Source organism: Papio anubis, chromosome 1 (genome assembly GCF_008728515.1).
Source record: "Papio anubis isolate 15944 chromosome 1, Panubis1.0, whole genome shotgun sequence".
NCBI classification, from domain to species: domain Eukaryota; kingdom Metazoa; phylum Chordata; class Mammalia; order Primates; family Cercopithecidae; genus Papio; species Papio anubis.
Window position 1 is genome coordinate 201,812,843 of NC_044976.1, and position 72,089 is coordinate 201,884,931.

At 44.3% G+C, this 72,089-nt stretch overlaps 2 long non-coding RNA genes across 2 annotated transcripts; both read right to left on the reverse strand.

Annotated features, from left to right (window-relative positions):
• Positions 1-8,437: 8,437 nt before the first annotated feature.
• On the reverse strand, positions 8,438-29,223 carry LOC103880738. The gene is made up of 3 exons (XR_641928.4): positions 28,978-29,223; positions 18,794-19,058; positions 8,438-9,151 (listed from the first exon to the last, which is right to left on the reverse strand). It is a non-coding gene; the product is annotated as an uncharacterized LOC103880738 (long non-coding RNA).
• Positions 29,224-46,876: 17,653 nt separating this feature from the next.
• LOC103880737 lies at positions 46,877-50,489 on the reverse strand. Its single transcript, XR_641927.3, has 2 exons — positions 47,963-50,489; positions 46,877-47,236 (listed from the first exon to the last, which is right to left on the reverse strand). It is a non-coding gene; the product is annotated as an uncharacterized LOC103880737 (long non-coding RNA).
• Positions 50,490-72,089: the final 21,600 nt, after the last annotated feature.

Consider the following 72,089-nt stretch of genomic DNA (forward strand, 5'->3'; position numbering starts at 1 on the left):
AGTTTCATCACCATCCTCATAATCATGCCTCTTATAAGAGCTTATAAGATGTTTTCACATATATGACATCACCTGATCTTTATAATAATCTCTGACTTATCTCCTAGGAAGAGGAAAGCAGTGGGCATTTCTACCAAGATAGAAATTATTACTATTAGGCAATAATATGACACATTTAATAGCATGATGTAATGTTACTACTTTAGTCTTATCCAAGAAGAAACCAGTGTTTGGCAAAGTGATACAATTTAACTGTGTTCACACGGTTAGTCAGTGTCAAAGCCGGGACTCCCGTCAGATCTGTTCCCTGGTCTGGCACATTTTTGCTGTAGTCTATCATGACAAGGTAAAATGACAAGCTTCCTAGGTTCACTACAAGACTTGTATTTTATCATTCAGGGAGTATCAGAGGTTGAGAAATATGGTGACTCATGATCCTTTTATTTGTAGCTAGTGCTGTCTGTTCATGCTAATTTTTCTCTTTGTACATGTGGCATTAAAGGCTAATGCATGATGAGCAAATCTTTACAGACTAGGTATGTGTCATTTGGACTATGATGATAAAATGTGACTCAAGTGATATATTTCCATCCGAAATGACCTTTCATGCATTAAGAGTAGTGACTGAGAGTTTTGGAGGCAGACCCTCCAGAGTAGGAATGGAAACCCTTGAACTTGGCAAGTTACTTAACTACTGGAAGCCTTGATTTCTTAATCTTTAAAATGGGGATAGCAATGTCTACCTTGTAGGGACATCATGAGTATTTAATGAGATAATACAGATAAAGTTGTTGATCCCAGCAAGATCCTCCATGAATGGCATCTATTATCCTTATTCCGAAGTTCTTTCCCTCTATATTTAAGCTTCTAGAATTGACATCTTCTTCCTTATCAAAAGTTGCTCCACATGCAGAACCTAGAAGAAAAAGACTCTTTCCAAATAGCAAATGGCCAACCATTGTTTTAAATTGTTCAGTTGTGGAACTGACTTTAGAATCAGATGTGAGTTCAAATTTCAGCTGTACCGGGTGCCCTGGGAAAGTCATCTTCCCTATCCCAACTTCAGTTCCCTCATCTGCAAAATGGGAATCACGGTGTCTATTGCACAGTGCTGTTGTAAGAATGACTTGAAAGTGCCTGACCCAGAGGCAAAGCTGGACAAATGCTACTGCTGTTCTGGATGTTGCTGGTTTCAGAGGCCGAGCCTCTGTGAGGAGATGGCCCAGTGTGGGGCTGCGAAGCCTGGGGCTGCTGGCATTTTGGTGGGGGTTTCCTCGTTTGCTGCCATTTCTGATCGCTGCAGGGGCCTCTTCCTGCTGTTCCTTTCTGCTTGGCTGTGCTGCTCCTTAGAGTCCCCTGAGGGAAGACAAAGGTGAATAGAGTTGTTTAGTTTGGAAAAAAAGCATCTCAGGGGCAACCTAGTCATGGATTCTACCAAGGACTCTTAGGAAGAGGAGCTGTCCATTTGCTCTCTATCTCCAGGGAGGACCAGAAATGGGGATGAGGAAATGAGTTGCAGAGAAAGGGGGCTCCAATGGAGGGAAGAGCATCTTGCCTAGATGGTGAATTGGTCCTAGGAGGGCAGCAACCAAGAGAGCTGGGGACGCCATCTCTGGAAATCCTTAAATGCAGGCATGACCAACACGCAGTCTGGATCTCTTAGGTGGTAATCTGCTGCAAAAAAGGAGCTGAGACCAAAGTAAATAATTCCACAGGTTTTTATAGGAGAGAATCCCAAAGATATTCTACACATTGGTATATGCAAGTGACATAAATTAAACCTGGAATACACAGAGAAGTATGTGTGATGAGGTACGTGTGCACAACACCTTTCTCTTTATGCTTTGGGTTCAAGGGAGCTCAAGAGAACAATATCAGGTACAGAAGCTATTGGCAGGCACATGTGTGGTCTCCTAAGACAATAAGGTGGGAAAAACAGAGAACTGGAAGACTTGGCTAGGAGCGGCTCAAAGAGGGAATTGGACCATTGTGTGAGTTCTTGTGGAAATCAAGGGCCATCAGAATTTAGCCCTGGAATGGGAGCTGTGCCATTGACCAAGTTCTTAGACACTGGCAAGGCAGCACACAGTATACGTTCACTCTTTATTAGAGCCTCAGTGATATCCTGTACAGGTGAGGAGATGGTGTCTTCATCTATTGAGCCCTTGGTTTTCCACTCAAGTGTTTGAATGTGTCATTCCTTTGTCCTGTGGCTGACTTCCTCTTAATGCCCAGGTATATGCTTCAAGTTTCCTTGCTCAGATTGGCTCCCTGCCATGGGGCCTACTCTCTTTAAGCTCTCCATGAGACTCATTGCTCTCCAAAGTGTCTCATTTGTTTACCTATTTATCTTCTACCCCCTAGGATGTGAGCCACATGGGGCAGGGATCCTATTATCTTTATTTTTATATTCCTTCTTTATGATAGCATACAGAAGTGCTCAATACATGCTTGTTGAACAAAAGATTAAACTGACTTTCCCAATAAATTGTTCTACTAAAAAGACACACGCATCCATATGTTAATTGCAGCACTATTCACAATAGCAAAGACAAATAGCAAGTGCCCATCAGTGTTGGATTGCATAAAGAAATTGTGCAATAGTACACAGCCATAAATAGAATAAAATCATGTCCTTTGCAGTAACATGGATACAGCTGGAGGCCATTAACCTAAGCGAATTAATGCAGACATAAAAAACCAAATACCACATGTTTTCACTTATAAGTGGGAGCTAAACATTGGGTACACGTGCATATAAAGATGGCAACAATAGACACTGGGGACTCCTAGAGGGAAGAGAGGGAGGGTGTCAAGGGTGGAAAAACTACCTATCTGCTATTATGCTCACTGCCTGGGTGAGGGATTCAATTGTACTTCACATCTCAGCATCAAGCAATATACTTTTGTAACAACCTGTACATGTACCCCCTGAATCTAAAATAAAAGTTGAAAAAAATAAAATAAACTGACTTTCCCACAATCCACCTTTGACTCCCAAGCCCAGCACCCTTCCAGCTTGCTTCCTGCTTCCAGAAGACCTCAAACCGGGCAGCACAAATCCGAGATGCACAGAGTCAAGCCTGCAGCCAGGTCTAGAGCTGCCTGATTCTCCCCTCTGCTCCGTTCCTTTAGAAGCTCCTTTTCCAACATTTGCCTTGAAAAGTCATTCCCAGAGGATTTTTATTTTTAATGGAGCAGGCTGCCAATAGAACTTTATTTATGGATTTGTATTTTAAGATTGTTGGGGATTTGCTCGCCGTGCGGTACTTGGGTGGATCTGGCCCGAGGCAAGCTGAGCCTCAGCACTTCCCTGTGGACTAACCGAGCACTTTCCTGAGGTTTGGCAAATGCCCTAGGGCTGCTTTCTCTCCTTTAGAGGACTGGGTAGGAGCCCAGGGCCTCAGACCAATCCATTCACTGCCACTAGGAAAACAGTACTCCCACTGGGGACAGCACTGGATGCCAGAAAGGAGGCCCTTCCTCTCCCTTCCCACACTCCTGGCTGTGTTGTGTGAACCTGGTCTTCTAAGAACAGAAATAACATCCTGTGCTTGCTCCCACTTGGCAGCCAGGCGGGTCCAGCGGGCCACTTGGCGGTCAGCCTGAGGAAGGAAGTCTCCAGGTATTGGTGAGAAAGTTGGAGGCAGGTTGCTGCCTAGAGAAAGTGCCTTTGGCATTTGTCAGGGTCACAGGGCAGAGGCAGCTCCAGGAGGGATCTCTGACCCTTCCCAAGCAGTGAAAGTTGGGAAGTGTCTCCCCCGCAGCTGTGGCTTCCAGCAGAGACCGGAGACTAGAACCAGCAGCACTTACAGAGATTTATAGCCCATGGAAAAGAGCTTCTCAGCTCACATGTTTACTTCGGAGAACTCTGTGGAGGCATCAAGGGCCAGGGTCAACATACACCACTGCAGCTTTGTCTTTCAAGCGTTTCGGGCCGCGTTATGTGTTTGGAAGACAGCAATGGGATGAGTGGGGAGTGGGGAGGGCAACAGACATTACTGAAAATTCACAAACATACATGGTTTGGGCATGTCTAGGTAGTGTATAGTTAATGATGATGTTCCCCTTTGTTCCTTACCACTTGGAGGAAAAAAGAAACATTTCCAGTTCTCCTATGTCAAAGGAAGGCCTGTTGCCAGGCCCTTCTTCTGCTAAAAAAACAAAACAAAACAAAACAAAAAAAAACAAATCCTTACAAATTGAGAGTTCCCAGGAGATTGGAGTTAATCCCCTGCAGCTAACCAAGGGATAGTTGTCACCTTGAACATTGCACCACTGTCAGGGTTTTTGGGGTGCTCTGCTTGAATGACTAAAGGAGACCCCCCTCTCCCACCCAATCCCCTTCCATGCCCAGGCTTGGCTGGCAGCTTTTCCCTCGCCTGTGTCACCTCCTTCTGTTCCTCTGATTCCTCCCCCTCACACTACTCCTGGCTCCCTCTTGGACCAAGTCCCAAAGGACATGGGGGATGCATAACCGGCCGGGAAGTGAGTGGCCACTGGTTTAATGGCAACCGGCACCCTCCCCTCTTCCAGGAGGAAAGGCTGTTTATGTGGTTTTGTAAAATATGCAGAAGCTATGAAAATAAGCGCTCTATCAATAATAAATGGAATGGAAAATAGAAGCAAACAAGTCAAAGAAAGATGCGGTGGAAGGTAAGTCAGTCAATTTTCTTTTAATTGCTCTGACGTCCGTAAAAGCCAAAGGAAGAGCAACCCTAAAAGTGTCTTAATCAAATAGAACACCAGGAAGGCTGCAGCAGGGACATCTCTTTGGGAGAAAACACGGCGCAATCTGAGTTTAAGGAAGCCAAAGCATACTTAGGCTGGCTAAAGGAAATCCAGTTGAAATTACATTATAAAAACAGAAGCCAACTATTGTAACTTTTTCAATTACCGCAATTTTTGGCACAGGATTGTAGTTTTTAGAACTTTATCCGTATACAAAAATTGAAAAGTAAGTATTTTAATTCGCTTATGTTCAGCTAGAGTGGCTTCTTTGCAAACTAAAGGTTAAATTTTGCCAAAGTTATAAGGAGCCAATTGTATAAAGTAAACTATTGTCACGAATGCTGCCTTTCCCCCAACAAAACTCACCCATGTGGTCATAGCTCATTACTCTACAAGGAAATGTACCACTAAGAAAGAGGGACATCTGCTTGGCTGCAGGTAACCTGTACAGGACTCCATCCAAAGGGCTTACTGAAAAGAACAGAGTACCAAGGGGTGTCATTATCAGTGGTCTCACCCCTAAGGCAGATCTGGGCCCCGGAAATAGTTAAACGTATACCATGTTGAAATGATGGCAGACAGATTCTAGGGTGGTTCTCAGGCTTTCCACACCCTGCTGTTCACCCTCTGTGGACTCCCCTCCCCTTGGGCTAGACCTAGAAAAATACATCACCTTCTCTAAGATTCTTTCCTAGCAGAGTAAAGGAAGATTCTCCAGCTAACTTTGAAAAAGTCAGCTGTCATGTTTTGAGAGGGCTATGTGGCTGGGAGCTGAGGGTGGCCTCTAGGAGCTGAGAGCACATCCTGGCCAACAGTCAGCAAGAAAGCAGGGACCTCAGTCCTACAACTACAAGGAACTGAACTCTCCCAACAACCTGAATAAGCTTAGAAGATGACCCGAGCTCCAGATGAGAATACAGCTTGGCCAACACGTTGACTTCAGCCTGGAGAGACCCAAGTAGAGAACCCAGCTATGCTGTGCTCAGACTTCTATGGAAACTGTGAGAGAGTAGTGAGTTTTATTGTATGGTAATGTGTCATGCAGCAGTAGGTAAGGAAGGCAAGATGCATCCCATTGCATAGGCTGCTCAATCAGCTGGCTCAACGAACCCTGCATCAGACCACTTTTCCAAGCTGCAGCCAGGAGATCCTTTCAAAACAGGAACCCCCTCTACTGCCATCCGCAGCTGCTTAAACTTCTTGGTGGCTTTCCTTGGCACCTAGGATAAAGATTAGGAAACTCCGGTTGGCCTACACAGCCTCATATCTCAGCTTCCCTCTCCTCTCCTGCCACACTGGTCTCCTCTTAGCGTGTGGCGTCCTCTGGGGCTGTTTCCCCTTCTCCTCCTCCTCACCTGCAATTCCTCCTTTCAAAGATGACATCCCCTCCAGCTTTTGACTGCTTTTGTTTGCTCTCTAATGCCTTCCAATAACTATTTTAAAAGGTTTTTCCAACACTTATCATTGTTGTCTACAAGAAAGGTAGTTTAATATAAGATCCTCCCTCTTCATCTGAATTCATCATAGGGTTTTAAAACACTTACATTTAGCTATTCTCATTTAGTCCTCATAAAACATTACTAAGATCACCAAAATGAGTTAATTCTCTCAACAGATGATTTACTTTCTCCCTTTCTATATTCCAGCTGTTATGCTAGGCAGTGATAGGCAGGGAACAAATCAGCGGGAAACAAATCAGGTCCAGTCTCTAGCTTCACAGAGTTTATGATCTAACACAAGAGTCATTCGCTAAATGAATATAGTGAATTTTAGAGAGACCAAGGGCCTCATGCCAGGGCCCATAGTGGAGTAAGTAGCAGAAGTGAGATTTAACGCCAGAGCTCTGACTTCTGCATTGGTGCACACAACACAGAGTATTTTTCATGAGGCTACCCCATAAAAGCTATATCATTCATTCATTCATTTAAAAAATATTCATTTGAATACTTTTAATCTACCAAGAACTGTTCTAAACACAGAAGATACAAAAAGGGCAAAAATAGAAATTCCTGCTCTCATTCTGCCCACATTCTAAAGAGTTATTACTTTCTTAAGTCATATGTAAATAACACCCTTAGTGTAATCAGATATTCTTCAAAGACTGAATTTTATGGAGCATGTGTTTTTCATTCACTAGGGAGGCACATAACACTATGAGCTTTGCTAAAATTGGTTGATACAAGGAATACAATTATGATAAAATGTTCTTTATGATAAAACCACTTCACTATTTGGGGAATGGGCCACAGTAACAAGCCTTTGTCAATTTTTTAACGTCTATATTAACAAAACAAATGCAAAAAATAAGACCTAGATGAATATATTTTTGTGAGTCCTTATTTATACAATAGCCAGTCTCTAATAATGATAACTGTGGCCGGGCATGGTGGCTCACGCCTGTAATCCCAGCACTTTGGGAGGCCGAGATGAGTGGATCACGAGGTCAGGAGATGGAAACCATGCTGGCCAACATGGTGAAACTCTGTCTCTACTAAAAATACAAAAATTAGCTGAGTGTGGTGGTGTGCACCTGTAATCCCAGCTACTTGGGAGACTGAGGCAGGAGAATCACTTGAACCTGGAAATCGGAGGTTGCAGTGAGCCGAGATCACATCACTCCTCTCCAGCCTGGTGACAGAGTGAGACTCTGTCTCAAAAAAATAAAAATAAAAATAAAAATGACAACTACAAGGCCTGATTATATATTATTTTCATAAGAAAGATCCGGGGAAAGGAAGAATGAGAGATGGGCATAGAAAAACAAGAAGAAATAGGAGAGTTGAGTGACAATTTTTGCAATTTCTTTTTCTTTTATCAAGACATTTCATCTTCTATCACCCATCTCTCCTCCAAGCATCTCAGCCACCTACAAAAAGACTCACTTCAACTCCCAGAGACTGCGTGCTGAATTTCATGATGAACTCAAATGCTTTCTCCCCAGCCTTTCCCTTCATTCTCACAGTGTGGCCCCGCCTGCGCATATTGTCATTTAGCACGGATCAAAGCCTTACACTGAGAGGATGGAGTCTTTGGAGACAGTGAAATCTCAAACATCTGCCAGTGGGTAGATAAGGAGGCGGGGGCATCAGGGTGCACCCCTCAAATCACATCACATGTAACTATTGGGGTCAGGAAAGTTAAACCTCTCACTACAACAAATCACTACCATAAAATATCAATGAACTTTCACAAGGAAAATCAGGGCAAGGTGATCTATGTCAGCTATGCCTGTCTGTTTCCTCTAATGAAATTTTGACTGGTTCTTTTCACTTGCTAATGAACTTCAGAGACTCTCCATTCTACTTTATCTCTAGGTCTTAACATTGAAAATAGCATAATCATTTTAATAAAATGTTATCATTGCAGATCTATTTTAATATTTTATAGCATGATTCATTAATTCATCAAATATTTATTGTAGATTTACTGCGTGCTCTGAGAAATACAAAGATGAACTTAAGATCTAGTGTACTGGGAATGTTTGCCAAACTTGTAATTCTGATCTACTATCATTGGCTGTAGAGCTGGATATCACACAGGACTGAGTTTCATAATACGGGGTTATAAGTGATACTTACGGAGAGAGATGGAGGGGTCGTTGGGAGAGCTCAGTTTACCACAGCAGCCCTAGAACTGACATATAGTGATCACGCAATCAACGTTCGTCATGTAAATAAGCAGCCAGAAGAGAGACACATGAGAAAGATCTTGGAAGTATGGTTTTAATAAATAGATCAGGAAGCTGCGTAGAAGAAATGGTGTATACAGAGATGCAGAAGGAAAAAGCTGAGCAGTGCGCTTGAGCTACTAGCTGCCACGCAAGCACAGAAGGGCTGACTCCAAACCACCTTTCCAGCATCATGTCCCCTAGTTGTCTTGTGACCATTTCTTTGCTCCATAAACTTCCTTCTCCTCCATACTTTATTATTCAAACAGTGCTTTCACTCATATCTGTGAGCCAAGCTTGAGATCACGGGCAGTTTTTACTTTTCCCTTTCCCTCCCTTGACATCTAGTCAGAACAAAGCCTGAATAATATACTCCTGAAGTTCTTCTTGGTATCCATCTCATCCTCCTAAAACTTTCCTTCAAAAAACACTGAAAGTTCCCATTACCACCAGTCTTGTTTGAGATCCATCTTTTCTCATTGGATGTATGAAAGGCCTTCTTAATTTCTCTTCTTACATTCCAAGTTTCCCCATAGGCCATGCTCAGTACAACTCCCAGACCAGTTCTCTTGAAGCAGAGCCCTGGTACTAACATGTTCCCGTTCAAGAACTGTTAATGCTTCCCAATTATATGAGGATTAAAGTCAAGGCTGTGAGTCCAGCAGAAGCTCATGGACATTATGACAGAATTTGAGCCATTATAGGAATTTCTTCAGGTGATTCACATGGTTAAAATTACATTTTGAAAGTATCCTGTGAAATAAAAAATGGAAGTTAAGGCAAGCATGCAGGTCATAAAATGACTTTGGAGGCTTGAGAAAACCAGGCTAGAGGAGATAATATTCTATACCACAAAAAATTAGTGGAGGTAGAGAGAAGTAGATAAGTAGGAGAGCTATTCAAAAGTGGGATTGACTGCTCTTAGTGATGGGTTGAATACAGGGGGAAAGGAATTGGGGGTGGGGATGCTGCCCACTTTTCTGAGTAGAAGACATTTTGTTTGCCAAGATAAAAAAAAAAAGACAAAAGAAGAATCAGCTCTTCTTGGAAGTAGGTATGGACTGGGGATGAAGAAGAATGTTGAAGTCAGGTTTGGGCACGTTGAATTTAGGACGTGTGGATGGAGATGTTCAGGGACCCCTGGCCTTGTAAGACAGGGAGCTCAGAAGATATGTTTGAGCTTGTATGAATCAACATTTGTTGTGTGACAAGCCACCCCAGAAGTTAGTGTCTTAAAAACAGCATGTTTTATTATTGCTCATAACTTCAAGTCATCTAGATGTTTCTGTGGATCTGGACCAGGCTGGCTAATCTGGGCTAAGCTAGTTTATTAACCTACCAGTTAACTGATAGATCACCAGAGGACCAGCTGTTTTCAGAGGGCCTTGTAGACAGAAAGGGTGAAGGAGGTGTCTTTGATCATCAGCTCAGCCCAGTTTGTTCACTGGGCTAGGATAAGGGGTTCCAAGATCAAAAGCATATGTGTGCAAAACATCTTGAGGTACAAACTTAAGACTGGCACAGCATCACTTCTGCATTTTGTTCTCCATAGCAAGTCCCAAAGGCAGCCAGATTCAATGGTTGGAGAAATCAACTCCACCTCTTGATGGGAGGAGCAATAAATATTTCTGGACAGGCTTTGCAATGTACCACAGAGCTGAAGAACAGATATGGAAGTTATCAAAAGATCAATAACAGAAGTAGGTACAATTTCCCAGGGAAATGGGTAGGGTGAGAAGAGAAGAGAGCCCAGAGCAGAATCTGGAACCCCACAAACACTATGACACAGATTGTAGAAGATTCCATGAAATAAACAGAAGTAGCACCCAGGGTTATAGGAGGTAACTAGAAGATGGCTGAGTCATAGCAAAGAAGATGATGTTCTAAGAAGGAAAGTGTTATGGTTTGAATGTGGTTTGTCCCCTCCAAAACTTATGTTAAAATTGATTGCCAAAAAAATTGCCAAGGTAACCACGTTGGGAGGTGGGGCCTTCAAGAGGTGATTAGGCCAGCAAGATGAATTAATGTCTTTCTCACAAAATCAGGTTAGTTCTCCAGAGAGCATGTTTTTATAAAGCAAGGTCATGCCTCATGTTTTGTCCTTTTTGCATGTACACTTCCTGTTTTGCCTCTTTGCTATGTTGTGATGGTATACAAGACCCTCACCAGAAGTGGACCAGATGCAGCTGTCTGATCTTGCACTTCCCAGCCTCCAGAATCAAGAGCCAAATGAACCTCTTTCTTTATAAATTACCCAGTCTCCGGCATCATGTTATAGCAACAGAAAATGAACTAAGATTGAAGGTATGTAATAAATGCCAAGAGAAAAGTACTAATCAGGCCAAGTACAGTTTCAGCAAGGTGTTTAAAAACAAAAAACAAAAAAAAACCACCTAATATCTGAATAACACTTATGTAGCTGGATAACATTTAGAAATTAATTTCTGGGGTTTCCCCATGTATTTTCTCTTTTTCTTTCTTCTGTACTACTACTACTGGGGTCTTTCTGCCCTCCCCAGCTACTTAAAAAGGAAGAAAACTCTATGCTTTATTGCTTCATGGGTGGTCTGTGGCAGGCTGGAGGGCTCACTGTGCTTGCAAGATGTCTCCATCTTGTTTTCAATAGGCTAAGCTCAGAGGAGAAAAGAGCATTGGCAGAGCAATAGAAGAGAACCAGGACTTGGAAGAAGCAGGAGGCAGAGAGGTGCTTCATCCTGATTTTAATAAAAAAGAGAGAGACATTTCCTAAGACTAGAGAGGAGTGAGGCATGTGGATGACAGAACAATGGTATGCCTATCTTCTGCCTTCCCGGGGGTGACGCCTCATAGAAAGAATTGGCAAAAATGGGATCACAGGGACAGTGGTTGCCAACTTCTCCCAAGATTCTATATTCAAAAAGGAATCTGACCTTGAGAGCTGAGGGTGGGAGAGACAATGACTCCACCAGCAGGTACTTGGCTAAGCAGATTGTAACGACCAGGGGCCACCATCAGCACATTGGCTCATCATGTGGGCTCAGAACCTTTAAAAGACCCTGAGGAACTTTATGTCCCAAATAGAGTATGTGAGATGGAATTACAAACTAATGAGAGGCTAATTTATTCACAAATAAAGAAATGTGCTGTTTCCCAAACACGTAGGTTTGTGGAATGAGAGTCACCTTTGCCGTGTCCACTATGTACAAGGCAATGTGTTAATGTTTTCAGTTCATTATCTTATTGAATCTTCCCAGTAGTACTGTAAATTCTGTTCTGTAGTTATTCTGACTTCATACATAAGGAAACTGAAGAGCAGAAAAATCTAGTCAGTTTTATGGGCTCTAACTAATATATGTGAAAGCATGAAGTTGAACCCAGATAAGCTAATGTCAGAGCCCTGTCTCTCAACCACCATGCCATTCTGGTCCTGATGATTTAAAGCATTTATCCAAATAATGCAGGCAAAATAAGAGGAAATAATAATCAAAGTTCATATGTGTGCACACAGACACACACACGAACACACACAAAACTTCAGTAATTGTACTATCCTCTTTTTTCTGGAATTTGGTGGGATGTTTCTGTACCTCCTAGGAAATGGCCCAGTCCACCTATTCTCTTGACTTGGCCTAGAAAGAGATAACCAGGGAAATAACAGTAATAATGACAACAATAATAATGGCAGACTTGCAGGTAAAAGAAGGTGTAACAATCCCAGCACTTTAGGAGGCCAAGGCAGGAGGTCAGGAGATCAAGACCATCCTGGCTAACACAGTGAAAGCCCATCTCTACTAAAACTACAAAAATTAGCCAAGCGTTATGGCACACGCCTTTAGTCCCAGCTACTCAGGAGGCTGAGGGAGAAGAATCACTTGAATCCGGGAGTTGGAGGTTGCAGTGGGTTGAGATTGTGACACTGCCCTGCATCCTGGACAACAGAGCGAGACTCCATCTCAGAAAAAAAAAAAAAAGTTCTGACAAGGAAAATGATGAGAAATGATCATTCATTTCCTCTGCTAATACTTAGGAATAGGTTAACGGAAGTCAGTTGGAATCTCTTTTAGTGAATAAGAAAATAACGGAAAGGAATAAATTAAGGGAGTACAGGATAAAAAAGAATAATGAAGGCCGGGCCTGGTGGCTCACGCCTGTAATCCTAGCACTTTGGGAGGCCAAGGCGGGTAGATTGCCTGAGCTCAGGAGTTCCAGACCAACCTGGGGAACATGGTGAAAACCCGTCTCTACTAAAATATAATAATTTAGCTGGGCATGGTGGTGTGTGCCTGTAGTCCCAGCTACTTGGGAGGCTGAGGCAAGAGAATTGTTGAACCCAGGAGGGTAGGTTGCAGTGAGCTGTTATTGCACCACTGTACTCCAGCCCAGCCTGGGTGACAGAGTGAGACTCTTCGTCTCTTAAAAACACAAAAAACAGAAAACAAATAAAAAAGAAGAAGAATGAAAATAAAGGTAGAGCAGAAAGGGAGAAAAAGAACTGGTGGAGAAGAAAAAGCCCAGAGGGAAGAAAACAATGAACAAAAAGCAAAGGGCAGACTGCAAGGATTGGACTATGCTTCCCAGCCATCCAGCCCTAGGAAATCCTATTAGACAGCAAAAAATGAGATTATTGTATTTTTACTTTGCCACAATATGCAAATGACTCCATTTAGCTGTTAAACATGTTGTTATTGAATTCTGAGAAATTCTCTTCATAAGATGTAATATTTTTGTGACAATATTGTCAGCAATGCCAGATTGCTTTTCTATTTTGGTTAAGCTTTTATCCGAGTCTAGTATATGTCATCTACTCTCAGATTCCAAATGATTGCTTTTATGCAATTTTTGTGTAAGCAAGAAATAATAACATGCTTAGAAATGTGAGAAATGTGTTAACCTTCCCATTATTTTTCAGGGCCCAGAGAATTAGAGGGTGGGCCACAATAGGGAATGTAATTATTTCTCATGATGAATTTTTATGTATGTTAATATCCTTGAGAGCCCACATATCTGTTATTAACCACATTCATTTATTTTGTTCCAGTCTTTGTGCCCCATGTTTTTAGTCCTACTTTTTGAGGCCTTTTGCATAACTGACAAAGACTTTTAAAACCTGTAAACAAAGGATTGTGAAATCACATTTTCTATCTCTGACACATTTATTCCTTCTTGGTGGCGTAACCTGAAGTAATTCTGACTATAATTCAAAAAGAAACTGGACTCTCAAGACATCTTGACAATCGCTGACACTATCGTGACAATGCTTGTGGTTTCTATAAATTTTTATTGATTTAGATGACTTTTCTGATAGAGAAAACTTTTCACCCATCCAGGATCAATCAATGAGAAATAAAGAGGGAAGCAAATACGAGAAATGTTTTGCATGATTCATTAGTCACAAAGCACATCTGTTCAGATCAGAACCATTTTGAAATCTGCTATATCTAGCTACTGAGTCCTGGACAATGACTAGTGGGTCAGAAACAATAGTGACTTTCTTAAGAATAAGGAAGTCTAGTCATCTAATCAGCAAAGACAGTAGTGCGATGGTTAATTTTATGTGTCAACTTGGCTAGACATAGTTGGTACCTAGATATCTCGTCAATCATTATCTAGGTGTTACTGTGAAGATATTTTTTAGATGTGATTAACACTAAATCAGTAGACTTTGAGTAAAGCAGGTTCCCTCCATAATGTGGGTGGACCTAATCCAATCACAGTTGAAAGTCTTAAAGGAAAAAAGACTCACCTCCCCCCAGGAATTTGCCAGCCTTTCAACTGGAACTGCAACAGCAACTCTTCCCTAGGTCTCCAGCCTTCTGATCTAACCTGAAGACTTCGGACTTGCGGCCTCCACAATCTCTGTCAGTCATTCTCTCTTTCTCTCTTTCTATGAGTGTGTGTATGTTTATGCATATTTAAAAATCAAAATCATATAGAAATACACACACATACATCCTATTGATTCTGCTTCTCTGATGAACTTTGTGATTACTACAGGTAGCTAGGACCTACTTCCTAATTATTAACCTTCAATTAGCCAGGCTTATTCTACCCTTGCTGGCTCATTGCTGGTAGCAAGGCTTAGCCAGATAACCGAAGAGTAGATAGAGAAACCGCATTCTAACACCATTTTCCTGATTGACAGAGATTAACAGGTTCTTTACTTTCACATCAATAGAGATGCCTAGGTCAATGAAGATCTCCAGGGAGTCACTTAAGATAAATCTTGTTATAAGTAAGACCACACCGGAACCCCCCACAAGCATCCATTTTAAAGATTTTCAGCAGAATGGCTGACCTCAAATCAGACAGAAACATTGAGGCAAATAAGGACCGACAAAGGCCTCTAGATTGATATAAACTAAGTCATTGGAGGATGTATCAATTAGCTTTTGCTGTGTAACAAACCACCCCAAAATGTAGGAACTTAACTGTTTTATTATTATTCCCAAGTCTGTGGGTTCACTGGGCAGTTTTGCAGTCAGCCATTGAGTTGGCTGGGTGCTCTTGGTCTGAGATTGGTTACTCAAATGTCTAGTAGTTGATGCTGGCTTCCCATTGCTCTCCAGGGTGCCTGGGCCACAAGTCTCTCACCATCCAGACTCCAAGGGCTTTGTAAAGGTTTTGTTTTCTCTCAGGCAAAGCATTCAATGTTTGCATGCCAGGGGAAAAATATCACCTAAACCCCAAGCGCGCACATTGTTTTATGCCAGGTGATCTGATGGAGAGGGAGCAAAGGTCTCTTCTGTTTCCTTAGGCCATGGATTTAAAACAAATCAGGCAACACAGACTGCTCCCTTGTATTTGGTAAATTATTTATAATGGCATTTGACTAGAAAATATAGCCATAGACTTGGAAATAATAATTTTAAAAAGAGTGAATGTGACTCTATTAGGGAAATGGTGTGCTAATCCAGGTTTTGTTATCATTTCAGCCTGATGGCAGATTGTCCATGAGATCTTTCTAGATTCATGGAGGGAGAAGCTTTGAGGAAATGAATTCAGGAATCTCATGCAAAAAAAAGAAAGCGGCATAAACTTTACCCCACCCCAGACCTGATATGAAACCCTAGGCGATCCCTCCTGCTCAAATGTTCATACTGTGTGCCCTGAGTTATTACCTAACAGTGGTCATTCTTCTAATAACAGATCCTGGGATTCCTGAAACCATGCTTTCTCTCAGTGCCGTTGTCTCCGGGCACATACGCCATTGAGACAGCGACATCACACACCCTCAAAATAGCAGTTGCACAAAGCAAACATTTGCCCCAAGCACGTCAGACTTTTGACAGGCTGCAGCATGATAAGTTACCAGACATGTTCCCACAGGAACCTGCGTGAATTGATTGCAACCAGACTCACTCGATGACAAGTGACAGACAGCGGATAATGCAGGGAGGTCAGGTGGGCTGCCAGGCCCAGAGCCAATTGCTCCCTGGAGCCCATCAACAAGGGACGGGACTCAGCAGGACCAGGTCGGCAGCCATCCTGGTTAGCTTCCAGCGGGTACAGGGAGAAATCACAGCTGGCAGAAGCCTGGACTTCTGGTGCCACTCCAACACAGTGAGGGTAGAGGAAGGTGAGAGGAGGGTGTTACTCTTTAAAAGAACTCAGATTGCATATGAAATGCATCTCTTTCTTCTTGCTTTTGATCCCAAAATGAAAAGAGTTTAATCTCCTATCTGAAAAGAAGCTCTTCCTCTGCTCTCCTGACACCAACAAACCATCAATCATTGCCTAGATTTCCTGAACCTCTCAGTACAGAGGCTTCTAGGCCAAGAAGCGTTGAGAAAGGCCTCCTTCCAGCTGAGGACAGTGAAGTGTGGTAGGAAGCAGAAGTCTCCCAGAAAGGGCATACCTTGTCTGATCCCTCCCTCCGACAACCTGCTCCACAAAATGATGTGGGGAGAAAGGGGTCATGGCTCAGACTCTGGGAACACAGTGGCTTAAAAATTGATAAGTATTCAGACTGGACTTGGTCTCCAAAAGCCAAACATCCTTTTCCCAGCTCTTCTGACTTCTCACTGCTGTTTCAAAGACCCCTCTTGGCACAACAATGGGCAATTTCTCTTTTGTAAAACACCATAACAGATTTAAAGGGCACACAAACAAACATACACACACGTACACACACAAACACACATGCACACATAAATACACACACATGCACGCATAAATGCATACACATGCGTGCATACAAATACACACAAAACCACAGCTAAAATCCTTTGTAATCCCAACCCAGCTATTTAAATCATTCAGAACCTGGCTTGGAAGAGAGAGAGAGAGAGAGAATAAAGTAGAAAGGACTGAACAGGTTGAGTTACTCAGGATTCTGAATTTCAAAGCAACCTCTTACCTCCCAGGCTCCTGTCAATGTGCTGACACCGTGTACAATTTCAGACCTAAAACAGAGCTCTGTTCTTCTTTATCAGACTTTGGCCCTAAAGGCAATTTTGTCACCTCCCAGTCCCATAATAAATTTAATGGGCTGTTGAATTACCTTCATGTGCCTGGGGCTTTGGCAGCAGAGCTATCTATAGCTGCCTTTTTATATCTTTTTATAAGGGTAAAGTGCTGACTCTTTGTCCTTAGACAAACTTCAGATTCCATTGTGATTGACTGGTCGAATCAATGAGATGTGAGATCTTTTCCCCCTGAGAAAGTCATCTGACAGAAATAACCTCTGAGCCCCTAAAAGGTCAAGTTCCTATCAGACTCCTAATCTGGTCAACCCCTTGGGCTTGGCAGGACAGTATATAAGCAATGGCTGTGGCCAAGGGCTGAGCAGAATTGTGACAGTTCCTCCTTGCCCACCATGGTCTTCTGTCTCCACTTTTCAGATGGGATGAGAGTAGCTTTAGCTTCTAGATCTGGAAGTTCATGTCATCCCCGCTCTCTGGGCCACACCTCACCTGCTGGCTGTCCACTTTATACCCATGTGCATGTGCCCCCTCCTCCAGCCCCAGAACCCCAACCCTCACCTGCACCCCAAAACCCCATGCTCCTGGAGACCTCAGCTTTAGGAGATGAGTGGGGCTGGCTTAATGAAGCTGTTGGAGAGACCCAAAGGGAAGGACTAGTGAAGTCTTTCTCAGCCAAAGGTTGATTTTGAAGGAATCAATACAATCATCAATATTTTCACAAGGCCACTTTATCCTCCTTTTGAGGATTCCTCCAGAATGGTTGTTGTTATTCATCTGTTTAAAAAGCTTTTCTTCTTCTCAAGTTCTTTGCATTCAAGGTACACTAAATTCTTTTATTATTCAGAAGGGTCAGGAGATGGAGTCAAATATGCTGCTTTAATGGCTCTCAAACTCTGATGTCTCTAAGAATCACCTGGGGAGCTTGTCTCTAATTGAGATTGCTGTGCCGTGACCTTAAAAATTCTTATTCAGATGGTCTGAAATTGGAATCGAGAATCTGCTTTTTTATAAGCACGCCAGGAGATTCCAAGGTTGGTGGTCTAAGTAGCATGGCTTTTCTTAATAGTTTACCATTTGCAGCTAGTCGATTTTCACAGAATTATAATGTTTTCAAAATGGATCCATGGCAGGAAACCTAATAGAAGTACAGCTGACACATGAATAACACGGGTTTGAATGGTACGGGTCCACTTCTACATGGGTTTTCTTCTGCCTCTGCTGCCCTTGAAACAGCAAGGCAGACCCCTCCTCTTCCTCCTCCTCCTCCGCCTACTCAACAAGGAGACAATGAGGACAAGACCTTTATGATGATCCACTTCCACTTAACAAATAGGAAATACATTTTCTCTTCTTTATGATTTTCTTAATAGCATTTTCCTTTTTCGCAGTATGTAATATATACAACATACAAAATAGGAATAGGAAATGCATTTTCTCCTCTTTATGATTTTCTTAACAGCATTTTCCTTTTTCACAGTATATAATATATACAACATACAAAATAGGAATAGGAAATACATTTTCTCCTCATTATGATTTTCTTAATAGCATTTTCCTTTTTTGCAGTATATAATATATACAACATAAAAAATACGTGTTAATTGACTCTTGACTATGTTATCAGTAAGGCCTCCAGTCAACAGTAGGCTATTAGTAGTTAAGTTTTTGGGGAGTCAAAAGTTATATGTAAATTTTTGACTGCCTGAGAAGTTGGTGCCTCTAATCCCCACATTGCTCAAGGTTCAACTATATAATTTTAAATGGCTTTGAGTCCGACTATCTGAGAATTCTGTTCTATATGCTTCTTCTGAAAGCTTTAGGATTTCCACAGTGTGAAGTACCAAGTGATAGTCTCCTGTGGACCTTCATGTGCCATGGCACCACCACATATCTGATGTTCATATGGAAGACCCTGTGAGCAGCTGGTTGGTGGGAGGCCCTGGTAACTGGCTTGACACAACCCGGGTCATTGTGCCAATAGCAGAACTCATACCTCATCTTGCATGGCCACTCAGCCACACCTGTCCCAGAGACTCCGCCCTTCACCTGCACTTGCCCTTGCAGACGGTCCTTGGGTCACAAAGAAATCACTGGAAGAATCAGATAAGAAAATTATGGAATGATTGTTTGCAGAATCTGTGTTGACTTAGAGCAAGTTGCAAGTGGGAGATACAAGGAGCAGAAGCAGGCAGGCCACGTTGAGAACAGAGAAAGCCAGGGCTTGTGTGATCTCCTTGGTTCACTGCTTGCCTGATATCCTGTAAACAAATGGGAATTTGATTAAACCATCACCTGGCAGTGTTCCTTTTCAGCAAACACTGTGTTAAGGATCTGTGCTCACCTAAGAACTAATGCAGAATGGTCATGTTGTAACTTTCAGTCACCTCTGTGAAAAACCTGGCCACATTCAGAAGAGAAAGCATACATACATTTCCACTCACATGATAGGCCTGTTTACGGTCTGTATGTATTGAAGGAGTAAGACCAATAAATACCTAAGGCAGAATTTCATATCCTGACTCCACAGCAAATCCCAAAAATGGCTAGGGACCATCAGTAGGCCAGCATGACCAGCAGGACCTAATCTTAACACTGAGGATGTGGAAGGTCATGCTGTGCTATTAACTTCTCTGTAATCCCAGCCGCCTGGGAGGCTGAGGCGGTAGAATTACTTGAACCCGGGAGGCGGAGGTTGCAATGAGCCAAGATCGTGCCATTGCACTCCAGCCTGGGTGACAGAGTGAGACTCCGTCTCAAAAAAATAAAAAACTTTCTCCAGTTAAAATTGCTAAGGCTAGTGACAGGGAAAACTGGGCAGAGAACAGATCCCTCCCCACACTGAAGCAGGTACCATGAGAGAGAGACTTTCAAGGTCTTTGTGAGTTTGGCCTTCAGAAATTCAAACCTTGCAGCTTGAGTATATGCATAGGATATAAGAACTAGAAGAAAGTTTAAAAAGTATTTTTTACTTTATGGTATAGGTGAGTAAACTGTCCCTGCAAAATGCAGTGGCAAATACCAAGTAAACATATAATTAGTAGTACAACTGGTTGAGATTCACTACTGAATTGTATCCTCACCAAAGGAAGCCTATTTTTCAGAAATACTGAAATACTTCATCAAATCTTTGTTGAATGGAGATTGAGAAAGGTCCAAGGAACAGAAAGCAAGAGACACTTCAAAAAATGCAATGAGTTCATTCAAGCTCCCTGATGATGGTATGTGACATCCTGATATTTACAGGACAATTAATTCTGGACACTGGATCTTCATAACCTCAGTTGCCCTTGGGAACCTGGTGCTTCTTTTCTTCCATCCCTGTCTCTGGGTGGCCATTTGGAACTGCCTTCTGTATGGCTGAGACAAGTGGGAACTCTCCCTCTTATTTCTGCAGCATATTGGTGAAAAGCTCTCAGCAAAAGGTTCTGGCCAAGGGTAAGCCAAGCCTTTGCTTCCAGAGGCTGGAAGATCAGGTAGGTCCAGATTATCATCGAGTCAGTGGACAGCAAGGCTAATGTTCATGCATCCTGTCCCATTCTAAAATTCCAGTCTCATCTAGAAAATCCATCTCTTTGGACAGGCCAACACTGACACAATGCACTTAGATTTGGAAGAAATGTCCAGTGTGTTCGTGGGGGTAACCATTAGGTTAGAGTGGGCAAGAAGATTAGTGTGAGGCCATAGTTAATACTCTTCCCAAGGGAAAACTCAATGAGGTTCCCGCCTGCACTGATGCCAATATGGGGCTCACTGGCCACCCGGAGACAGGAATGGAAGAAAAGAAGCACCAGGTTCCCAAGGGCAACTGAGTTTATGAAGATCCAGTGTCCAGAATTAATTGACATATAAATATCAGGATGTCACATGCTCACCATGTTCTGTTCTCCTGTCTGTTCTGTCCATATCAGAAGCACAATATTCAATTCTGGGTAGAGCACTTTAAGAAGCTTGTTGGAAAATTGTTCCTCCTAAATGCCCTAAATGTGTAGAGAATACTGCTTAGGATGGTGAGAAACACTCCTGATCTTGATAAGAGAGTAATAGAAAATTCCAGAGATGTTTTGTATGGAGAAGAGAAATACTCGAGACGGACATAAAAGTAATGTCCCAGCATGTAAAGAGCTGCCAGAACAAGTTGGGATTTTTCTTATTCTTATGGCTCTAAAGAGCAAAACTAGGAGCAGATTTATTTTCTACATAAATACAAACTTTCCAACAAAACAAACAAAAGAAGCATCCTAAATATTGAACACAGTTTGTAAAGCAGTAAGTCTCCCATACAGAGGAGTCTGAGGAGAAACTAGGAAATTATAAGCAAAGATGTCAAGGGCATTTATTCCTCTACTAAGAGTGCCACAGAGGATCTTTAAGGCTTCTGACAGCCTTAAGATTCAAAAGCTCTGTGCCTGGAGGTAGAAGAGAGACAAATTATGAGCCTCTGCATGACATATTTCTTTTTCATTTCCTGACCATTCAATTGCATTGCTAAGTGGACTCTTAGTTGGGGAAGGCACTTAGGTGGCAAGCTAATCAGATGTTGGAGAAGACACATTCAAGTGAATTTTGTGCAGGACAGAATAAAATTCAGAAAGGCAAGCAGCTGCTCAGAGACTATATTCTTCATGTCTCCTTGGGACACCTCTTCTTGTATGTGACTTATCTAGTTGGGAAAGTTTTTCTGTTGCAATTTCAATTCATCTTCCCTCCTCCTAGTTACTCATGAAAGGCTACTCTTTAGGGGTGTGAGGACCTAAAGCCATTTAGTTACTGGAAGGAATACAGACAGAGCAAATAACTGTCGCATTCCACTGGGTCGTACCCTTCCTCTTTCATATAGCCTCAAAGAAAAAAGCCTCCTCTTACCATATGCATTTTATTTTTACTCTCTGTTTATGGGATTTTGAAGTGTAGCCTTGAAATAATTACATTTTTGCGAAACAATAACTCTGGAATAAGCTTAGCAGATAGTATTTGGAGAAAGAAGAGTTCCCCATAAGCTGCACTGCACAGAGCCCGAGTCAAATGAATTTCGTCTTCCTTGAAAAAAACCTAAGCTATCTTGAGACTTGGAGCTAGAATTCTAGAAAAAAACAGAGAATCTAGAACACCCAGTGTGAAGCCACCTGACTCAAGGGGACTGAAGAGCTTGTTCAGCCATTCACATCAGTGATGCACAGGAAGAGAACATGAAAATCCTGAGCACTCAAGCCAAACTCTCACCTTCAGTTGTAGTAGGATGATGGCAGTAACACCTTGCATTTACTTAATACATGACAATTTATTATACATTTAAGACTTTTACATTTTATAAGTCTGGATGTTGAAATAGTTTACAAAATAGTTTACAAAATTAAAAAAACAATAATGTTTAGAAACTCCAGGTGGCCCTTCTACCATGAAAGGACACAGTGAGAAGATACTATCTATGAGAAAGAAGGCCGTTGCCAGGCACCCAATCTGCTGGTGCCTTGATCTTTAACTTCCCAACCTCCACAGTTGTAAGAAGTAAATTTCGGTTGTTTATAAGCAAAAAAAAAGAGAGAGAGAGAGAAAGAGGAGGAAGAAGAAGAAGACGAGGAGGAGGAGGAAGAGGAAGGAGGAGGAAGGAGAAAGAAAAAGAGAAGAAACTCCAAGTGGCTTTCACAAAGTCACCTCAGTAGTAAGAGGCAGAACTAAGACTCAAACCTATGTCTTCCACCGCTAAGGCCAGTCATCTTTCTACTATAAAGAACCTGTGCTCTGTAACAAGTGTTATTTGCTTGTATTTTCTTTATTTCTTTACTTTTTAAAAACCATTTTAGCAGTGTTCCTTCTGGGAATTTTAAACTACATTTCAGCATTGCTCAGCTTTCATAGAAAAACTCTGTTCTGTGGAAGCCATGGAGCTATTTAAGGCTTAGAGGATTTCCCATAGTGAAGTACCACCAACTGGGTGGCTTGCACTCCAGAAACTTACTGTCTCACAGTTCTGGAGGCTGGAAGTCCAAGACCAAGGTGTTGACAGAGTTGGCTCCTTCTGAGGGCTGTGAGGAAAGGGTCTGTTCCAGACCTCTCTCCTTGGCTTGTAGATGGCTGGGTTAATGTTCACACGCAGTGTTCTGTGTGTGAGTCTCTGTGTTCAAATGCCTCCTTTTGTAAGGACATTAGTCATATTGGATTAGGGGCTGACCTGACTGCAGCATGACCTTATCTTAACTAATTATATCTGCAATGACCCTATCTTCAAATAAGGTCACTTTCTGAGATACTGGGGCTGAGGAGTCCAACATATATTTCTTGGAAGACACAATGCAACTCATAGCAAAAAGTATCCTAGAAATCACTATAAAATGAACATTACTATAAAAAGCCATTATCCCCCTTTTTTTCTACCTAATATGTTTGCTCACAAGACAAGAATGCACTTAAACACGTTAATATGTATGTTTGAGCATGTGCATGGATATGCACATATAGTAGAAAGAAGGGGTAGTTAACTAAGGCAACAAGGCAGCATGACCTACCAGACTCACACACTGGGTGATGAGGTTAAAGAATATCAGTAGCAATACTCATTTTTCTACTTTTATTCTCTTTTTCTTTTTTTCCCCCTTTTTTTTTTTTTTTTTTTTTTAAATGGAGTCTCATTCTGTTGCCCAGGCTGGAGTGCAGTGGCACGGTCTCGGGTCACTGCAAGCTCCATCTTCCGAGTTCACGTCATTCTCCTGCCTCAGCCTCCCAAATAGCTGGGACTACAGGCACCCACCACCACACCCAGCTAATTTTTTGTATTTTTAGTAGAGATGGGGTTTCACCGTGTTAGCCAGGATGGTCTCAATCTCCTGACCTCGTGATCCGCCCGCCTTGGCCTCCCAAAGTGCTGGGATTACAGGCGTGAGCTACTGCGCCCAGCCTCCAGTTTTATTCTCAAATGCCCTCTAAAAAAAAAAAGAACCTGAAGATGGCAATTCAGACAGAACTGTTCACTGTCAATGCAGAAATATATGCCTCCCAGAAGTATGTGCATGTTACAGTGGATCCCCCTGAACAGGGGATGATGGTTAGCACACAGGAATGCATTATTAATGATGAAATTGCAGGCTTCACCAAATAAATACTACAGGAAATTTTTGGGTGGGGGAGGGCAGTCTTCCCAGCTTTCTGAAATAATGGAGTCTGCCTGACCACAAAAGGCCCCCACCCCATTCCTCACTCAAATCTGGCTTTGCTTCTGGGGAGAGACGCTTTCCCCACCCAATTATGCTCCATGCTTCCAGTTAGACTGCCAGGCAAACATTCCCTCGGGCACTGGCCTTCTCCAGTTTCCAAAGAGAAAACACTTTCGACTGTCAGAAAGATGAACTTGACTCTGTCCATTGTGAAAAATAAATCATAGTTCTATTTGGGAGTTTTTTGGACAATATAAATGTACAAATTTATCATCAAGAAAGAAAATGAAACACAAGTGTGCTTCCCCCACCCACCTCCTCCCTCCTTATTGTTCCCCAAACATCTGCTCAGTGCACAGCTCTAGTGCCGGCCATGATCAAGCCCATTCAGCATGCCCGGACTCATCGCTCCTGGTGAGTTTCCGGGAACCTCAGTAGTATACATTTTTTAAAAATCACAGTGCTTGTGATGAGCTGCTCCAGTCACACCTGCTGTCTGGAGTTGTACACATTGTTAAGACGGTGTGGCCCTATAACCTTCAGGAACAATCTAGCGCAGGTGCTACCAGCAGAGCCCATCTCTGGGGCTCAGTGGAATTACAATGCCCTGCAGAAGTGTGCACCAGGGGCCTCTAATCAGGTCAGAGCTGATTGCCCCATAGCCTAGAAACATGTTGGAAATACATGTTGCAGACACATCGGAGAGCCCACTCCTAGGCAGTGAAGGGGCTGTCTGTTCTGCCTACAGCTTTAACAGATAAGGCCCAGGGCTGGGTCTCACAGGTTCTCTAGGCAAGTACCTGCAGCTCCTCTAAGAGGTGCACGTCTCACTGCTAAGTTGTGTCACTTGGGCCACTTGCAGAAGAGAGTTCAGTTAGTAATTTTCAGCCCACCCTTAACATCACCATGAAGTCCATGGGGATCTCCCATAGGTAATGGAAGGGGGATGGCCTGAACCCTGACGTCAGTAAGTGGGACAAACACGAGGGTCTTTTCTCTTTATTATACTCCTCTTCTGCAGATACACAGCCAGAGCTCACAGGAGGGTTTGACTCTGTTTTTTTAAGTAATAAGATACCAAATGAGACTCAGCTGAGCCAGTCTAAGGCCGACAGTATCTCCAGACCGTGAGACCAGGCTGCGGCCCAGATTAGCAAGCCTCACAGACTCCACACCAAAGGCCTGGGAAACGCTCTCTTCCCTGATCTCAGGGGACATGACCTTCTTTTCATTCCTGTGGTCACAAATAGATATAAGGCTATTAACCTTATTAGGCCTAAGATGTGTCCAGCCTGGAAGAGATATGCAAAGAGCTCTGAGATTTCTTCAGCATCGGCTGACCTGCAAATCCCAGGATGCCATTTTTAAAGGGGTCTGTCTGTGGCTATTTGTGGCAAAGGTTGAGATAATTCCAAATAGCACTAGATACTAAAAAGGAAGTGATGGCGAGGATTAAGCCTGGACACAGGTTGAAGAATAGCCCAAGTGAAGTCTCCCTGTGGCACTGACTACCTCTGCCTGCAGTTGAGGAATTTGTCCACTGCCATTCACCTGCCATTTTTCTGGAAACTCAGGGCCATCACAGGTGCTGGGCAGAAACAGGTAAGGCCTCAGTAACCATGGCAGAGGTCCTGGCAGCCTCTCTCAGCCTTTCTCCACCTGCCAGGGGTTCTGGCAGTGAATTAATCTCCTACAGAAAATTATCTGAGTGACTATTTTTTTTCAGTATTCCCAGAATCTTCCATGGCTAGTGCTACTCTAGAGACCTAGGAGAGACGTTAATACACTAGATACCTGAGGGCATCGGGGCTTAATTGTTCCAGGGAATCCCAGGTGAGAAAGATATGTTGTGTAACTTGATTGCCAAGTTTTTCAGTGGCCCTACTACTTCGACTCCTTCAATGACAAGAAACTGCAGAGACAACCTTCTGGCTTCTGTGCACTGGTGGGTTGTACCAATGCCCCACTTGGGGAGTGGAAGCAGGTACATGTGAAAAGACATTTGGACTGTAACTTGCTGGGACACTCCTGTTTCTAGATAAGCATCCAGCTCCCATTTGGCCACTGAGAGACATGCTGAAGGAGTGAGCTGTGCTTAGCTCAGCTTTGTGTGGGTGCTTTTTCATTCCAGGGCGTATGCCCAGTTATCAATGGCTTATTCCAGGTGCAGTGTCTCCCTAATCCCATCACTTTAGCCTGCATTGCTAGTCTCTGTGTTCCAGTTCATAACAGGCTTTCATTGGCACATCTGGCTCTAGGGGTGCTTGGCCAGAATAATCCACTGTTCCCAAACCACAGCTTCATGCACTGAATAACACTCTGACTTTTTAAGAGCTGGATATGTCGATTTTGCTTCTTTCTGACAATGAAGATTAGTTCTTGCGAAAGTTAATGTTTCATCTCATGGAATACAGAGAAACGGGGAGGACAATTTAGCAATAATGCATCTGGGTGGGTAAGAATCAAGTTAATCTCTTGCTAAGCCTAGGAGAGATTTGGGTGGGGGAAGGACAGGAAAGAGACCAAAACGTACATTCAGGAGTAAAAAAAAGTCAAAGGGAAAATGTCGCCTGTCAGCTGTTAGTATAAAAACTATGTGGATTATCTTTCTCCAGTTGTGAAGGTCAGTATTACTTCTCTAAATTACATAATGTGCAAAAGTAAAACTCATTTTAGTAAGAGAGGGTAGGATAAGACTTGCCCTTGGGTAGTAGTGTCATCACAGGCGATATAGGATGCCCGTTAAGTTGGAATTTCAGAAAAAGAACAATTTTTTAGTGTCACCTTAAGTATGTCCCATGCAATATTTGGGACACACTTATACCAAAACTAACTGTTATTTATTTGAAATTCCAGTTTAACAGGGTGTGCTGTATCGTTTTTCTTTTTGTTCAATCTAGCAACTTAGCTGAGAGGACAGACAACAGCGAGTGACGGGGACTTGTCCCGCCTGAGAGTCTACCGCCAGTTTGCCTGTCATGGAGCTTGCCTGCATTATTTAACATGTCTGTGCTTCCATTCATTCATGTGAAAAATGAAACAAGGGTACTACCAGGTGGCCATGGACATAGATATGTCCAGGATCTGGTTTCAAAGCAGTTCAAAAAAAGAAAAAAAATCAGTCATCAAATACAAGGTTGAAGGCCAGAGACCCAATTCCCATATTTGGAGGAGAGGGTAATCCGGATGGATCTGCAGTGACTTTTTTTCTTTTTTCTTTTTTTTCTTTGAGATGGAGTGCAGTGGCATGATCTTGGCTCACTGCAACCTCCGTCTCCCGGGTTAAGTGATTCTCCTGCCTCAACCTCCTCAATAGCTGGGACTATAGGCGTCCACCACCATGCCCGGCTAATTTTTTGTATTTTTAGTAGAGATAGAGTTTCACCATGTTAGCCAGGATCGCCTCAATCTCCTGACCTCGTGATCCACCCGCCTCGGCCTCCCAAAGTGCTGGGATTACAGGTGTGAGCCACCGCGCCAGTCTGCAGTGATCTTAATGTGCTGATGGATCACCTGTGACTCTCCTCTGAGGAGCTCCACCCCCTAGGTTGGTAGGACCCACAGACCACGTCTACAGCCAGGGCTGGGGGTCCGGGATTCAAATCCGTTCTCCTCACTAGACAAACCTTCTTGGAATTGCTGAATCGTGCAGTGGGACAGAGTTGGCAGTTGTGTATCTGTCTGGGACTGAGGACCTTCAGAAAATAAAGCTCATTTTAAGGGGAGACTCGGACACAGTGAGCTTGACTCTGTAAGGAACCTTTACTTCTAGAAGGGAAGAAGAATTCTGAGAACATCGAATGGCTACTTGGATGTCATCCCTGGCCCAGGGTCTGAGAGCTGGAGAGTTAATAACAAAAAGTGCTGGAAAGTGCTGTCCTCCCCATGCCTCCCCACCCCCACAGAAAACCCTACTAGGGCACAAGTAGCACCTTCAGGACTATTCTTGCTGAGAGTGGCACAAAGGGGAGAGTGGCAATCGCCGTGAACTCCCCAGAGTCCTCCAGCGCCCACACGGCATGGCAGCCCACAGTGATCCTAGGGAGAACATCTTTCTCCTCTTTGTGTTGCTCTCTGTATGCAGGGGCTCAACTGTAGGAGCCAAAGGGGCCTGACAGAGACAGGGGAGTCCAGCAAACTTCAGCCCCCGCAGAGCAGCCGTAGTTCCCAGGGAGTGCGGAGGTGCCTGTTAGACAAGGCAGTGCTGACCGAGCATGGTGCCAGTACCTGGGACAACTTTAGGATGACAGACAGTGCCCTTGACTGCAGAGTCAGCACCAAGGACTGGATGTAGTACACATGTCCCCAGCTCTCCAGGGGAGCCTGAGCCTGCCCCACGCGTAACACGTGAGTGAGTGGATGAAGGAATGCTTGACTTGAGTGACGCTCACACAAGGAGCATAAAGCATCCAGCTACGGAGCTGAGACACAGGGAAATAGATGAGGCCAATTTTTTTTTCTTTTTTCTTTTTCTCTTTTTTTTTTTTTTGTCTGTAATTTCTAAACTGTGGCTAAAGAAAATGCCAGTATTTGGTTTAATTCCCATCTGGCACCTTTTTCAGCGGTAAATTGATTTCAGTCTTTTTTTTTTTAAAAAGTCTCATCACGAAGCTTCTATAGTTAGGTATAATTCATCAAGGTTTAGAATTAGCCCAAATTTCTCTAAATTCTTCTTTATTTTTTCACACAAGGCTTCATGATTGTTGGTTTGGAACATTAAGATGCAAATGATAGAGGAAGCGTTACACATTTAAATGTGCAGGGTTGTGTGGCATTAAGCTGTTCTGGAAAAGCACCACAATCCTCCTCCGGCTTGTTAAGACGGAAAAAATGAGAGAGCGGTGAAAAGGGAGGAAATGTTAAATTTATCTCGATTCATGCTTTGTAGGTCAAGGTGAAAGAAAAAACTATAAGCTTTTCAAGACCTAATCACTGACAGACACGCCTAGCAAAGATCCCACCTTACCCAGCCAAAGCAGAAAGACCATGGAGGGATTGGAGACAAGAATGGCCTGTTTCCCACTGATACCTTAAACTGAGGTCTCACTGGCCCATCCTTCACTTTCCCTTGGAGAGCTGGTGTGCATTCCTAACAGAATGTGTGTTTGTGACAAGATAAGGAGTAATGACATCATGACAGGGGCCAGGCAGTTCCAAATGTGTTCTCCCCAAGGTGTCCCCCTGCCCAATGTGCGTTGTGACTTCGCTCACATCTTCCTCCCTTTTCCTACCTTTCCTTAGTGTCTCTCTCCCTCTTCCCTCTCCCTCTCCTCCTCCCCCCCTTCCCCTTCCTCCTCCTTCCTCCTCCATCCTTTTCCCTTTTTCCCCCTCCCCTCCCCTCTCTTTTCTTCTCTCCCTCTTCCCTTCTCTTTCTCCCCATAATACTCCCCAGTCCCCTTCCCCTCCCCCTCCTTTTTCTCTCCTCCCCCCACCCCTCTCTACCATCTTCCTCCTTTCCCCTCCCTCCTCTTCTGGCTCTCCTTCTTCTTTTCTCCTTCCCTCCTTCTCTTTTTCTCCCTCATTTCTCCCCCTTCCCCTCCCTCCCCTCTCCTTCTCTTTCCTCTTCTCCCCTTCCTCTTCCGATCTTCACTCGCCTGTCCCACAGTGGCTAAGCTGCCCTGCCCTCTGACCCAAAGCTCCAGCTCCACCTCCTCCCATCCTGATCCTTCCTGCCAGAGCCACACATACATTTGCCCCTGGGCTTGGTGCTGGCTTCTCTGAAATCCACCCACCTTGGGAAGGATGAGTCATGTGTTCTTGGGCCTCGGGGCCTTTGAACATGAGCTGTAAAGAAGGATGAGTGTTTCCGTTTGACTTTGAGCCAAGCTCAGTGGGGAGGAGCGCTTCACCTGTAACATGCTTGACTTGCCTGGCAAAAGGGCAGCAGGAACCATGCCCTGCTCTGCCCACCTAAGCCCAGTGGATGGAAGGAGGGCAAGTCTTTTCTCGTGTGGCTGCCCTGGCCTGAGGACATTGCTGGTAGTCTCGTCAGCTCTTCCTGGTCTGTCTCTTTGAGTGGAGAGAGGAATGGCCTAAAGTCGGGAGGCTGAAATGGAGGAAGCTTTGGTGATGCCACAGAGGCAGTGTGGTTCAGTAAACCCGGGGTGCTGGCATCGCCATTGTGTAGCTGTGGGCGAGACACCTAACCTCCCTGAGGGCCAGCCCCTTCTTGTCAGGTGGGGTTACGAGGCTTCCCTGTTGAGCGTTGTTGGGGTAAGGACATCAGATGTAGTAGAGCAGGAAGAGGCGCTGTCTCCTTTCGTGTGGAGACTTCTCAAGTAAATGATTTCCGTTTACCTATTGACAAAGGGGTTCACCAAAAAGTCAAAAGGGGGCTAGGACCCAGATCATTCATATTCTGGTTTCCTCCTCTCTGGGGGCACTGGGCTTTCATGAATAAGCTCTCCTGCAGGCTCTGTCACCGGACAGGCTATTTCTGCTCCTGGGTGGTTGCAGGCCCCAGGACTGCCTGGCGTACAATTCTCCCTGGGCTTTCCTGTTCTCTATCCATTTCAAAATTTGCAGCTTTTGCTCCCACAGTTGACAAGTTCCCTCTCCTCCTTTGCTGGGTGTGTCTTACTCACATTTCTGAGAGGCTGTCTCTGCCTGTCACTGTGCCATGGCATCAGCACCCAGTCAGGGGCAAAGCCCCAGCCAAGCCAGCATTGGAAGAAGGGAGGGGTCCTGAGACGTGGCTGCCTCGGCCAACTGTTCAGCAGATGCTGTGGGAGGCCCCTTCTCCCCAGCAGGCCTGGGGGCGGTCGGTGATTGGCAACTCTACCCACAAGGCAGAGGGACTGAAACCAGAACCACAGAGAAGGCGAGCAGCCTGCTTAGAGACCAGGGGAAAGCGTGCACTTCGCTTCTATTGCATCTCAAGTGTCATAAGAGCACATGGCTTCTCCAAGTCCTCTGAGCCAGTGGAGGGACTGAGCTAACATTATGATGTCCCTAGATGAGTAGGCTGTGGCAATTTGTGCTTTTTTTATTTGGCAATAATATTTAACAAGACATTTGGGTCAGTGGGATCAATTAGACCACACTAGAACTAACTAGAAGTGCTACATTTGATTATAAACTCCCGAAAGGGTACTCATGGTGGCCAGAGTTATTTTTGTGCACAGGACTTTAAAGAGGGGAACGCTTTGTTCAACAGGGGTGCATACTGAGCACAGCCAACTTGTTGGGGCACTAGGTGCTATTGCAGGGGAGGCAGAGATCCCCTCCAACCTCCTTAAACTCTTATGAGGGCTCTTTGGCTGCATCTAGAAACCAAATTGACACCAGGCAGATTAACAAGAGAAAAACATACAAATTGTATGAGTTTTCCATGTGCATGGAGATCTTCACAGGAGAGTGAAGTCTGAAAAAGTGGCCAAAGCCAGATGTTTTTGGACTCTTTAGACAAAGAATGACAATTTTAAGAAGTGACAGGACAAAGAAAATCGGTGAGGGCAGTAAATTTTCTAGGAGAGTCATTAGGAGAGATACAGGGGCGGGTGGAGGAGTGTAAAACAGATGGGAGATAAGGGTTACTCTCTAATACATATTCATTCAGGTCCATTCCAGCCGTCACTTCCCAGTCTCTGGTGATAAGGGCTATTTTCACATGCTAATATGGCAATGGTATCCCCCACCCCTAAGCAGGAGAAATACTTATCCTTTCTGAATGCAGGAAGAGACAAGTCAGCTGGCCCTTTCCGAAACTACAATTTTTCCAGTGTTTTCAGCCCTAAATCATCAATCCGGCATATTTTTGGATGACACATCCTTCACTCCTTCACTATCCAGCATGATTATAAAATACACTCCTGTGTCCTTCGGGGGTTTCAGATTCAGCTGGGGAGACGAAAAATCAGGAGAATTCTTCCAAGAAAGACTATTCTGCATAATATAGCAAGTAGAAGTTGGAGATCTAGGGACAGCATGAGAGGGTGGGGAGAGGAGCAGAGGTGAGAGAGAGATAAAGTGTGAGCCATCAAGATGCCAGCGAGCTGAGCACTGCAGTGTGGGCCCAGCCCCCAAGCCTTGCTGAGCCTACTAATCTCATGGATTTTTGCATGAGGGATTTTTGTTGTTGATGTGTGGCGGTGGTGGTTGGCAACACAAGGTGTTCATCTGGTGTGTTATAGAAACAGCAAGGGGAAGGAAGGTCCAAGAGGCAGATGGAGCCACCTCACTTCCCACCTGCTATGATTTGAACATTTGTCCCCTCCAAAACCCATGTTGAAATTTAATCCTCAATGAGTATTGAGAGGTGAGGTCTTTAGAAGGTGACTGGGTCATGAGGGCTGTGCCTACATGAATAGATTAATGGGTTAATGGATTACTGGGCTATCATGGGAGTGGGACCAGTGGCTTTGTAAGAAGAGGAAGAGCCCAGGTGTGGTGGCTCACGCCTGTAATCCCAGCACTTTGGGAGGCCGAGGTAGGTGGATCACAAGGTCAGGAGATCGAGACCATCCTGGCTAACATGGTGAAATCCCGTCTCTACTAAAAATACAAAAAATTAGCTGGGCGTGGTGGCGGGCGCCTGTAGTCCCAGCTATTAGGGAGGCTAAGGCAGGAAAATGGCATGAACCCGGGAGGTGGAGCTTGCAGTGAGCTGAGATCATACCACTGCACTCCAGCCTGGTCGACAGAGCGAGACTCCGTCTCAAAAAAAAGAAAAAAGAAAAAAAGAAGAGGAAGAAAGACCCAAACCAACATGCTCAGCCCCCTCCCATGTGATGCCCTGCACCACCTCAGGGTGCCACAGGGTCCCCACCAGCAAGAAGGTTCTTACCAGATGCAACCCCTTGACCCTGGACCTCTCAACCTCCATAATTGTAGCAAATGAATTTCTTCCCTGTATAACATTACCCAGTTTAAACTATTCTTTTATAAACATCAGAAAGCAAACTAAAACACCACCTACCCTGAGTTCAGAAGTTGGGAGAAATTGTTGGTAGTATTTTGACATTCACCAAATGTGAAATTCAGGGTGCACGACAAGGATTATAGATTACAAAAGAACTAATTACGGAGTTACGTACATAGGATACAGCCCCAGCACCCTATCTTTGTATCATACGTTGTATCTTACAAAGAGGCCTTACGACCTAGCACATCAGTTGGCCCAAATACTGGTGGAAGGCTTATTAAGCGCTCATGAATTGGTTTACGTGATTTATTTCATTGAATCATCACAGCAACATTGTGCAGTATGTATTGTTATTAACTGCTCCCCATTGCCCCTCTGCCCTATTTTACCGATGTGGGGTGTGAGGTGCAAGGAAGCTGGATGGTGCCACAGAGCCCGCAGTTGGTCACTGGTGGAGATGAGCGCCAGCACAGGCATAGTGAGTCCAGAATGAGTATTCCTCACCTGCACCGCCCACTGCCTCTTTATATGGCCCTGTCATCACATGACACAGACCAAGCTGTGCTGCAGAACCGTCCCTGTCTTTCCCTCCAACCACTGGCAGAGAATCCAATCTGACATTCTGACATTGCCCAGTCGTCTCGGTGTCCCCACACCAAGGAGAGTACCCTGCCCAAAGGAGCTCAGCAACTTGTTGCAAGGGTGAGGTTAGCAGGTAGCTTTTAACTACTCTCAGAAAAGTTTCTAGACAAGAGGTTTTATACCCCAGCACACCCAGGTCTTTACCATAAGCCACTGAAAGCACACACTGTGTCTGAGATGCTGCGTCTGAGATTCTCCAGAGGAGAGGGCATTGGTTATCTGCACGAGGTGTCAGGCCGTGGAAGTAAGGTTTCTATTTTATCATGATGTCTTTTAAGATACTAAGTCCAGGAATGCCTGTCTCAAATCCTATTGGGAAAAAAAAGGCAAGACATAAATACATTTCAATAGGGAAAGGAAACATCCAGGAACAGTTATGGAGAAACCCTGTCGTGTTATATGCTCCCTATGATGACTGCCCATGGCTATTGATTTTGTAACATAAAGTAGAATGCATCCCCAGTGTTTCTCCTTTTGAAGGGAGCAGACCTTTACAGCCAGTATCACACAGAGAGAAGCCTTGGTTCACAGCAGCCCATGTGTGTGTCTCATGTTTTCAAGCCAAGCCACACCATGGCCCCCAGAGTCCTCGTGTCCTGCACAGCTGAAGGAGCTGGAGTTGGCACAGCTGAGGGCACAGGTGAAGCCTTACCTGGCAAGACCAGCCCTCTATTCATTTCCTGCCTTGTGTGTGAGGTAGGAAGGGGATATGGTCACGCTGGCCCCATAGACTTGGGTCTACAGCCAGTTAACAGCTGTTCCCTTGAGAACCCACTCACCCAGAAGGAATAGCTCAGTCTGAGCATCAGCCTTCTGGTGCCCTAGCTTGTTTGTTCCCCTCCCCAGCTCTGAGTGGTGTTCAAGAGAGAGGAAAATGAGAAGCTGTTAAGCACTTGGGGAAAAGGCATACAGCCATCAGACTAGGGGCAAGGAGAACCATCAGAGTAGGGGACTAGGGATAGGGGTAAAGAGAGCTGTCAGACGAGGTACAGGAAGAGTCATTAGACCACCAGAGTAAGTAAGGAGAGCTGTGAGACTCAGGGCAGGGAGAGCCATCAGACTATTTTAGCTCAGTGCACAGATATGACCTCACTCTTAGATTATTCCAGCATACAGAAATAAGAACTTACCAAATGGTCATTAAGATGTAGTATATATCTTTAGGAAAGCCAGCTCTAAGTAGATAAATCTAGAAGTCAATTGAAAATATGATTTGATTTTTTAAAACTGCGCTTGGACATAATCTTTAAGGAGATATTTGAAACAGGTCGTTCTATATACCATTAGTTCTTCCACACCATTCTGTATCATGAAATGACAGAGAACCTGAAAGAGACACCTCTATCAAAGGCGCAGGCCCCAGCAAAACCCATGAAATCTAGGTGTAGGCAAATATCTGTGTTTATGCATATATATGTATGTATTTATACATAAAAAAGAATAAATTTATGGGATTTAAAACTTAACAAATACTAGTCTAGACAATTGAACTACACAGAGAGACAGAAAGTGTCTCTAAATTTTTCACAAATTTCTCGTTAAATTATTTAAGCTCAGCATCTCTGACTATGACTATGAGTCAAAATACCAGCTTGGTGCAAATTTCTTTGATGCAGGTTGGGAATCATCCTGCGAGACAATGTCTGTGAAGCTCTACAAATTCCCTCTAAATCAAATATACTTATTTATTGGTAATATTCGCAGGAAATGAAATTCTTTTCAAAACCAAAAGTGACTGGTGTTTCCTGTTTACCCAGCTGCTGTATATCCATTCTTCAGAGTATCTTCATCTAGATTACATTAAGAAGTTGTCTCCAAACCCATCAACCATTCCCCACTAACTGTGTTTCATGAGTTCCGAATTTGAGGAGAATCAGTGGGATACCATTTGCGTCATTTGCAAAGGCAGCATGCTTTGACCACCTCTGCTCCAGGCCTTCCCCTGAAGCCATGAGACACCCTTCTTTCTCCAGTGGAATGGGACATAACTATCGCACTTGGCTTTCTATCCTCTTCCTCATCCAATCCCTGCCCCTGCCCACCTGATTGTCCAGGACACGCAGAGTTGTCGAGGAACCCTGCCCCTCCTTGAGTCTGTGTGACATAGGATAAGAGAATGTAGCTTTTGCCTGAGAAGTGTCTGGAGCACTCAGTGGCTTCCTTTAGCACTTGGCAGTGTTAAGCATCACAGTGAAGAGTCAGAGAAATGGCCTGTGTGATGGAAGCCACTCTCATGCATGTGCCTATCTCTGTTAGAGATCAGGGCATGCTTGAGTTAGAGATCAAGGCCTGCTCAATGCCAGGAAGTATATAGCAGATATAAAGCAGCATATTGGATACCAAGCCATCAGTGAGGCAGCCGTTGTGGGCAGGTGAAGCCATCATCAAAATTCAGAATAACTAGGAGACTTGCAGTTTGGGTTTTTTGTTTTCATTTTTAATTTTTTTGTAGAGACAGGGTCTTGCTTTGTTGCCTAGTCTGGTCTCAAACTCCTCAGTTCAAGCAATCCTCCTGCTTCAGCCTCCCAAAATGCTTGGATTTACAGGTGTAAGCCACCATGTCCAGCTGACTTCCAGTTTTGTGTAATTGTTTTGAAACAACTGTGTGGGCATTCGTTATTAGGATTGGTTTGTTGCTTTGTTTTTCCAAACTATCTTCTCACCTTCAATTATACCTTCCAACTAAGTCTCTTTCCAAGAACCAAGAGATTTCCTAGCCATCTCTTGAAGGGATCAACTTTTTCTTACAAAGATGGAGGGAACTGTTATTGGTCTCATCTTGCATGTATCACAGCCCCAGCCCTGGAGGAGAATGTGCCAACAGGACACTGTTATGAGGCAGGGTCTGCCTGATCAGCTCCTCACTATGACCAGCTGCCTTACTCCTTCAAATTTATTTCTAGAGGAATTTGAAAGTCGACATGCTGGGAAATGGCATGGTTAATCCCTCTTCAGTTCCAGCCGGCCTAACTAACTCTACCTCCAGCTATACCCCCAGTCCCTCCATACTCTGGTCAGTTTCATTCCCACCTCCTTGCATCTTTTTATGATATTTCTTTCCCCTTCTCCTGGCATATCTGTTCTTCATCTTCTGCCCATTTTTCAGGGCCCAAGGGAAGGCCAGCTTCCACTTGCATACATTCCTCGGCTTCTCTGGTCTACAGACATGCTGCTCTCGACTCCATAAACACCTATGCTCTGCGTTGCTCATTCTTGTACTTCATTATGGGCAGCCCTGCAGGCTTTGACTTATTTTTTGTCCATTTGAACATCTACAACTGAGAAGGGACACTGAGGAAGCCCTGGACAAATATCTATCTGAATTATTTTTGAGTTAATGGAAATCATCTACAGGTCTTGTCTGTACAAATGGTCTGTAGGCAAAGTGAATACCAGAGTTGTACATTCTTGAAGGCAAAGTTTCTGTCTGCTTCATCTTTGAAACTCCCAGAGTATCTAGTCTTGACTCAAGAGTCAGTTGACATTGCATATAATTTAATACTTACCATCATTGATTTCAATACTTAACTGAAACTCAACCTTGAGAATTTCCTCTTCTACAGAACAAATCCCATTTCAGATTCCTCATTTAGTGCCTCCCCTGAAATATGGGGATGATAATGCTACTTAACCTCATAGAGTTTTAGAGTGGATTACATAAATTCTACATGTAAAATACTCAGTAAAATGCAAGGCATGGCACAAAGTAAGTACTCAGTCAATTTAACTAGTATTATTGTTATTCCTTCTGATTCTTGGTTGACTTCTTATAACAAACTACCTGCCTAATCTCCCTGTTTCATATTTCTATTCAACTGAGGACTTTTTGTTTGTCTTTTGTTTTATTTTTTATAAATTTTAGGCTCAAGCAATCCTCCTACATCAGCCTGCTCAGTAGCTGGGATTGCAGGCACAAGTCATAGTGCCCACAACTGAAGTTTGATTGTGCATTATCTAAGTCAATAAAAGGACATGCATACTGTATTAGTCCATTCTCACACTGCTATGAAGACATACCTGAGACTGAGTAATTTATAAAGAAAAGAGGTTTAATCAGCTCACAGTTCTGTGGGCTGTACAGGCATCGCCTTCTGGGGAGACCTCAGGAAACTTACAGTCATGAAGGAATGCAAAGGAAAAGCAAGGACATCCTCACTGGCCAACAGGAGAGAGTGGTGGGAGGTGCTACACACTTTCAAACAACCAGATCTCGTGACAACTCTATCATGAGAGAGCACTAGGGGGATGGTGATAAACCATTAGAACCCACCCATGTGATCCAATCACCTCCCACCAGGCCCCACCTCCAACAGTGGAAATTACAATTCAACATGAGATTTGGGTGGGGACACAGAGCCAAACCATGTCACATAATTTAGAAATTTTGTGTTTAATCATTCTTCTAGGAGTGTTTAAAAATGGAAGTTTTGAGAGTGTATCAGATCTCTGAAGACCAGAGAGCTTAGTGGGATCTTTGAGGGTGTTCAGATGCAAGTGTTCTTTATTTACTTGGCTTAAGAACCTAAGCCTTTGATTCTTGGACACCCTGTGGATCCTTTAAGTTGTGAATGGTACTCTTACTCCTAATGTCATCATCAAATATGGTGTCCTGCCTTCTGAACTTCCTGTCACGAGGCAGTATGGCTTGGTAATTTTAAGCTGTATTTTGGCACCAGCTGGCCATTCCATTTTGTTCCCTTCCAGTAGAGCTAGAGAATAAGAATATTGCTCTTTGATGGACAATTATCATTTGTCCAGACACATTCAACTACACGACTCTGTGGAAAAACTTGAGGCCACGTTCAAAACAAGGACAATTATCTCACTGTTGGATTGGATGTAATAGACCCAGTGGGAGTCTTAGGCCTGAGTCATTTAACACAGGGCTCTTCACTGGGACATTTTATATTTCAAGGCAGACGGACCTAGACGTAGACACATCTATGAATGGACAAAGGCCCTTGACTGAGGGATGTGGTTTCTCCAATTGCCTTTCTGGATAACTTGCTTTGGATCTCTAGAGCCCTGGAGCACACACCTGTAAAACCAAGGCCGACTGCTCAGGTGTCACCCTTCACCGAGGCTGATATGTGGAAGGACAGGGAGGAGCAGGAGCCCTGTGGAAAAAGGACAGCTGAGAAGACATAATTACATAGGAATTCGTCTTTTAAAAAACAAAATTATTTTCTGTGTTTGAATGTTTATAATCCTTGTTTACCCCACAAAGAGTTTAGTAAAAGAGGAAACAGATCCATATGAAATCCTGATTTCCACGTCCCAACCTCAGCCACATCAGTCCTAATTTGCTGGCGAGGAAGGGCCATGAATAATGAAGCTGGCCAGCCCTTGCTTAGGTCTCAAGCTGGCTTCCCAGATAGAAAGAAAGGGGAAAGAGGGAGCTGAACCAAGGATGGGCTGCGGGCTTTCTAATGGTCTTGTTGCCTACAGGATTAGGCTCTGCCACCTAACCTGAGTGTTTCTTTTTAATTACTGTGGGACCATGGTGAGAGCAATGCTGTGTTGTTCTATGGCTGCTGAGGCAACTGCGGCTCCCTGTCGGGTGAGGAGAGGCAGGAGACAGGTGGAAGGGGCCGGCCAGCCGTGCCCATGCAGCTGGAGCTTTGGTTGTCCTTTGAAAAACTCCTGCGGCATCTTCAGAATAGAATACAATACTGAGAACTCCTGGCTGAGTTGGAAACACCGGATCAGGGTATCTGGACACAGGGAAAAGCCTGCATCGTTGGGGTCTTGGAAGGGATCTTGCCTGGGAAAGGGGTAGTGGATGGATAGTGTATAATTCACCCAAAGTCCAAGTCAGCTGGAGCCGGCGCTGGGGTGAGAATACTGGTGATAGTTAATAACAAGCAAAGTCCCAGAGGATGACACCATCTGCAGCTGAGCTGATGAATTAAAGTCTAAGCAGTAGTGTCAGGGGCTGGAGAGAACATTCTGCAAATGAGGCTGATAGGGAAGCATACTAAGGGAATATACCTTCCTTGTTATAATTGCTCCACTCTCAAAGGCATTCCAGTCCAAGCCTGCTTGGCTGTCAGAGCTTAGAGAACCAAGGACAGAGCGGAGCAGTGCAGACTGTAGTCTGTGAGTCTTCTCCTGACACAGCTAGAAGCAGGAGAATTTCTTTCCACCTTGGGCCTGTCAGTCAAGACTGGGGTGGGGTTCTGATTTTGCCTTGTAAAAGCTACATGACTTTGGAAGAGACTACTTAACCTCTCTGGGCCTCATTCTTATTTCCAAAATTGGGGTAATAATATCTGCCTCACAGGATTGTTGGGAGATTCATGTGAGATGTGTGTAATACAATCAAAGCTATTTCGGTTTCAAAAAAACAGGGCTCCCACGTTTAGGCAAAATGGGGGATATTGTATAAGGATGCTAGAGGATCTTATAAAAACTATTTGAAGGAAGGCGGTGTGCCCCTTCACATGGGGGAATAATATAAAATATAATTTAATTATTTTTCTTTTATTATTTTATTTTATTTTTAATAAAGGATATATTTTATTTATAAATTATTTTAATTTATTCTGTCCCAGAACCGGCAGCTTGCATGCTGCAAGGAAATTTCTCTTCATTCCTTACCTCTGTGCTTGGAGGTTTTAGCCTTTTTCTGGAGACTGACTTCTTCCATGTGTCAGAGACCAAAGCCAGTGACAACTCCCAACTTTCATATCCCCTGTTTTAACAACAGAGAGAACTGGTTCTGCTCCCAAAAACCTTAGGGAAGACATCCTACTGGCCTATCTGAGTTTATGTGACCAATTCTTGCCCAACCACCTGTGGCTAAGGGAACAGGACCTGTAAAGTATGACTGCTCTCACAGGAACCACAGGGTGCAGCTGGAGGGGGACGATATCTCAGAAGATGGTGGGTGGACAGATAATAGTGTCCCACCCAGGTTTGTTGTTGTTGTTGTTGTTGTTTTGAGATGGAGTCTCACTCTGTCATCCAGGCTGGAATGTAGTGGTGCAATCTCAGCTCACTGCAACCTCTGTCTCCCGGGTTCAAGTGATTCTTGTGCCTCAGCCTCCCAAATAGCTGGGATTACAGGCGCTCACCTAATCCCGCCACGCCCAGGTAATTTTTGTATTTTTAGTAGAGACAGGGTTTCACCACGTTGGCCAGCCTGGTCTCGAACTCCTGACCTCAGGTGATCCACCCACCTCAGCCTCCCAAAGTACTGGGATTACAGGCATGAGCCACCATGCCTGGCCCCACCCAGGGCTTTGTGAATTGTAAAGAACACTTGCTGGCCAGCCGTGGTGGCTCACGCTTATAATCTCAGTGCATTGGGAGGCTGTGATAGGAGGATTGCTGGAGGTCAGGAGTTCAAGACCAGCCTGGGCAATATAGCAAGACCACGTCTCTACAATAAGTAAATGAATAATAATAAAGGGCACTTCAACTGGGACGTCTTGGCAATGGCTGCTAGACAAACATGCTCAGTGTACAGTCTTAGATGCCCAGTGTCTCTAAGTTGTGGTCTCTACGTTGTGGTCCTACGAAAGATGTCCATTCCCTGCACTTCTGGACTCCTGCTTTAAACAGCGACTTTGTGCTCCCCGAACTGTGCCTTAGTTCTAGTTTAATGGTAATACCCCTAGGAAAGAAGTAGAAAGAAATCTATACTTGCAAGATCAAAGTTTGAACTGACACATTGAACTAAACAACAATCAGAAAAGATGGTTTTTTTCTGTGCTTAAATGGGAAGAAAATTAACTTGTTGATAGACTATACCACTCTGCAGCCAGACTCCTGAGAGTCCCAAGTCTGAGTGATTTAGCACAGGAAAATGTATGGTTTATAATCTGGCACTGCTGCTCCCATTCGCAGACCTTTGTCTACCATGAAATAAAGGGTCTGTTGTGCAAGTGGAGAAAGGAGGTGATAGGGCCACCTGCCGCAGAGGGGGCTGGGTTGAGGAAAGACACCTTCTGACTTCAATTAAGGCTTCAGGTCCCAGAAGCCACTTCTTCCACAGTACATTGGGGTTTTTCATGTCTCCCCACTTTTAACCCTTCAGCTAGCAGGGAGAGGTTCCCCTGAGCACCCAGCTTGTACATTGGCTTCTGGGTTGGGAGTCCCCCAAGCCCAGCACTGGTCACACTGACCAGGCAGTGTAAACTTTTGCCTGTGTTTCCTCTGGATTAGGCTTGGCCTTCCCTAGCAATCAATCCTTCACAATTTAATAACTGACTGGAGTTGGGGAACAATTTAGAATGCTGATTCCTTCTTCATTTGCATCTGATAGTCACTCTGGATGTTAAAACTGAGTAGTTACGTCCAAAGGCCAAAATCAGCTGAATTAAAATCTATGATTATGCTTATCCAATCCTCATTTATATCTAAATCCTGTGCAGAGACAATGTATATTGTGAAGGCCCCAGTTAAGGCAGAACAGAAACTGGGCTTTAACTCGTCAGTTCTGGCAATTCAGCTTATAGAGGAATTTGATAGAACTCGGCCACCTACAACCTTGGTCAATGTTTTACAATGAGCTCTGTCATTATGCCATTCTAATTCCTGCCTTTTCAGACAACAGGAAATGGGGTTAGTACCAAGGGACAGCGAGGTGCCGTGACCTTGACACCTGTTCAGCAGGAAGTGGACTGAAACAGGAATTCAGAATTTCAAGCACCTGTCTTCACCCGACCACTCCCATCTGGGCAAAAAGCTGCCCATAGAAGATTGTCTGGAGTTTCCTTGACTTTATGTGATTCCTGATTTTTAAAAAGAGACAGAGAGAGAGGGAGAAGTATGTGAAGCCCAGAGAGAAGCAGGTAGCAACATCTTAGAGGAAGCAGCAGCCAGGGCTTGGCTAAGACAGGAGACAGCAGGAGCATGGGGCAGGGCATAAGGCACAGGAGCAAGAAGTGAAGCTGCCATGGCACCGGGAAAGGCCCTGCAGCATGGGAAAGGCTCTATCTTAGCTCAGAAACGGCTGGCACTAGACTGGCAGCTTTAACTCTGACTCTATTACAGGTCTAACTCTTGCTACCTATGTCTTTCCAACACAGTCACTTTGCTAATCTGTGACTCAGTTTACCTCTGCAATTTGGCCTACTCATTACTCTGGACCTTACTGTGAAGTTCCAAAGTTCTCCAGGTAGCAGGCATCCCAGACAACATCATAATTATGACTTTTCTGCATTTTCTCCTCAGTGGATGTCTTAAAGATTATGTATTGATCTAAAAAGGAGTCGCTAAGCTCACGTCAAAATTAGGGTCATCTATGTTAAAATATGAATAGTAACTGGGATTCAATACATTTGGTTTTAAGATTTAAATAGGTACTCTAAAACTTAGAAGACATGATGATGGTTAGGAGAAGACACTATCTGCCAGGGCTCAGTCACATATGGGTGAGAAATTCCTACACAATAAATGCACAATAAATGCAACCTCTGTCTCCCGGGTTCAAGTGATTCTTGTGCCTCACCTCCCAAACAGCTGGGATTACAGGCGCTCACCTAATCCCGCCATGCCCAGGTAATTTTTGTATTTTTAGTAGAGACAGGGTTTCACCACGTGAAAAGACAGGACGTATGAGAAACAGACAACCAGAGAACAACATTAACACATCCATCACTTCAGGACGTCATGTCATTTCTGCTACTCAACGTCAAGATCCACTGTGAATTTTACAAGGCCTGAGACCATGTAATGGAGGGCCATACACCATATGTAAAAATGTTTATACTTTTTAAATTCAGTTAACAAACTGAAATATTAAATAAGTTTTCCCCCATATTTGACAATTTTTTCTTTCAAGATGGCCTGGTCTTAGAAGAAAACATAGGCATGATCTTAGATCAGGCAATGGTTTCTCAGATATGATACCAAAAGCACAAACAACACAAGAAAAAAATAGGTAAATTGCACATTATCAGAATTAAAAACGTTTGTGCTTCAAAGGACACCATCAAAAAAGCGAAAAGATAACTCACAGAATGGGAGAAAATATTTGCAAATCATATACTAGGTAAGAATCTAGTATCCAGAATATATACAAAACTCCCACAACTCAACAATTAAAGCTTAACCCAGTTTTTTACATGGGCAAAGGATTGGAATAGATACTACTACAAAGAAAATATTCAAATTACCGAAAAGCACATGAAAAAGTGCTCAGCATCGTTGGTCATTAAGGCAATGCAAACAAAACCACAGTGAGATACCATTGCATATCCAGTACGATAGTTTCAATCAAAATGACAGAGAATAACCAGGGCTGGCCAGGATGTAGAGAAACTGAACCCCTTACACATTGCTGGTAGGAATGAAAAGTATGGCACAGTCACTTTGGAAAAGAGTCTAGCAGTTCTTCAAAAGCTAAACTTAGAATTACCATGACCCAGTCATTCTACTCCTAGGTATGTACCCAAGATAAATGAAAACATGTGTTCATCTAAAAATTAATGAACATTCACAGTAGCATTGTTCATAATTGCCAAAAAGTGGTAATAACCCAAATGTCCAATTAAGGAGTGGATAAAGAAAATGTGGTACAGTGGAGTATTATTCAGCCACTGTTAAAGTATTGATACATGTTACAATGCGAATGAATCTTAAAAACATTATGCTGAGTGAAAGAAACCAGACCCAAAATATAACACATTGTATGACTCCTTTTGTATGAAATGTCCAGAATAGGCAAATCTATAAAGATGGAAAGATTGCCAGGAGGGTGAGTACTAATTGGTGTGGGTTATTTTTTAGCGGGATGGTGATGAAATGTTATGGAATTCAATAGTCATTATAGTTGTACAATCTTGTGAATATACTAAAAAGTATTGAATTGGACACTTCAAAAGGGTAAATTTTATGGTATGTGAGTTAAGTCCCAACTTTAAAATGACTTGGAAGATCAGGTTCAAATTTAGAATTTTCATCCTTCCCGTCCCCTGGCCACCAGCCCCAGTTCTTTTCCCACACTTGGCTCTTCCTGCCTCACGAGTGTGCTCCCATGCCCCCATGTGAACTCCCCTGCCTTCATGGCCAGGCTCTGTCTACACCCCCAAAGCAGCCACCCTCAGCTCCTCTCACACCTGGAGGTGAGCACTCAGGCAGCAGAACCTGGCCAGGAAGATATTCCTGAGAATGAGGTCCAGGCAGGCCATAAAAGTGGACATTTGAGCAGGGAATTCTGCAGGGTGGTGCTGGTGGGAGCTGGCACAGGGTCCCCCAGGCTGTTCTTTTGGCCTTACAGATGCCTTCCCTGTGCAGAGGGCACAGTTGGAGGATGGCCCCAGAGAGGCTTTCTGGAGTGTGTCAGGAGATCACTCCTGCCCAACTGGCTGTGGAGGAGTGAGGGCAGTGTCTGTGCACTTAATAATATGGCAGCAAGGGAAGTGGCTGATACGTAGTTCTTAGAAACGATGGATCAGGGAGGGCAGCCACTCTCCAAGACAGTCTATAGCAGTGACGCCTGAAGGACAGAGCAAAGCACGTCCTGAAGCTCTGGAAGAAGGAAGAAGCATCCTTGCAAATAAACTGGGAGCACCCAATGACTCAAGAGGGCAGGCCCGGAGCGGCAGCAAGGAGGTGGTAGACAGAAGGCCTAAGGCTGAAAGGCATGGCTAGAGCTTTGCGGGAAAATAGAGGGATGTGAGCCTGGGCCTCTGGATTTAAAACATGTGGCATTTGCCTCTGGTCATGTTGGTTCCCTGGGGACACCATCCTTCGACACCTCCTCTTGCTTTCACAGACGTCCTTCGTACCTGCTGCCTGATAAAAGGTTCAGACAGCAGTCAGTTTCCCTGATGAGATAGGAACTGGTGAATGAGATTGAGGTCAGAGGTAGGACACCCCATCAACACAGCCTGTGCGCTTGCAGCAGGCGTGATGGCAATCACTTTCTAGAGCATTGCAGACTTGTTATGTTGAGTAGAAGACTTAGGGAGAAAAGAGATAAGAGAAACCTCCTGCCCGGGGTATCATTTTCTCCCCACTTGTGCAGAGCATGAGGCTGGAGAGGCAGTGCAATTGTAAACTTCAGCGTGGCCCCTGTGTAATAGGAAATGTGTTTGCTGGGCCTGGGAGGGGCAGACCCCAGGAGGACCACGGCAGCTCTCCCTGTTAAAGAGGAGCCCAGCATTGTCCCAGAGGATGGACGGCTCAGTGCTTTCGCTCTGCTTTCTGTCTACTTTTGCAGCCACTGAGCTGGCCAGAGAAAGAGCAAGCTGAACGACCATCAGAGGTTTGTCTTTGGCTCCATTGCTAAGAGGAGCAGCCTGGAAATGCTCCAAACCACTGAATGGAGTGGACTACTCCTCTGTGTTGGATGCCCAGCTTGTCTTCCATCCTAATGGTGTGGTCTTCCATTGACGTTGATGATTCATGAGATGCACTTTAGCATCTGACCATCCTCAGTTTGGATTCCAGTCATGTGTCTTAGCCTCAATTTCTTTATCCTTAAAAGCAAGAGCTTTAAGTGTGATTCTACATGTAAATCTCTTAGCATCCTCTCTGGGACACATTAAATGCTGGGAAATTGATGATGAGTATGACTGATTGAATGGGGCTGGGGTTCTTTGGTGCAGTCCTTGCTGGATGGCCGCAAGCAAAGGGGAAGGAATGAGGGGCTTCCCAAATCTCATCCACTGGAAATGTGCTGGCTGTAATTATTTGCTGACAGAAAAGTTTACTTTTCAAAGGAAAAAGTAATCCTTTCTTTCAAGTATAAATAAGATTCTGAAGCTGGGGAGGTGGATTTTAAAGTATCGGCTTTGAAGAGTGGTTTCCAAGTATTTATTTCTAAATAATGAGTTAAAACTCTAATCACTCAATGAGTTCTGAAAAGACCTGGAATGGGGGAGTGCTATAGAGTCATTGCTTTAAAAAGCTTTCTTGTCCAAGTATTTTTGCCTTTAAGGCTTTGTGAAAGCATCAAACCCTCTCCTCTTCCTTCCCCCCTCCTCTCCCGCCCCCCTTGCTAGCTTTGGAAATGTTGCAGCTCAGCTCTGGGCTGCCCACCAATACCCAACACCTGCCACCTACCCTCTCAACACCCCCTACACCCTACAATAGAAGCGGAAGGTGATCTTGGGTTTTCTGGCTACAATGCCTTATGCAGGGCAGAAATAGAGGAATGTAAGAGTGAGATTAACCCACATTCAGCTTTGCCACTAAATATCAGGAAAAGGTTCCCCCTCCCTTCTAGGTCTGTTACCCTTGGCCTTTTTGTGTCCATGCAGAGCAAAGACACCTGCAATTGGAGGTGGGGGTGGAGAGGACACTACAGAAAATTCCAGAATTCAGATAGTTTCACGTTTTGCTATTATTTCAAAACTGCTATCTCCCATTCAAATGTTGGGCCAATTGCTATTTTTGTAGCACTTAGCATGAAATGGGAATGATAAATTGTTTGGTGCCAGGGACATGAAATAAAGAAGGACAATGAAGGTAAAAATACTGCTGCTGTGATTTATGGAGCTTCTTGATGCTTTTTTTCTCCTTCCTATGGATATTCTTCCAACTCGATCTCCCTGATCTCCAATCTTGTTTCTCACTTCCAGCACTCAGTCTTCCCTTTCCCTTTTCAGGTTTGTTTTATAATAAATAATTTTCCCTCCAATGGCATGCTCTTAACAAGCCAATGGTGATTCATTTAGCCAAATTTCTCCAGCACCTTCCATGCATCGAGCACTATGTGGGAATCAAAGATGAGGCAACGTTAACCATCCAGGGCTAGGTAGTCCATCCAGGCGCAGGGGACACAGGCTGTGTAAGAGGCCTGGGATCCAGGTTGGAAGCTCCCTTACTCCTACCCGAAGCAAGAGGATGCAAGCACAAACAAAAGCTGAGTTAGCATTGGACCAGACTTCCCAAGAACCCCTCAGGTGGCTGGAGTAAATCATCCTGTCTTAGTAGGGGATCATCAGTCCAGCACCCTGCAAAGGCTATTTGGGAGTAGAGAAGTGTCTTCGGAAACCAGGCTACCTGGGTTTGAATCTCACCTCTGCCGCATGCCAAGTGGGTGACCTGGGGTTCAACCTTACTTATGTCCCTAAATTCCAGATTTCTCCTCAATAAAATGGAAATGATAACAGTACCCATCTCACAGAGTAACTGTGAAAATTATTGGAAATACTATGTGGAAAGTGCTTCATAAAATTGGCTGCTATAATAATAACAACAACAAGAATGTTGTTATAACAGTAAAAAATAACTCAGGCCCAATCCAGGATGAGGTCTGTGGTCCAGAATGCTTTCCAGGAGGAGAGAATTTTGGAAAGATTTCAGTTAGCATAGACCTTAGAATTAGAGACAGTGGAGCAAGTGTCACCCTAGGGAGAAAAGGAAGCAAGGGGACCACTAGATTTGGGTGAGGAAGTCAGGCCATTTGGCTGATGGACGAGTGTGCAGATGTGGGTATTCTATTCCCAGAATGGTTGTAAGATTGGACCAGACACTGAGCACATGACTAGAAGACAGACACTTAAGCCAGTGGCCCAGGCAGAAGGACCAGATAAACTAACGAGCTACTCACAGCGGTCTGGAGCAGGGAGGCCAAGCTGGCTGCTCAGTGTTCAAAGGCACTGCCAAGAAGCATGAACAGAAGACAAGGCCATGGCTCCCGTTCTGCAGTGCCCTGGGTGGGGCTCTCATTGGACCAGGGTCAGGGAGAAGCTATATCTGCCGGTGTTGAGTGGCATCACAATGGCTAGGGAAGAAGCAGTTGAGGCAAGCCAGGGCTTAGTCATAGTCAACAAATGCATCCAGCAGAGACCCTACTCTCAGGATGTGTCCATTCCACGGAGAAGACAGAAACTAAACAAAGTCATCATTTACAAGAAACCACCAGACTCTCTCCCTTGTGAAAATCCATAGTGTCTTAAATTGGTGACCTGATAACATTAGGAAGGCTGTATAGCAGCCATTTACCAGTCAAGTGACCTTGGCAAGGTCCTGGACCTCTCTGCACTTGCATTCCTTTGTCTGTGAAATCCGGAGGATAGCAGTAGCCACACTGTTTTTAAAAGGACTAGATAGGAGAGTAAACTGCTTGGCACACAGATTATTGAAACCAATTAAATAAAAGAGAACTGCTTCACTCCTTCAACCAGTCATTAATTTTTTTGAATAAATATTTACTGAAAAATATTTATTAGAGTAGCCCTACTCTATGCTTGTCACTGTTCCAGGGTCTAATAAACTAGTGTCAGACAAAAGAAACAAAGTTGGCATGGGGCATGTATGCCAATGGGAGAGACACAAACACGATACAATGACGGGTACCAGCAAGTTGTCTGAGTAAAAGCAAAGCCAGGTAAGGCAGTGAAGAAGGACCTGGCAACAGTCTCTGCAAAACAAAATGTAAGCAGAGACCAGAACAAAGTGAGCATCCAAGCCATGCTGATTGCTAGGGGAAAGCCTTCTAGGCAGAAGGAACAGCAAAAGCAGAAAACCCGAGGGGAGACAATGTGGGTTAGGAACAGCTAAGAGACATTGAAGCCGTCTTCACAGGGTAAACAAGAATTCTGGACAGAAATAGAGTTATAACGAAGCATTAATCAGGCTGCACTTTAACCCATTTCCTTGTAATCAAAAGTCATAAAGCATTAGATATTGACCATTCAAATCCCCATTGTTCCTAGCGATAAAATTCCTGACATTAGAATTAGAAGGTTTTTGTTTAAGAATTGCTTAAGCAGATCCTGAATTTCAGCAGAACAGCTGGCAACTACCAGTTTAAAGACTTTCACAGGGGAACTGAAGCAGCACGAGAATACAGTTTCTTCATCTCCTTTTCCCATGACTTCACCTTGCACTCTTTGACCAATCAACAATCTCCACACTTTGGTCCACTCCAAAACTTGTAAAAACCCTAACCCCAAATTCCTGGAGGAGACAAATTTGAGGCTTCTTCTCGTCTCCTCGTTTGGTGGCCCTACCATTAAATTTCTTCGTCTGCTGCAACCCAGGGTCTCATTGTATTGACCTGCTGTGTGCACTGGACAATGAACCTATTATAGTTACAGCACGTGGGGCTGGAAGTGGGGAACAAGAGAGTGATAAATGAAGTCAAAGGTGGCTGGGCCATATCTGTTTTCATTCTCATGGCAGTGGGAAGTCACTGGAAGATTTGAACAGGGAGAATGCCATGAACAGACTCTTTGAAAGCTCACTTTGGCTTCTGTGTAGGAAATAAACCACTGAGAGGAAAAGTAAATGAGACAAACCAGTTAGTCACTCACAGCAGCAGTCAAGACTTAAGATGATTGTGGCCCAACCGGGGTGGTTGCAGTGGAGGTGGTGAGGCGTGGGTAAATTCAGAATATATTTAGAGTGAGGACTCAACAGGGAATATTGATAGATAAAAGCAAAAAAGAACCAGAGAAGCATGGCTCTGTAATTTATTATGCAAACCAAGAATTTTTGGCAGTTAAAGGGGATGTTAAAGACTGACAGTGCAAATTGGGATACACAGTCACCTTAATCAGGGAGTTTTATTGTTGTTGTTTAACTGGGAAGACGCTATGGCAGTTTCCTGAGATGAAGAACAGGGGAGGAAGAATAGTAGCGGAGGCCAGGGGGTTGGGGAATCAAATAATTTGTATAGTGTAAAGTTTAAGATGCCTACTAGACACAGTTTAAGTGTTCGTCAGAAGTTCACGAAGAGGTGGTGTCACACATTCGGAATTTATGATTCTGACAAAAGTTTTATGTAAATGGAGACAAGAAAAGCCCCAAGGACAGAACTTGGGGAACTTCCAACATTCCGAGGTCAGGAAAGGGAGAGGAATCCAGAAAAATGATGCTGCAAAGAAGTAGGTAAAGTAGAAGAAAACCAAGACGGTGGAATGTTCCAGAAACCAACTTAAAAAAAAAATCAGAAAAGAAAAAGACTCGAGAATCAACTATGGGATATATGTGTGTGAAGATTGCTGGTAACGTTGGTCATGACTTCAGGACACTGGTGGGGACAACAACCTCATACAAGTGGGTTCAAAAGAGAATGAGAGAACAGTGAATATAGAGAATTTCTCCAGGGTGATTCAGTGGGGGCAGTTGCTGGAAAGGACCTTTTTTTTTTTTTTTTTTTTTTTTTTTGAGACAGAGTCTCGCTCTGTCGCCCAGGCTAGAGTGTAGTGGCACAATCTCGGCTCACTGGAAGCTCCGCTTCCCAGGTTCACACCTTTCTCCTGCTTCAGCCTCCCTCAGCTGGGACTACAGGCGCCCGCCAGCACGCCTGGCTAATTTTTTGTATTTTTAGTAGAGACAGGGTTTCACCATGTTAGCCAGGATGGTCTCGATCTCCTGACCTCGTGATCCACCCGCCTCAGCCTCCCAAAGTGCTGGGATTACAGGTGTGAGCCACCGCACCCGGCCCAGGAGCTCTTTTTAAAGACTGGAGAAAGGACAGGGATTGTCTGCTGATGGGAATGGGACAGCAGGTGGGAGAGCTTTGATGCAGGAGAGAGAAGAAGTGATTGCATAAGCAAAGAGCAGGCCAGAGGGGACAGGAACCAGTGCACACGCTCGGGGCCTGGCTTCAAGAGGGGCAGGCACAGCTGTCCACCAGGCAGGGTACACCATCAGAGACAGGCAAATTGGTGGATGTGGCTATACAGTGACGTTTTCTTCCAATTGTGTCTACATGCTCAGTAAAATAGGAAGCAAGATCATTGGCTGAGAATAAAGGTGGGAAAAGGGTGTTAGAGGTTGAAAGAGAGAACAGAAGGTCCCACAGTGTGAGAAGGTGAGTTGACTGGCGGCTGGGTTGCTCGACAGCCCTGAGGGATCCATCTTGATGTCTGGTCGTAAACTTGAGTTGATTCCAGTTTATCCAGTTATTCTTTCACTCTGGCCTAGTCAGCCACTCAGATGCAGACTCTGTACATCTGAATTTAACTGGTTTATTCAAGGGTTCTATGATAGAACGACATGATTGTTGAGGGTGTATGTACAGGAGTGATTAAAGGGTTGGACTGTAAGCTGAGGAAAAAGGAAAGTGAGAAAATGAGGGGGATTCAAAGCAGTAGAGTACTGCTTGGTGGTCCTAGTGGGCAAAGAATTGTTAGATTCAGGCTGTGAGAGGGAGTGACCTGGATAGATAGGAGGTAGCAGTCAGAAAGCAGAGTGTTTGAAATGAGTATTTTGGAGTTGCTGTGGTTAAGGGCAGTGGAGCGGGTGGCTGGGGTGGGATGGAGGACAAGGTCACTGGCAAGGACGAGGATGTCAGATGAAGTGTGTATGTGGCTTTGAAATTGCCAGGAATGATGACAGTCAGTGCTCAAACCTTTGATGAATGAGGCAAAGAGTCTATAAATGATTACAACTGAGAGTGGGGGAGCTGGGGTGTTTTATGGAGGAGGGAGAATCAATGCTAATAAATAGCAAAGACCCCTCCCCACCCCCAAACACACACACATACACACACACACACACACACACAAAACAATAGCCAGGCATGGTAGAAAGGCTGTGGAGAACAGCCAACTTGAGACATGTCGCAGAAGCAGAGTCCCCAGGAAGGGCCAGGTCTGCTTCACAGTGGGAGAATGAAGGGACTATCCAGCAGGAGCTGATGTTAGGGGAGGAGGCGCTGCTGGTGACCATGATTTCCAGAGCACAGGCTTTGGGAGTCAGAAGCCTGGGAGCTTGAATCAGATTGGAGAATCGACCTAGCCACAATGGGACAGCGGTCCTGAGAAGCGATGGCCAGAGAAGCTAGGGCTTCCTGTGGAAACTGCAGCAGATTTATGAGCTAAGAGGCAGACTGGGAATCCCACTGTGATCCTTAGGAGTGGGTGGGTCACCTGCTGTAGCTTTATGCTCCTTCTTGGCACTGGTCACTTTGCAGAGGGGAGGAGAGATTTAGGGCAGCAGAGCCACAGAAAGGAAGGGAAGCTCGGTGTCCTTATCAGAAGAAGGAGCAGCCATGTAAACCTCTCTCCACGCAGGAATGGTGCCCTCTTACCAAGACAACAGGAGCTCTGGCAGTTCAGCAGCGACTTGCTGAGGGACAGGGATGCAAAAGTCCAGAGAGGGGTCAAGCTGGGCTAGGTCAAGGAAAAGGCAAAGATTCCACGGGTTCCTGCGTGGGGAACCACTGTGCATCTAGACCACTGTGCATCTCAATAGGAAGGAGTCCTGAGAGGCTCTGTCATGACCCCATGAGCTGGGGTGCCACCTGTCACCCACAGATGTTTTTACACATGTTAAAGGAGCAGAGCTAGCAGTGGCTTTCCTGTAACATCCACACTGCTGCTCCCGTCTCCACGTTGAAAACGGCAATGAATTAAGGACAAAAGATTAATGTTGTTGGCCTGGTGTATTATATACTCAACTTCCATGGAAACCCGGCAGGTAGTAAATCAGCCAAAAAACATATTTAATAACTCCTAGTAAAACCCAATTTACTCACCTGCCAACCATGGAAAAGTTGATTGCTTTGTCAGAGGAACCCCATTCATTGTAGACTCTTGGAACTGCCCTAGACATGAGAATCACATTTCCCTTTTTTTGGATGGAGATAATGCATTCAAAATGAGCCATAAAATAGTCTAGGAGCAACATGCCTGCTGTTAATAATAGTGCTAGATTACTTTATTTGTCATATACTCCAGATCTGTCTACCTTGGTAGCTGGCATTGTTCCTGAATTTTTAACAAGCACCCTTATAAGGCAGTGAGAAAAGGCAAATAACCATGGACTTGAAAAGGAAGACACGAAGAACAATGCCCTTCCTTCCCGGCTGTTTCAAACAAGTCATTTGGCCTTAGCCTTTAGGGAAGATATTAGCTTTGTGCATCACATCTTACATTTGGTAAATTGTACTGTTCGGTTTCCTGGGGATCTTTCTACTTCATGACCTCCGGCTCGGTGATTAGATTGATCAGAAGGAAATGATGGGAAGCTGTCCTTCCCATCTCACTTATTCTAGGTCTCTATTGTCTGCCTAGCATTTTCTCCAGCTTTGCTCTCCCTCATCAACAAGCTACTTGTTCCTGAGAAAATTCACAGTGCTCTCCAGCTGCCTCCTGGATGCAAGTGCACTTCAATACAAAAAGTCTGAACCAGGAGAGCTGATCACCAGAGGGGAGGCAAAGGATGCTGTTTGATGGATAATTTTCTGCCGGCTCGCCTGCCTGTTACTTCTTTTTCTTTGATCTATAAGCATCAATTGTTCCAAGGGGGGTAAAATGCTTTCTGCTTTTGATTGGATTTAAGTTATATGGTTGGTATAACTTAAAAGTACCCATATCTCTTAGGTGACAAAGAACTTGAAATTTTGCATAGAAAAGAATTTAGGATCCAGGACTGCAATGAAAGACAAAGAATTTGGGCTCTGCTTCTAACTCCACGACAAGCATCTATGGCCTGAAATCCATATCTTTCCCTCAGGCTCTGAATTTATGTTAATACTGAGCTTGAGTTCATATCTGCAAATAGGCAATAATTAATAATCAATCCACTAATTAGAGTTATACATGTTTGATTGTGGTGAACTAAAATAGTCTCCTTGGCTTAACTATGTCTCTTCAGAATTTTCTCACATTTATAAACAAGAGGGTGTGAATTACACAAGCCTCACTATTAATAGTAGGAGCCAAGGCTCACTCAATATTTTAACACATAACCGTTCTTTGCAGGAAGTACTAGAGTGCAATATTTCTCAATTTAGCCTGGGTGGATAGATTCCCAGGGATCAGAATGTTTACAAATGCATTCTTTTAAATTTGTATTACCATTTTGCTAATACTGTAAAAATAAATGTATATTCTGAGATCATCAGCTCCTAACTACAGCCTGGTTTCTGTGTTTTCATTTGGTTTACAGTTTCTATACTAGCACAACATATCGATTTGTTTAACTCTACACCAGGCGATACTAGTCTATGTATTTTTGAATGCATGTACTCATTTTATCTTCACAGCAACCCTACAAGGTAGATTCTATTAGCACATGTATTTTATAGATGAGGAAGCAGTCACAGAGACATCAAGTGTCATGCTTCATTTTACAAAACTGGAACATGCTGGAGTCAGAACTCAACCAGGCAGTCTTGCTTCAGAGTTGGTAGCTCTTGACTAAGTTGCTATTTTGCTCCTCCAACCGGTAGCACTTCACTTCTAATGTGGTATTTTACAAACTTGGCTCCACAGAATCTAGGAGATTTGTGGAGTATGCTCAAGAATTATGGAAGGTTTTTTTTCTCAAAATAAATCTGTACATTTCTTAAGTTTTCAAAAACATAGGCATTGGAATAATATCATTTGAGGTCAAATCTAGAGAAGGTTCCTATTAGTTAAGCAACATAAGGGGTGTTTCTTTTCTGCTTCTGTTATGATGGGATATTGGTCTCCCTTGTGGATTATTGTCAGAGTGTGATGAGGCAACATATGTTCACTACTTGGCATACCATATTCAGTGAGGTTGCTCCCTCTTCCTTTCCAATTCCCCATTCCCCATCTTCCTCTTGTCAGGTTGGTACAAGATGTGTGCTAACAAAGGTACCTAAACCGGTGGAACTACAAGGAGAAGCACAATCATTAGGTTCACTAATTACTGCTCTCTGTCTGCCAGATAGACCATTTACATAGATGTGATAGCATTCAGCATGTGAATTGGATCATTCAAAAGAGACAAATGTTTGTAAACAGCTGCAGAGATGTGCTAAGAATAAAGACAAGAGAAAGAAAGAATATTATATTCTTCTGGAGGACAAAACACAATGATTCTAATTTTGATTCTGCCATAAACCTGTGCTGTGTTCTGGGACAAGTCTGAGCTTCCATTTTTATGCCTAAAATTAAGGAATTTTAGTAGATCAACAGTTTTAATTATTTTTTAGACATAGAATCATTTCATCAATAAAACATATACCCAAAAAAGCAGATTACTTTCAGGAAGCATGACAACTTTGACCATTTCACAGTGACTTTCTGGGACCTAATGTGGAGAAGGATTTTATAATGAGAGAAATCTGTGATTGATTAGCAATGTCTGCCAGGGTCACAAAAAGCAGACAGGCCTCCCAGTGAAGACCATCCTGTCCAGAAGACAAATACGATAAGTAGATAAAGAGGAATATTTCATGCTTATCTGGGAGAGATGCCTAAGCCTGGTTTACTCTCTTCAGCAAGAGAATTCTACTATAGAAAATTCCTCCTACCTTTCTTAGTCTCTATGTTTCTAAATCTTTGAGGTAAAACACTTTTTAAAAACTATCCAATAGCTAAGACTGTGAGAAGAATTTGATATATAATTACTAAAACTGTTCCAATCAAACTCAGCAGATAAAGCAAGAGTAATACTTTTTATATTGTCATTAGACCCAGCCACTACAATAACGTTTTTGCCTAAAGCCTCATTTTAATTAAGAGACAAGAAATAAATTAGGCTTCCAGGAAACGGGTTAGTACCAGCTCATCATATTTGGCTGTGGGATGTTTAGTCTTCTCTTGGAGACACCTGCTCCATGTAATTTACTCTCTTGTGGGATGTTTTAATAGCCTTTTTCTAAGGGATGAATAATGTCCCACTGTATTGCTCAGGAGCAAAAAATGGCCACAGCTGGGTGAGATGCTTAGCAACTTTTACTGTGTCAAAGAGATTTGCCAAACTCAGCAATCTGAGGCGGTAGAAATTCATCATTGCGTTCATCAGGTGCCTTAGTACCATGTAGCACAGGGAATCTGCTCCAGCAGGTAAAGAAACGACCCTCATTAAAGTCCTGGGGAGGTGTCTGCCTTAATGCCCACCAAGCCTCCAACACTTGGCATTCCCAGAACCCAGTACCAAGTTCCTTGCTCTGCATACAAAATGTTTAAGAGAACTAGAAAAAGATAAAGGGGCTTAATAGCTAGACTCATAGCTGCTAATCTTATTTTAAGAGAAAATAAGAGAAACAAAGCCTGTGGGCGAAGGACATTTAACAACATAAATGAATAGTTCATACGTATACCTGAAACTTAATTTTAGAGAATGTCACCTCCTTCTTTAAGTTATTTTCAATGTTTATCCTTAAAAAGTAGCTTCAGGCCGGGTGTGGTGGCTCACGCCTGTAATCCCAGCACTTTGGGAGACCAAGGTGTGTGGATCATGAGGTCAGGAGTTTGAGAACAGCCTGGACACCATAGTGAAAGCCCATCTCTACTAAAAATACAAAAAATTAGCCGGGCGTGGTGGCGGGCATCTGTAATCCCAGCTACTTGAGAGGCTGAGGCAGGAGAATCGCTTGAACCCGGGAGACAGAGGTTGCAGCGAGCTGACATCGCGCCACTACACACCAGCAGGGGTGACAGTGTGAGACTCCATCTCAAAAAAAAAAAAAAAGCAAAAAACAAAAAACAAAGTAGCTTCAAACCCATCAAACCACTTATGTGAGGTTTGCTGGCCTGGAGAAATGTAACGATCTTATGAAAATATCTGGGAACTGGGAAAATATCTTTTTTTAAAAAAGAGAGAAAAATTCTAACATTAGTGGTATCCTTCTTGAAAATTCAGTATGTTGGGCCAGTCCCTTCAACAAAACTGGGATTTTAGTATGTATCTATTAATTGAAATGTAGGCCATGGCAAATAAAAATGGGTTGAGGCCAGGTGCAGTGGTTCATACCTATAATCCTAGCACTTTGGGAGACCTAGGTAGGTGGATCTCTTGAGGCCAGGAGTTTGAAATCAGCCTGTGCAACATAGTGAGACTTCTGTCTCTACAAAAAAAAAAAAAAAAAAAGGCTGGACATGTTGGTGCATGCCTACAACGCTAGCTCCTCAAGAGACTGAGATGGGAGGATCACTTGAGCCCAGGAGTTCGAGGCTACAGTGAGCTGTGATCGCACACTGTACTCCAGCCTTGGCAACAGAACTACACTCTGTCTCAAAAAAAAAAAAAAAAGAGTGAGAGAGAGAGTCAAAATATTTAAGTCAGTGTTTTCAATATTTAGGTTACAAGAGTATAAGCGAAAGGTCCACAAGTATGTTGTGAAGACTAAAAATAGGCCTGCCTTATTCCTCCATGACAAGTAAATGCTGCTGCAGTTAAGCAGGTATGAAAGTCACCAGGGAACCCAGGTTTCTATGTCATGCATCTCCACAGCCCATGTGTTTGAACTCTTCCTTCCAGTGCATGCATCTCATTTACTCAATCAGCATATAAATAGATAACTTAGCACCATCAACCATGCGCAAATAAAACCCACAATGAAACGCCATTTTACACTCACTAAGATGCCTATAATAAAAAAAGACAACAACAAATGTTGGCCAGGATGTGACAAAATTGAAACCCTCACACGGTGCTGGTAGGATTGTAAACTGGGGCAGCTGCTGTGAAAACCAGTCTGGCAGTTCCTCAAAATGAGGTTAAACATAGAGTTACCACATAACCCAGAAATTCCACTCATAGGCATATATACCCAAGAGAAGTAAAAATACATGTCCACATGTACACGAATGCTCACAGCAGCATTATTCATAGTAGCCAAAAGCTGGAAACAATCCAAATGCTCATCAACTGAGGTATGGATAAATTAGAATATGATATATCCATACAATGCAATATTATATGACAGTAAAAATAAATGACATTTACAAAAAGAAAAAAGAGAGTATCTATAGCAGGCCTGAACCTTGAACATATGCTAAGGGAAAGAACCCGCTCATGAAGAACCACAGAGTGTATGATTCCATTTTTATGATATATCCAGAGTAGGAAATCCGTAGAGAAAAACGGTAGAATAGTTATTGCCTAGAACCTGTGAGCCTGGGGAGAAATGGAGAACGGGAGTAACAGCTACTGGGTACAGGGTTTCTTTTGCAGGTGATGAAATGTCCTAAAATTGATTATGTTGATGGTTGCACAAGTCTATGAATATAATACAAACCATTGAATTATCCCCTTTTAGATGGACGGATTTTACGACATGTGAATTATATCTCAATAAAACCATAATAAAAGAAGAAATAGCAAGGAAAAACCCCAGAATATTCATAGTCTGGATTAGCCAAATAGGACAATGAATACATGGATCAAAAGAGAGAGAAGAAATATATTAATTTAGTATGTGGTAAAATTCACATTTCCAATCAGCAGAAAAGTTATGAAATTATTTCATGGATTAGTTCAACACATTGAGACAGAAAAGTTGGCTACTCATCTGTGAAAGAAGAATAAAGTTAGATACTATGCTCACACTGTATATAAAAACAAATTCCAAATTGGCCTAAGATGTAAATGGGCAAAATAATATGTTTTATAAAAATAAGCAAATAATCTTATAACTTTGGCATGTAGACGGTCTTTCTAAACAAGAAGTAAGACCTAGATGTTCTAAAGGAAGTGGTAGACAATTGCGTTTACCTGAAAATCAAAACAATTTATGACAAAAATGATATAAAGCTAAAAATGAGCAAGACTATAAAAGTATAGTCATATATTAGAAATACAAAAATATAGTCTTATAGATTAGAAATAGTATATCTATTATATAATATATATTCATAATATACAGAAAAATTCTCAATGCACAAACTACAGAAGGAGTTCTTACAAGACCAAAAGTAAAAAAATAATCAATTTTATTATTGATTGTGCGTATGCTTTTAAGGGAAAAGATAGGAACAAGCAATTAACAGATAAAGAAATTCATATGGCCAATTAACACTTAAAAATATACTCATGGAAATTCAGTATAAACAATATAATTTCTCTTTTATCTACATGATTAACAAAAATTAAAATGATTGTAAACATTTAATGTTGGCGGGAAAAGACATTCACTCTCAAATGACGTTGGTAGAAGATAAATTGGTATATCCTTTTGGGAACAAAATTTGGCAGTGTCGGCCGGGCACGGTGGCTCACGTCTATAATCCCAGCACTTTGGGAGACTGAGGCGGGCATATCACGACGTCAGGAGATCAAGACCATCCTGGCTAAGATGGTGAAACCCTGTCTCTACTTAAAATGCAAACAGTTAGCCGAGCGTGGTGGTGGGTGCCTGTAGTCCCAGCTACCCAGGAGGCTGAGGCAGAAGAATGGCGTGAACCAGGGAGGTGGAGCTTGCAGTGAGCCGAGATCACGGCACTGCACTCCAGCCTGGGCGGCAGAGCAAGACTCCGTCTCAAAAAAACAAAAAACGAAAAACAAAAGACAGAAAACAAAATTTGGCAGTGTCTGTGTAATTTTATATTCATATGATCTTTGCAGTTCCAATTCAGGAATCCAACCTGAAAACATACCTGCACAGGTGCACAAAAATTTAAGTAAAGATTATTTATGGAAGCACCGTTTGTAATAGTAAGAAACTGGGAAACCCCAAAAAATCTGTTACTGGGCTATTATCACCTGAACTGCAGGACCTTCTTACCATGCAATAGTACGCAATTGTTAAAATAATACACACTGACATGGAAAGACCTCCAAGATCTATTCTTAAGGAATAAAAAGTAAGTCTCAAAATAATAAACATGGAAAGATCCCATTTAGATAAGACTTATATATAAATATAGATGATGATCCACCGACATCATTACTACGGGGCGTGTGATGAAAGACGGAAGGTGTCTCTTACTCTACAGCTGTCTGGTGTTTTTCGTTTCTATGTATGATTTCATAAATCTTAACTGATGCTTAAAATGATAAAGGACACAGTGTAGATTAATTCTAAGTTCCTTTCCAGCTCTCCGCATCTATGACTCTGTAACTGTCAGTAGCTACTGCCTCCATCTGCTTTCATCACTGCAGAGGCAGACAGCAAGACTCTGCAAGATAGTCGACTTTCAGACTTGAAGCCACATCCGGTCTGCTAAAATGCACAGGTGTCTAGCTCTGTTTCTTTAACCAGTGACATGATCATATCACACTAAGCTTATCTTGGTGTCAAAAGCAAAGCTTGGGTTTAGTCCTCTTCGTTTCTCAACCTGGTCAGATGCCCTCCTGCGTCCTGGACTTGTGGGTGCTCCTTGCTGTGGTGATGTAGCGTCACTGCCCTCTTGGACTGATCCCTCGTGCTCCTGTCCTCCAGCTTCCATGTCACTTCCCAAGAAGAGACATTCCTCATCACCCAGGCCAGGCTGGTCTCCTACAATCACATAGCTCTCTGTATTTTCTCCCACGGCACTTTCATCACAGTGATAATCACACGTGGTACCATTTTTATAATATCCCATTAAGCTACAAGGTCCCTGAGGACAGAGACCGTGCCTCTTGGTCACACTGAAGGCCCAGTGTTGAGTATAGTACTTATTATATTGTAAACATGAAACAAATATTTATTGAATAAATGAATGTGCAAGTTAAGGAATCCCAGTTCGGCGATGAAATCAACAGTCAACCCCGTGACTCGTAGAGTGAGAATATGGAGTGGAAGAGCTGTCTGGACAGAAGCAGCACGGCTGTGGGTTTAGTGAGCAGCGGGTATTGCAGGGGCGAGAAGGCTGCAATCACAGCATCAGAGCATGACCCAAAGAACAAAGGAGAGACATTTAAAGATTTAAAGCAGGCCAGTGACGTGACCATGTTTTTATTTTTTAAAGATTACTGTACTGGGTCCAGTGGCTCACACCTGTAATTCCGGCACTTTGAGAGGCGAAAGCAGAAGGATCGCTTGAGCCTGAGAGTTCAAGACCAGCCTGGGCAACATGAAGAAACCCCATCTCTACCAAACAAAATACAACAAACGATTAGCCAGGTATGGTGGTCCACGCCTGTAATCCCAGCTACTCGGGGAGGCTGTGGCAAAAGAACCCCTTGAACCCAGGAGGTGGAGGTTGCAGTGAGCCAAGATGGTGCCACTTCACTCCAGCCTGGGCAAGACAGTGAGATCCTGTCTTAAAAAAATAAAACTAAAATAAATTACTCTGTCTGCTCAATAGTCAGGGGAAATGAAGAGTGAATGGGAAGAAACCAGGTAGGGAGTACCTCCAAACTCCAAAAGACAGAGGGTGGCAATTTGGACTAGAGTGGGAAAGTTGGGTCGCAGATTTGGAAAGACACATTTTAAGTCTACTGTAGGCAAAATTAGAAGACTCTGCGATTATATGGAAGGGAGTGTGAGAGGTGATTCTCTGCAAGACATATGTATGGAGATGGAGAACCATAGCACTGGAGAAAGGTAGTGAGTTCAGTGTGCCATCTAGTACGCAAGCGACTGGAGACATCCAAATGGAGACATCAGGACTCTAAATGGGGAAAATGCTTAAGGCCGACGTCTGGAGCACAGTCACACATCACTTAATGGCAGGACTATATTCTGAGAGATGTATCATTAGGTGATTCTGCCGTTGTGTGAGCATCATAGAGTGTACTTGCCCAAGCCGAGATGGTAGAACCTGATGCACACTTAGGCTCTATGGTACAGCCATAGAACTAAGCTACACACCTTTGCAGCACATTCCTGTATGGAATACTGTAGGCAATTGTAACACAATGGTAGGTATTTGTGTATCTAAACATAGGTAAAGGTACAGTAAAAATATGGTATTACAATCTTATAGAACCATCATCGTATACGGGGTCCGTCACTGACCAAAACGTTATGTGACGCACAACTGTCATTCTAACTAGAATCCTCTGGGCAGCCATTATCTAATTCCTCAGGAGCAAACCGTCTTCTATCAAGACTCTCATAGCGAGTCTAGTTCTTTGCTCTTTTGTAACCAGGAAAATGTGATCATCAAAATGCAAACAATTGTTTTGTGAAGAAAGCATCTTGAATAAATATGTTTATCTTTGGTGTTTTTTGAAATCCAGACAGTGTCACAACTCAGCCATCATTTTTCACCCTGACACGACAATTTGATTATACTTTCCTCCCTGCTCATCTCTTTATTTGTTGTAATCTCTCCACATGAGCAAGTTGATGGTGGGCTCTAGAGCCTATCGAGGGAGTGTGTGGTCGTTGTGTGAGAGCTTCGGCAGGACACACTTATAATTAGGGCCCAGTCTAGGACTTATGATGCACGCAAGCCTTGCTCTGATAATAAATAGTAAGTGACACTTGCAAAAATAGTTGATCAGAAACCATCTGCTCAGAGCCACAGTGGATCAGAAGCCCAGGGCGAGGGGCGGTCCTCGGAGCATGTGCCTGTTGGCCGAGGAGCCCAAAGCCCTTGGAGGCAGAGCAGAAAGGACAAAAACAGTGCAGGACAGAGGCAGGCATGAGTTCAAGCCTTCTGAATTCCAGATCACTTACCTTATACTCCCCAGCCCCTCCTTTCACTTCATCAAAGCCCACAAAAGAGCTTCCCTCTTTTCAGCAGCCAATCTTGAGGGTCTTAGAACACCCTGGGGTTGGTTCAACATGCAGATTCCCACCTTTCCATCCCCCGCAGGACACTCGGAGTCAGCCACCTGGGGTACGCTGGCGAGTTTGCACTCACAATGACTGCAGGTGATTTGGATGCAGGTGCTTCTCAGACGTTTGGTCTTGACTTGAGCATCTATTTTTCCCTTGTGATGCTAGTTTTGACTGACTGCCAAGATGTAGATGAGCTGTCAAACTCTCTCAGGCCCCCACTCCTGGTGCCCCTATTTGCCCCTTTTAATTGATTTGGTCTGAAGGTCCCTGGCCTGTGGAAATCTTTGACTCATCTTTATCCAGGCTCTGACAGGCCTCACTATAGGATGAGCAGCTTCTCCAAATGGCCGTGCATCTTTATTTAGGTGCACCCAGGCTGCCGCAAGTGAACCTGGAGCTGCGGGGCATGAGGGCTGGGCTGTAGGCCAGCTTCACAGGGACAGTGGAACTCAGAAGGGGGCTCGCAAGGCCACCTGCTAGTAAGGACCAACATCGGGGCAGAAGTGTGACTGCAGGTGGAGGCCGGGGCGGGAGAGCAGGAGGTAGGCTGGGGTGTCAGCTGGTACAGGGCAGATGGCTCCCTCCCCCCAGACTTTCTGCAGGGGGCACCCTGTCCTTCAACGCTCCATGACTTTACCCAGTGGCTCCATTACTGCGCCCCAGTGAGGACAGCATTGACTTATCGCAGAGACAAAGTAGCTTCTGTTTTGAGGCTCCAGTTCGTGCTGCACAGCCTGGGGGAGAAGCTTTCCAGTCACCTGGGGAAAGCGCATGTTGCCTCTGGCCCAGGGTTGGCCCTATGTTGTTGCTGGAAGACAAAAGGGCCTTCCACAACACAGGGGCCAGTGGAGAACCGTGGTCAGCTTCCTTTCTGGCTTCAAATTTCTGAGTCCTTTCATTGCTCTTCTCTGGAAAGAGTGACTGTTCTGGGGACATGTACGTGTCTGAGGTGTTTCCTCCTAGTCAGACTTTCATTTGGAATTGTCAGCTGGAGCAACTTCCAGGTGTAAGAGTCTGGCTCCCAGGCTGGCTTCTCCCCGGGTGCCTGGGCGTCTGCCTGTGTTTCGGGCACACACAGCTCTGGACACACAGAGGAGTCAGCAGGAACCAGCTTCTGTGCATCCATCAGCTCCAAACCCTGGTGTGGAGGAAAGGCCACATCCAGGCAGAGAGGACAGGGGCAGGCAGGCAGGCAGGCAGGCAGGCAGGCAGACTGGTCCCCTCAAAGTGGTATTGGGCTGGTGAATGGGCCAGTTGACCACCATTTGAAGTCTGGCCCTCATCTTGCTGCTTCAGGGACCAAGAGCCCTTTGGACTGGAGATGTTGACTCACCCTAACGAAACTCACTAGAAAATAAGAATGGTGTTTTCTTTTCTTTTTTTTAATTTTAGAATGAGAAATTTAACTGTCAGGTGGACCAGATGTTCCCATCGGCCCGACTAACACTTTCTCTCCCTGTGGGCAAGCTATATGGGGAGCTAAAGATGGAAATGTCATTTGGTGGGAATAGAGCTAGAGAACAGAGAGCTATGTTTTAAGGGAACCTGGGATTTGTTTTACTTAGGGATGGTGAGACACACAGAAATGGAAGTGACTGTCACGAAGGAAAAAGTTCACACGCACAGGTCCTTAGAAACAGGAGGCACGGCACAGCATGCAGGACCAGGCGGGATACACCAGGGTCGGTCTGAAAGCAGAGGAGGAAGGAGAGAAAGGTGGGCGGGAGCCTTTATTGTTGTTTCCAAGGGAAGGAGAGGGTAAGACAACATAAGCTGGCTTAGGATGGGCTAGGTTGAATATTTCAGGACTCTGGGGTGTAGGAGCTGTTCCTGGTTGTCTGGTACCTGGCTCTGGGGTGATTAGGGCAGGGGATAGTGGCCCAGAGTGTGAGAGTCCCACAGAGGGGGTGGTTAGGAGTGTGGGCTCTGGATGGGTTGGTTTGTATTTGAAAGGCATGGTCATGGATGAGTTAGCATCAAAAATACAGCATAAAGAGACACAAGGAATTCATACATACATAACTTCTGTATTTACATGCGTATGTGAAAGATTTGAATGTTAAAAGAGCCGATGAGTTCATTCCACAAACATTCATCAAATGCCTACAGTGCATCAGGCCCTGTGAACAAGTTAGATATATTGTTCCTGCTTTCCTGGAGCTCAGAGTTTAGCATCAGTCTCCAAAATCCCAGGAAGTCTCACCTTCAAGATAAGGATATACGGGACAGGTGGATCTGATGCACTGTTGTCACACAGAACCCGTCCTGATGAGCACTGCCCACGTGTGACTCTCTCTCTCCTTCCTCCAACTTTCCATTCTTGTTCACCCATTTCTGAAGGACACAGTCCTTGCTTACATGGGTTGATACAACCAGTTAAGTCATAGACCACCCTCTCTGGCCTGGTAGCCTTTTCAGTTCTTTGAGTGGCTTTCCTATCTCAGTTCTGATCGGTCCTACGCCGATGCCATGGTTTCAAGAACATGTTTATGAGAACTGTCTTCAGGCTGGTTTCACACATCCTAAGAAAGAAAAATTGGGAAACTCATTGCAATGCATGATTTCTTAGGTGAAGATGTCCCAGAATCACGCCAATTCCCATTGTCCCAGGGAGTAAATCCTCATCACTCTCCCCAAGTATGGCTTTCAGAGGGTACGAGAGAGAAAGACTGGAATAAAATCTCCACCTTCAGCCACTGTGGATTCGAAGAACATGCTGGGGAGGCTGTGTGTCTTCAAGAACCTCTGGCAGATATATTTTTGATGTACGCAGCCCCATTATCTCAAGAGAAGGCCAATATTAGCACAGTGCAATATGCGGATTATTTTAGCCTCTGTCATCTTACAGATCCAGTTCTGCAAGGTGGTTTTTAGGTATTTTGTAGCTCAAAACACAGTTTTCACTAGGAACGCCATTATAAAATTCGGGCTCCCAGGCTGGTTCCCCAGAAACTACTTTACTTTCCCAAGGAAATCCATATTTGGAGGTGAGCATCTTAAGCAAGAAGTATGCAATTACCTAAGATGAAAATCCCAGTACAGAGCCAAGCAGCCAGGGGAGTGAGGCCATCCACACAGAAACATCTAGGACCACGTCAGGGAAGGCCCCTAGACCACATGGTGAGGAGGTATCACTATGGGCCACTATCTGCAAACTGGGAGTGTGATGATGTACAAACATGAAACACGGGTATCTTCCATGGGGCGAGCCCTACCACAAGGAGGCAAGTCCTGTTTTTAGCACTTGCCATCAATGTTCCCCATCAGCACAGTATTCTTCCCTGGGCTCGCCACTCCCTGCTAAATATCTGTTATCGTGTCAGTTAGGATCACATTTGGGCTCTACAAGACAGAAAAGCTCAGATAAGCTTAAATAAGACAGTAAGACTTCTTTCTCCCCCATGTAAAAAAGCAATTATCGTGGCCAGAGGTGCAGAGCAATCATGGTTCCAGGAAATCCACCAGGCCCCAGACTCCTCTCCTATCCAGAGCATGCGACCCTTGTTCCCATCTTCCAGGGAAGTCACCGCAGCTCTGGCCATCAGCAGGGTGCCCTGGGCAGCAGGAGGAGTGGCAAGAACAAAGATACCCTCTTCTCCCAGATGTTCCACTCTTTCTATTTACGTCTCACTGGCCACAACTAACAACAAGAGAACGCTGGAGATAATCTTTTAGCTGAGCGCCTTGTCCACCAAGTTCAATTAGGGTTCTGTCACTTAGGAGGAAGGAGAGAACGGTTGTTGATATGGACAACCAGTAGTCTCTGCCACAGGGAACATGTGAGTAAGATTTCTTATGTTGATCAGCTGCAGTGGCTCACATCTGTAATCCCAGAACTTTGGGAGGCCAAGGCAGGTAGATCACAAGGTCAGGAGTTCAAGACCAGCCTGGCCAAGAGGTGAAATCCCGTCTCTACTAAAAATATAAAAATTAGCTGGGTGTGGTGGCAGGTGCCGGTAATACCAGCTACTTGCTACTTGGGAGCCTGAGGCAGAGAGTTGCTTGAACCTGGGAGGCAGGGGTTGCAGTGAGCCGAGATCATGCCATTGCACTCCAGCCTGGGTAACAGAGCGAGACTCTGTCTGAGGAAAAAAAAAAAAAAAAAAATTCTTATGTTAATGTCATCAGCCACAGCTGGGGTAAGAGTAACAACTACGATTTATTACTTACTCTGCTTGTACAGGGCCCAAAACTAAGCATTTAAAACACATTCTCTTATAATTTTCATAGGGATTCTATGAATCAGGCAATTATGATCCCAGTTTAGTGATGTGGAAACTGAGGCCCATAGTACACACCTGTAGAAGGCAGAGCTGGGAGGTGAATTCTGTGGATCTCACCTGCTCTGAGACCTGCGAACGTCTGCAACTGTGATGGCGGCAGCCATGGTGTTTCCCAAGATTAGGGCCAGCCTGTGCAGAATGAGGGCTGTCCTGACTGGTGGCAGGAGATGTGGGAGCTTCACATGGCTGAATGTGGGCATCGCCTTGTTCCACCCTTGACTGGAGCTTGCCCTCCTGCCAGGGCAGGGCTCACTGGAGAGTGTGACTTTCTGCAATCCCCTTGCCATGGTTTGGCTCTCATGGCCTCACATGGTGCCATCTTGTCAATCCTGTTTTCTTTCTGTGTCTGCCATTGGTGGTTCCAATTACATTGCTCTCATCCCAGGCAGAGAAAAGGACACAAACAGCAGCACCTGCCAAATTAGAAATGTGCTGCTTTGCTAGCAAAGGTCATGGATCAGAGCTGAAGATGGTGAACAGGAAATGGAACTGGGTGGAGACCGGGAGGGGAGCCCATAGACGGGGAATGCTGCACAGCACCTAGTGAGGGACTCCAAGGTGGTGTTGGAGGTGACCTAATCCAACACCAACCCTGGCCAGTGGGTGAAATTATTATGACTATACCTACCTTGCAGACAGGAGCCTCAGATCAAAGAGATGCAGTCACTTACCCAAGTCCATTCAAGTTAAAACATGTGTGGGCTGGATTCTTTCTACCACTCCAGAGATCAGGAGCAAGATCCGGAATGAGGATCAGAGCCAAGCCTCGGGTCATGGAGGTGCAAACCCATTAGTGCAGCAAAGTAGAAACCAACAAAGTCAGTTCACGAGTTGGTTTACCTCTGTATTCTCCAGAATATCCAGCCCAGGCCTTGGCACTTAGAATATAATGGATATTGTATTCTAATCACACCATTTCTCTGTGACCTTTGGCTTCATTGAGCTTTCACTGATCTTCATTGCCAAATTGAAAAGGAGTGAGTCAGCGTTCCTTCCGTTCCCCGCACCCCCAACCACCCCGCTCCCACAATGTTAATACAATGATCCTAAGAGACTCAAATAAAAGCTATGAGCCTGCTGAGAAATTATGCCCAATAAGCTCTTAAAACTGGCCAGACATTTGAAATACAGTCTATAATTTCATCCTCAGCACAACACCAGGAATTTTATGTGATTATATTAACTTTACCAATGAAGAAGGGCCAGCAGCTCTGAAAAGTTAAGTAATTTGTCTAAAGATACACAGCAGAATTGGACTCAAAATAGTTTTTACACTAAAGTCCATATATTTCTCTTTTTTCCTCTTTCCCTTATTATTATTTCCCTGATTATTATTAAAATAATAATGCTAAAATAATAGCATTATTATTTTAGTTCACAACAAGCCCTGACTGAGCATCTAGCATATTCTAAGCACTGTAGATACAGTAGTCAATAAGATACAATCCCTCCCCTTAAAATAAGATTGCTTATGGATTCATGCAAAGAAGAATAGCTTGGGCAGGGTGTGGTGACTCACATTTGTAATCCCAGCACTTTGGGACGCCCGGGCGGGAGGATTGCTTGAGTTCAGGAGTTCAAGGCTGCAGTGAGCTATGTTGGTGCCACTGCACTCCAGCCTGGGTGACAGAGTGAGACTCTGTCTCAAAAAAAAAAAAAATAGTTTGAGTAAACATGATACAGTTTTATGAGTGCTGGCAAATGTGTGATCAAGCATGATGGTCTCTGGAAGTTCTCCCTTCATTAAAGGGAGAATTTACACAACCCATGAGTAAAAACAAGCTGCAAATCCCCGTGCCTCTTGTAGGGTGCAGGGCCAGTTTACAGGCTGGATTTTGCAGACAGAAGGTTGATCAGAAGTGAATATGTTTGCACAGTTGCCTGGGAAAGGTGCCTGGGGCACTGGCTCTGCCGGGAGCTGGCTGGTGGAAGGATGAGAGTACACAAGCTCCCTGTCCCTTCCCACAACCCCTGCTGTCTTGTCAAAGCACACGGCCAGCCTGTGAGGAGGAAGGGGAGGGGCCAAACCAGGGAGCCTGAGGTCTCACCTGAGAGCCCGCTGCTCCTGCTAACCCAGGTCAGGTACACTTGGCCTGCACAGCCTCTGAAACCAGAGAACTGCAAAGTCAAAGCAGCTAAGTCAAGAAGATTCCTTTTTGCTTCTCAAAGGAGTAGCAGGGTTGTCTTTGACTCCTCTGTTGGGCCCCAGGCTCTAGGGTGAGGCCCAGCTCCTTCAGGGACCAGGCAGGGGGCTGTCTGTAGGAACCCCTTTTTCAAAGGCCCTGCTGGGCTTCCCAGGAAAGGCACCGTACCAGGAGCCAGCATTTACTCCCAGCCAGGGCCTGGTAGGGAGGGGCGACAGTATCTGTGCAGTTGTTATTCCTTGAGGCATTTCCCATCGTTTCAAACGTTACCCAGGGAGTTGTTTTACCGAACAAATAGCAACTGGTCTCATACGTGAGTTGGGGAGGGCAATTGAGAAGGAAATCTGATCCAGGGTTTTAGCTCACAAAATTAAACTGGAAGAAACTATCAGCTTGTTGTTAAGCCATTTTATCGAGCCTAAGACCTAGTTGCTAAGTGGCCGGATCCACGGAGCTTTGCCACCTCCTCTCCCTGCTCTTCCCTCTTTATGCAGTGGCCACTCTCATGACCCCTCAGAGCTCTGTGGAGACCCTGACACCAAGGAGGTCAACTCCCAGCCTGGGAATGAGCACTAGGGAGAGGGGGTAGCAGGGAGGGCTGTAGCAGACAATGTACACCCAGGAGGGATGCGCAGGACAAACCAGACAGCACCAAGGGGATGGTTATTCTCTCTCCCAGCCGCCCAGGCTGACTCTGCAATGTCGGAGGCTCCTGGGGACAGCACAGCTGCACTTCTATAGGGGCTGGGACCTTGGAGACTTGGGCTCTGCCTGCCTCTCTCAGCCTTGCTTTTGGAAGATTGTTCCCTTTTTCAGACTTGGCCACATTCATCTGTCCCAGGGGCAGCCATGTCTTTAGGTGGAGGAACAAGACCTTGAAAGGGAGCCACTTTGAAGGGAAGGAGAAACGGCCATTTTCGAGCCATCAATAGAACAATTGGCTTGCAAATGTTCCAGATATTTACTAGTTGGCACACAGAGGGACAGGCAGGCACTCTGGGCATTGTGGTGAGTTTCACAGCTCCTTCCTGGAGGAGAAAGTGGATCTGTCACGGTAAACAGCAGGGTCAGCCTTTTTTGGCCGTGTAACCACTGCAGCAGCACAGGGGTTTCATGCCATGTGGTTGCAGACCTGCAGTCGGTATAATTTTAGTCTGGGGTCTGTGTTTTGTGAGTGAAAGCTCATGGAACCGTGCAGCACGCACAGGGCTTGCTTGGTCCCATGGGATCCTTCTGCTGCTGCCTCCCTGGGATGGCTCCTCTGGCGCTGGCTGCCCTGTTCCCTGGCACCAGGTCCCATTTGGCTTCCCTTTTCCCCTCCGTCCCAGCACCCTTAGCCATCTTCCTGCCCAGTGGGGGCCTGAGGCAGGTGTGGGGACAGGAAAGGCCAACAGACATGCTCCATATACCCTGGCCCAGGACATGGAGGTGTCTGTCCCCAGTTCAGGATGGTAGCTGCTGGTGACCCAGCACAGGGGAGCTTCTGGTTTACCCCTTATCCAGAAAGTGATCTTGCTCTTGGCCCACAGGTGTCATCCCCCGGGAGAAGCCATGAACTGGAGTTCTGGTCCTGTGGGAAGGGGAGAGTGTCTGCCTTGCCCTGGCTCAGGGATGTTACGTCAATGTGATGGCTGGGAGAAGGGGGACCCCTCCTAGTAGCAGGATGGGGTCCACAGGAGACTGAGATGATCTGTGCCCACAGGGCAACATCCCTGTGTCCATGAAGAAGACTTTAATGCCTTCTTCTAAACCACCATGGCAAATAAAGAGAAAAAGAGAGAGACAAGGGAGAGAGGAAACCATCTGTATTGTAGTATCTATGACAGCACTCATTTTCTGCTTTTTGAGCAAGGAGCCCTGAATTTTCACTTCACTCTGGGTTGCAAATTATGCAGCCAGCTCTCGTGAGCACGGCCTTGGGGACCTTGACCAACAAAGCTGGCCTGGCCACTTCATCTTATTCTCTTTTAACAAAGAGGTTATGGTCAAACTATGCACTCAGAGCAGCAGCCAGCCAACCCTGGTGACCGACCTGGTGTGGAGTGGAAAGCACAGACGCGTTTCCTTCCCACAATTAGTCCTGTCTCCAGAAGTTGCCTGGGAGATGCTTCAGGGAGTAGAACCCTTGTGGTGAACATTGGCCAATGGCTTCTTTCAAGATGATCATTTTAAGTCAAGACCCTGATTTTGGTTTTTGAATGGAGGTTGGCAGAGAGGCAAAGGGCTAAACTCCTTCAAGTAGCAGGTAAGAAGGCTCTACACCAACTGCCTGAGCTCAGCCACGGTCGAATGGGGAGGCACCCATCATGGGCCAGAATCAAGCACAACTCTTACTTCTAAGATCTCCTGGATTATCAGCAGCAGTGGAAGACAAGGGAGTAGGGGAGATGGAGTGGATAAACAATGCTCTGACTAGTGAGTAGGGGAGACAGAGTGGATAAGCAGCGCTTTGACCTGAACCCATAAAAATGCATGGAATCTTTCAGGCTGAACTTCCCTCCTTTCTTTCTTTTTTAATGAACCTCAGTTGTTGACTTGACCACACTCCTACATTCAAAGCAAACTTAGACCTATGAAAAGCCCTTCTTTTGCCTTCTTTTATTTTACTTTTTTCCCCTTTAGTTCTAACCCTCCACCCCATGCACCCCACCCCACCCACCCTTCGGCACGTTGACACATTCATGAGGTGCCTATCATCCATCCCCTCATCTATGAATTTACACATATTTATATTTACAGAAAATATGCTTTGTTATTTTGTGGTGTGTTGTTTCAAATAATATCAACATAGCATTGCGATATGAGTCTCTTCCTTTTACTCACTTTCTCACTTAACAGTATGTGTTTGAGGTGTAATCACTGGCGCTCTGCAGACAGAGTTTCTGGCTTTCGATTGCTGCAAGAAATCTGGTGGTGTTAACAGCTCAGATTGACCATCCC